Genomic DNA, 60,948 nt, shown 5'->3' on the forward strand with positions numbered 1-60,948 from the left:
TGCGCCGCCCGCCGTCTGCTGCGCTGGCACAGGAGGCTCCGGACTCTGCTCCAACAGTGGCTGCTGCTCTTCTGCCCGCCTGATCATTATTTGTTTGGGGCTCTCTTCTAAGGACCAAGGGGTGAAAAATGGTTCAAAAAATTATCCCTGTGAACTACAGTCGCTTTTCCACATTAGCTGCTTACTAATGGCTGATATTATCAAACAGAGCTTTATAAAACCTACATAGGAACACATCAGTTCTTCCAAAATATTATTTTTTTTCCTTTTGGTTTCTTTAATATTGAGGAGATTCCTTTTTACTTCCCCCCCCCCCCCCCCCCCGGCAGCAATTTTAAGGAATAATAATAAAGTTTTTAAAGGAAAATCTGGGCTTTTCAGAATCTCATGATTCCAGTGACTAAGCAGTGAGGGAAACACTAAATGACACAAGATGCCTAATTAAATCACAGGCATGCTTCATTTTCTTGAGATTTTGTCCAGAGAATATTTTCCTGATCTTCAAAGCAGCTAACATTTTAATCTTGGCCAGGGAAAGGCAACCACTCATAATCTAATCTAATCTAATCTAATCTAATCTAATCTAATCTAATCTAATCCAATCTAATCCAATCTAATTGTATTTAGGATTTACAATTTAGTTAACTCATGACCAAACTGCTTTTTTAATTCCATGGCAGTATAATACATTGCTACATCCTGGACAAATTACTGATCCCAACTCATGTACAAAGGCTATTTATATAAAGTTTAGACTATAGTATCAAACAGCTACTCAAAGAATGTCTGTTTTGTTCAAATTAAGAATAGAAGAATAAGATCATTGAAGAAATCCTATGAAAACTATTATTTCAAGCTAACAGGGCTCATCAGTAAATATTTTTTGACAAAAGGCAGCAGCTGAATAATCATAAAACCAGCTTCTTGTGTAGCCAAGCTCACTATGTTTCTGAGGAAGCACCATCTACATTAATTACTACTTCCCCTTCCCCATAACAGTCACTTCTTAAGGAGAAATTTACAAAATTAAAATACTTTTTTATTGAATAGGTGGATGTTTTGCATGATGGAAATTCTTTTAACACTTCCACTTCTGTAACTCAGTACAATGACTCAAAAGCAACAGACAAAATTTCTTAAAACATGTTCACAGGAGATGTTTAAGAGGAGATTTCTTGCCCTGTTTTAATTTGACTGTCATTTTTCAGGAACTGCAGTGAATCTTTTTTTTTTTTTTTTTTACAGATTAAGAGATTTTTAAAATACTCTTGCCAACCCTTTATTTTTTTTCAGGAGTTCAGCTCCTCTTTGTTCACTAAGATATTCCAGCTGTACTGTAACCCAGGAAGGCCTCCTGCATGGCTGGGCTGTGTCTGTACTCACCATGTTTTGTGGCTTTCAGGGTTCTTTGTGCCCAGGCACATTCACCTGGCACATCTGTGGCTCGGTACATTAAAACCTGTGGCAGCTCCTTTTCTTGAAGAGGCGTGCTCAGTCTGAGAGAATATGAGTTGAAGAGACATGTAGGTGTGCCACTGAGGGACATGGGTTCCTGATGGGCTTGGCACTGCTGGGTTAAGAGCTGGACTCTATGATCTTAGAGGTCTTCCAGCTTAAATGATCCTACAGTTCACTGATTTGAACCTAGACTTTCATTAATTATTCTTTTTCTCATGAATGCAAATAAAAAAAATCAACCCAATATTCTTTCCAAGTCTCATAACTTTGAGGAGAATGGACTTTTGATAATTGAAGTACCAAAGCAAGCACACACCTTGTGACTTTCTTAATTGGAACAGCATGAGCCACAACCCTGGTAGTGCTCTGCACACCAGTGCCATCCAGTCAGGGTACCAGAGCACTTCACAGATGATGGATGAGTTATTTTTATGGATGCAGGATTTCTCTGCATAGTTCCTACCAACTAATTCTGCTCTCTGGAGAATTTAACAGCAAAACCGCCTTTGATTTTTTGTGGTAAGTGCTTGAAAAATCCCACCTGCTATAAGGTGAGTGTGGAAGACATCTTCTACATGAAAAGGATAAAGACTAATTTTGGCTGTAAATTCAGGAGAAATTGAAGTAGATAGTGTGAATATAGCAGGGTGTCCATGTATTGGATAATTCATGTCAATAACATGCACTGTACCAAATCTAAAGTATTTTTCCCACATAATTAAATATGCAAGTGTAATTAAACCCTATATCTATCAAGTTTAGTCCATGTAAAAATGTGACTTGATTCAGCATTGTGTCTCCAGTAGAAGTTGTGTGCCAGGCTATGTAAGTAACACTCATTTAAAAGCTCGCTGTCACCTCATAAAATAATATGTCTGAATACATGAAAAAAAATCAGTGTTTTCAGATGAGGACAGGAACACTTTTAATTCCCCTAAATATTTCTCAGGAGAAGAGGGCTTTACCTCACCTGGAGCTGAAACAGTCTCTGGGTTTTTTATACACATTATAATAAATATCAGGTTAAATATGTTTACTTTTGGATGAGATAAATTTCTCTCCAGAAGTGATTATCATTCATTTATCATCCATTCTAAATGGAACCAGGGTGAATGGTTCAGATGTGAATGTATATATTTCATATGACTGTATCTGATAATATGAAACCCAGCCATGATGTGCCATCTGTGTCCTATAAAAGTAAACTTTTGTGTCTTTGTTTTTTAAAGATCTTCTACATAAATATATCTAATGAGGTTGATACTTGCAATGAAAGATATATAATTTCAGGTTCCTTTTAAAACCAGAAGCTCTTACAAGGTTTTGTATCTATAACTGGCAAAACCAGCTTGTTTGTACATAATTTATTCATTTTGCAACCTGTCTAGGTAAACACACTATCTATAGGCTATTTAAAAACCTTCCCTGTGAAAGGGGAAGTAAGTTTATATTTCATAACTTACTTAATTTCCTGAAAATGCTCTCCTTACTGAAATAAAAGTAACTACCTATATACTCAGGAATCTAACCCGAACTTCCAAATTTTATACTATTTTACCCTTATGATTACAGAATAGGTCAGTACAGTCAAATGCCAAAGGGGGAGCTCTGTCACTTTTTCTATTATGTTAACTGAACACAGAAGCACACATGCTATAGTCTACAGAACATAATGCCTGTTTGCTATAACCAGGAAAAGACACAGGTGAGATCTGATCTTCATGTGCCCACCTCAGAGCTCCCTCAGTGTTTCTTCACCCAGACCCTGGGGAAAACACAGCTCCTGTCCATGCTGTCCCCTCCAACAGCTGCTGCAGCTTGTGATTAGGATGATGCTTTGTGTGGGGTAAATAAGTGTGCAGCTCAAAGCACCACCACTCATGTCACATGCAGCTTAGGACCTCAGCCAACTTCTACCCAGGGCATGGGCTCCTACTGGAGCTCTACCAGTGCTATTCTCTGTGCTCCACTCACATCTCCCTGGCCCACACCTCTTTCCCTAGTTTCCTACAGAACATCTGGCAACACCTTCTCATCGTGCATTGGAAGTGCACTCACGTAGGAATGTGTTCTTGCTTTTGTTTAGCATGAAATATTTTTGTGTCTGCTAAAAATGGCCTCTATTTATGAGTCTAGATAAAATACATGCTCAATAAATGTAAAATGTCAGTAAATGGTAAAACAGTATTTATAATGTTTGGACTGGTCCAATGACCTGTCTAAGACCAAACACTGAGTTATAGTGCTGTGTTGCAGCTTTACAAATTATATGGTGTCTGAACAGAGAAATCAAGATGTCACATTTCTGAAGTTGCTTGGCACCTTTTAATTTTCAGAGATAATCTTACTTCAGATCTTGACATGCATCACTGATCTAGATAGGAAACGAGCCCTGGACACTGCTTCCTGTCTTACAGGGCTCAGTAGGCTACATGCAAACATCCTGTGCAGCAAATCTTTCAGATACCAGCCACTACATGCCATCCTCAGCTAGATGCTAACGTGCCTCAGAAACGCAAACATGCAATTCAGTGCTGACATTTTGGTTCACTGTGGTTGAGGAAGGGTGCTGCAGTCCACAACTGCAGGGTCATGTCCAGAGAAGCTACAGTTACCAGGAACCAGCATGGGACACCAACGAGATGGGCTTCTGTTCATGAAACCATTTATTCAGCATGGGAACAAACCCACATTCAGAGACAGAAAGGCCCAAACAAAGGCAGGGAGATGGGTTTTGAGGGACAGAACCAGGGTGGAGTTCAGGGTCAAGGACCAGTAGGAACACAGCAAGGGAGAAACCCCAGGGTCTCAAACCCAATCAGAACTTCTGGGCTGCCCCCCAGGAGGGGTCTGGGGTGGGACAACTTCATCCAGGCCTCACAGGGCCCATCCCCCAAAGCAGGAGGTCAAAATTCACACACATTGCTTACAGCCATGCCTCTCACTTTAACAATGCTTCTCTAAAACTAAATCTTTGCCTCCCTGAGGCACCTCACAACAGAAGGGAGCATGTTCCATCTTCTCCAATGTGGACTGAATTTGTGGTCTCAGTCTCATCCCTGGTTGTTGGGGTCTTTTTCCCCAAAGGGGAAATTATTCCACCATACACATTACTGAAAACTGAGTCACACAAGACATAAAAAGGTGGTGCAAAGGCTGAAGCACTGTCTCTCTTGAAGTAGAGCCAAGTAATGGGGTTTGGGGCAGCTCTGGGAAGTGCTGCTGCATTTGCTTGCAGCTCTCTGTGGTACTCTCTGGTCAGCTGTCATCAGAGGGCTCATTCAGTTTTCTATGACCATACCCAACAGCTAACAAAAAAATTTCACATATTGCTTACTTGTTAAATTCTCAGTTTGCTCTTAAGGACAGCCAAGCTGAGCCTGAGCGCATCTGGGGAGCCTGAATAAATTTTCTCCAGCTGCAGGTTCCAAGTGATGATTCCTTGCTTTAGAATTGACTTTTACACACACTCAGCTATTCGGTCAAATGCATACTCATGCAATATGCAAACACGACATTAAAGGCGAAGGATTTTAAATGCTGGTATTTAAAATGCACATCTCCCCAGCACATGATAATGGTACTTTAAGCATCAGCATTCCTCTCAGCTGAAAATGCCCTCATCCTCCCTCCCCTCTGCCCTTAGTGCTCAGGCTCCACACACTTCACACGCCATCCTGTCCTCCACACCGAGCCCCTGTGCTCCCCAAGCACCTCTTCACTGTCCTCGAACCTCCATCCTCCTCTCCTTGCTCCTGCTCTCCCTTTTGGGTGCTCTTCCCAAACGTTGATACATTTTTAGATTTCTTCGGATCTACTGGTGATGCCAAGGCCATTCAGTGTAGAAAACTCAGAAATGGTGTATGCAAGCCATATATTTATAAACTTAGTCTATTTAGATGGACTTGTTAACTGTAGGGGATATCCAAATAAGTAGTCTGGGTGATAAAGCTCTCAAGATTAAAAAATGAGGTTGGTCAATCTGTAAGAAGAAAATGACCATGTCCTGCAGAAAGTCTCATCTGGGAGCTAGGTACTGAATGCCTGTTCTGAAAATAATGCTAAACATGCAAGTTGTTATTGATCCCTTTTGTTCAGATGAACTCACTCTTCCTAAGATATGTTTGGTTTTCCCCTCTGGTAGACCTTAATTCTTTTCTGCCAGGCCATCAAAGGTACTGGATATAATAAACTAAAATGTGCTTTCTCTGGAAGTACAGTAATTGAGAGGGAGACAAATAGATAAGTGACTATCTGAGGATTGTAAGAGAGATTCTGGCTCACCCAGCACACAGATTTTGCAGGAATGGCAGTATATTTGCAGAGCCTAATGAAAGTGAGCCAGGGCTGCAATACAATCAGCAAAGCCTGCCACTGAGGTATGGGATATCAGCATATTTACTGAAGTCCCATACCTAGCACTACATGTTTAGAGGAGAGAGACAGAGAGAGGAGAGAGCTGAGCCAAATTGATGATGATCTACCATGAGAAGGAAAATGCCCTAACTCCCTCCCCTGGCTACCTTCCACGACCCCAGCCATGGCACGGGCCTTCCAAGGTTTCTCACTTTCTCCCTATGCCAGAGAGGGGTTGTGCTGCTTTGCAACTGCTTGGGAAGCCCCAACCCAGCTGCCCCACTGCCAGTCCTTTCCCCAGCAGGACAGCAATGGTCATGCACTGGCTGAGATGGCTCTCTCATATGTTGGCATGAATCCTGACATGTTTTGGCTCCTTTTGGACTCTGGTCTACAACTGGCATATTTCAGACAGAAAATTACTTCAGAATGGAGAAAAAAAGACATCTTAGCCAACTCTGGTATACAGCAAGCATTCCCAAATGTCTTTATATCTTGCTAGATCTTAAAGTACCCTGGATTTATTTCTGTTTGGAGATAAAGGCTTTCAGTTCCAGTTTATAAATGGCTCAAGATGTTACTAGACAAATAGAAATAAAGAATTGTGTAGAGTTTTTTCCTCCCTTTGCTTTCACTGATGATTCTGAAACAGAAAGCCACCCTAATGCTAAGAGGTAGATTTTTTTTGTATGGCTTATTTTCCTCCCAGGATGTGCTGAAGGTTCAGTAACTGTCTTGCTTTTCCTCATGGATATGCCCCCTGGCCTGTGTAAACACTAATGTTTCACTTCAGAGACACACTGAGCTTGCAGAGGACTCTGGCAGGTGCCTCACCAGAAGCTCAAGACTGGCCCCAGGTTAACATGTGCTTAAAGCTGCATCTGAGCGAAGGGAACTTGTCAAACCCTGACTTCCAAGCACCCTCACAATTACTTTACTACACAGCTTTTACACAGATTTATGGGATATGGTTTCTTCTCCAAGTGATCTCCTTTTCACAGCAAGGTATCCCAGTCACAAGCCCCATCTGTCTGATCCCACTGTTGACATCCACATTGACACCCACATCCTTCACCTGCACGCCTTTGGCACTCCCTGTTGTATCATAGCCTTATCAGCATTAACTTCACCACTGCAAATAGCCTAAGGTATCTTCATCTACCTGATGATAGAAGAAGGAAAATCTAGGATTTGGAGCTGCTATGTTTCTATGGAGCATTGAAAAATTTTTACTGCAGAAGAGACTGTGAGAATCACTATTATGTAAGAGTATGTCTGGGCTGCAATCTGGGCAGTTATATTTTTAACTCTGTTTAATGAGGTTAATGGCTTTTTCCCAGTTTAAAGACAGAGGTCCTGTCTTTCTGCCTCAAATCCATGAGTTCATGGTGCTCTGTACCACTTTTGTGGTGTTCTTCCATAGCAATGAAGTAGTCTATCCCCATACTTTGGCACAGGATTTTTACTTAATTTTACTCCATCAATTTCAACAAAGGAAGCATAGGAATGGTTAAAAAATAAAAAAAAAAAAAAATTAAAAAAAAAAAAAAAAAAAAAAAAGAGGCTCTAGCCTTTTCAATGCACTGTGATCCCAAAAGGACATTTGAATCTGATCACTCAGGCCACCCTCTTCATGAAACTCAGTGGATAATCTTCTTATTCCAAGATTATGCCTTCATATATTTGTCCCTTTTTTTCTTTCTTCCAAGTGATCCCTGCTATTTGCTCATACCGTGCATTTATTTTCCTGAATTGTTGCTCTGATTTTTCATAAACATAAATTATGCTGTCTGGTCATCACACCCCAACACATGTATCATAAAAGATGATTCTGGACTCTACTATGACCTCTCATTTCTATCACTGTATATTTTATATGCACACTTCAACAAACATGCTATCCCAAATAGGATTTTTCTTCAGATGGGCAGCTGGGCACACTGTGTCACACTCAGTGATAGAAAGAAATGTTTCATTTGACTTAATTACCTCAACCATTGACCACAGAGCCCAATGAGAACCCTTCCATTACGTGACGTCTCTGGAGGCATATTCCCCCTTCAGCCATGCTAGCATTTTAAAAGCCTCTGGGAGCTGTACAGTCAGTCTGCATGCTGATCTATGATGAGTAAATGTTGCTCCAACAGTTTTTGTCAGTGCTAATTTACTTGCTTTGTTTGTTTGCTTGGGATTTTAATAATTGTATTAAAAGTCTTTGCTCCTGATGTATTTGACATTGTGCCATTGGTCCATTAGGATTTGGTAGAGTGTTGTGCATTATTTTTAATTTGCATTCACAGTATGCTCTGTAATAACTCCCACTGAATTCTAGCAATGGATGCTGTGAATTTGTATTAACAGCAGCGCTGTTTTGTGCAACTGTAGTAAAATTCTTTGCAAAAGAATACTTAGTGCATCACCTCCTTTAGCGAAGGAGATCAGAGCTCCAAATAACAACAGAGACTTGAAAATTGTTCCTGGGCTAATTGTAATGGAAGGATTCATCTTGGATGGAAATCATTGCCACAAGCTGCTGTTGATGCCAGAAGTTTACATGGTTTCAAAAACCAATTAGACACAATTATGGAAGGAAAGCCCATGAAAGGCAACTAAACACACAGCTAGCTCTAGTTCAGAAATTCCCTGAGCCATTGATTGCTGGAAGCTAAGAAAGGGTCCTAGGGATGGATCACTGCACAGTTCTTCTCTGGGATTGTGCTACTGGGCACTGCCTGAAGAACACGCTGTTCTAGTCTGACCCAGTACGGCCTTTTGCATAGTGTCATGTTAAGATGTCGTGCTGAGAGCCTTTAGGAAGAAAAGAGAATGGGGAAAAAAATTATCTCCCTTCAGGTTAACAACTTTCAAGTTTTTCAGTTTCTGAATTAAATTCCTCCTTTGTACCTAATTGTAATTCAGATCCCCTTGGCCCAACAGCTTCCTTTGGAAAAGCATGCACGCCAGACTGAAAGACAGTCATGGGCACATAACCTGCAGTGCCCTTAATTGGATGAAGGCTCACACAGTGGCTGGCAGTAGAGCACACATTTTCAGTAGTTACTGGCCTCAAGTTTGCTTATGCTACAAGACTTTTTTTGGCAATGAGTATTTATCTGCCACTGGGCTGCATCATCGTTGCTAAAGAGGAGAAGCTGGTTTCTCAGTTAAACTAAATAAAGGAATCTGGTGAAGTGCACACAATATCTTACTCTGATGGATATAAAAACATAGCTTACAACAGCAAAAAGCATTAATTTTGTGCACAAGAAGCAAGTCCTGCTCTTGGTTACAACAGGGAGCTAATAACACCAGGTCGTGGGTTCAGTCCCCATACAGGTCATTCACTTAAGAGTTGGACTTGATGACCCTTGTCTGTCCCTTCCAACTCAGAATATTCTGTGATTCTGTAAGTATGACATCTTAGGAGACACTCAGAGTCCTGAAGACTTCTCTGTGTGCCCTGATTTTTTTTTCACCTTGACCTTCTCCAAGGCGTTAATGGTGCTTGACTGGATGAGTCATCACTGGCACACTTGATGAACACCTCAAAGTGATGGTACATGTGACTGCTTTTAAACACCCGATAATTTAGCTAGGTTTATGTAGATCTTAACAGACTGTTTGCTGGCTGAATTTAGTTATTAAATTATTATTTTAATAAAGCCTGATTTTTAAGTTGCAGGACAAAATTCTGTCCTGAAAAAATAGAGAGAAAACATTAAGACAAGATAAAAAGCATAGCAGCAACAGCCACACAAGGTGATTATTTGGTTTAAACTTTTTTTAATTTTAATGGGGTACAGGAATGCATTACTTTTAGTGATTTTCCTTTAGTGGAATGATTGGGGCCATTTGATGTCCTGGAATCTGGCAGACAGCACCTTAGTTCTTGCAGTATATCATTATGTAAAACCACATTGCCCAAAACCGTGGGTGGAAATAAATGAAGTTGTGAAATGCAATGAACCAATGATTTTCTCCCAGTTTGAAACACATATGTTTCAGTTTTGTGAATTTGTTGGAAGATTTTTTGCTACAAGCACTCATATTGTGAGTGCACTAAAAATACCAAAATAGTTGTCTTGCACCAACACCTCAGTCTGGGGCCTCTCATGCTTCCCCAGAACATGGGACTCCATTTTCACTGAACATCTTTAGTACCTTTCTCTTCTTCTTAATTGTGACAGTCATTTCTCCTCCTATTTGCTATAACTAATATCCCTATGACAGCCATTGCATAGATGAGAAGGCAGCACTAGGAAAGCATTTAATGAACATTAATTGCTTCTTAATATGATTTAGCTGCTGGAAATAAGAAGGCTAAGCTGGCTCCATGTGACCAGCAGCCCTACAGGCACCTCCACCAGACTCCTTTCGAGATGCAATCCTGCTGACCTGGGGGACAGCAGCTTTTCATGGATGAAAACCAAGGCTGCATTTTGCTTTTCCAAATTAGCAGCTAAGTAGGGCTGTAGGAGCTCAGTAACAAAGTCATGATGATACCACCTGGCTGATTAGTGATCTCTTCCTTCTGTGCAAGCCAGCAATTATCAATTCCTGCTGACTTCAGAAGCTAATGGGAATCAGAGGATGGGGGATGCTGCCAAGATGCAGAAGCTTCCAGCTGTGAGGAAGATGACGAGACGGAACAGAGACTCTACGTATGCTGTTAAGTCTCTGTCTTTTCGTGTGTGGCATTTTTGGCACCTGTGCCTTTATCATTTTGACCATCTTCATTACATTACAATACTTCTGACATGGCAACACCATGTAAGAGAATGGTCTTTTGAATTCAGCATTCCTAAATTTGAATTCTGATTCACCATTGATTCTCATCTCATGCTTCAGTAGGGTCACTTAACCTTTCTACTAAGCTGCTGTGGCAGGAAATTAAGGTTGGTAACAGTTAATGATACTGTGACAATCAATCAATATGTTTGTAAACTTGTTAGTAAACAACAAGCACCAACTGCCAAGTCTAGTTTAAACACATATTGTTTATAATCTTCCCATTTTCTTTACAAGAACTTTAATATGACACAAAAATGAACCTTCTGATCTTGGGAAAAAAAAAAAATAAATCTTTACTTGTATTATAGACTACCATTGGCAGCAGACCTCTAACTTGAAATATGATGTCCTAACTGGCATCACTAAATTTCCCATGGATTAGCTGACAGTGATACCTCAGGACTCACGGGAAAACTGTATTGCAGAGGGAAATGACAGTGAGGGCAAAACCAAAATCTTTTTCTGGACTGTAATTCTTAGTCTTCTTTCATTCAGAGCTGGAATCGAATACCAGTAGGCTTTTAAGATGAAAGATGTATTGTTTTACATAGGGTATTTAATGGGTATTATGAAATAGCTGATGATATTCACTAACATAAGCAGGAGCCTTCATGTTTTACAGAGGTGATGGGGGATTGATATTTTTTAGTATCTGCTGATCAGTGAACATACACATACCTTGAAAAGCTTGACTGTTAGCCCCCTACTTGTTCTTATACAGTGTCAACTGGCTTTATAGGATAGGCCCAAAGCAAGCTTTTGGGAAATGGTGATGAACATGAATCACCTTCATGTTCGAGATGTTTATAATTCATTACAATCTCAAAACAGCAAACTTCTTCAGGACTTCAGAAGTCTTCACACTGGCTTTGTTTCACTATTACATCTAAGTATCTCAAAGCCAAGAAGACAACTGAACTGCATTCCCAGGAGGACTGTGCAGCAATCCAGTGAAATACCTGCAACCCCTTGGGGAACCAGCTAACTGCTTCGGGCTCCCTCCCACCAGCACCCACAGTCCTGCTCACCAGCAAGCTAATGAATGCCCCAAAAACATCATTAGATGTTTCCCTGCATAGCCCATCACGATCACAGATGGTGTTGTGCTGTTCCTCTGGGGTCCTATAGGCATGCTGCCTCTTATTGTCATATCTAACCCTCACAATATCAAGTCAGTGTTACTTCATTAATATAGCTGCAGCAGAGCAACGTTGAGACTTTCTAGCAACATCAAGGCTTAAGGAAATGCTCACAGATACAGAAAACATGAAGGATGGTGAAGAATCTGCAAAAACAAGGTGTCAGACAGCTCATGATTGAAAGGCTGCTGCAAGTCACAGCATCTCTTCTACCCACTCTTTTAATAAAAGGGGCCTAGTTGTTGCCACCTTGTCACCTTTACTAGTTTTCTGATACCAATGGCTGGCTTGTAAAAGCAACACCGTATTGGCAATTGAGAGACAGGGGCATCCAATTCAAGATCAGAAGCCAATTTTATTTGGTATACAAAGCATTTATACAGGGTTTTACTTGTATGGCACTTACATAGAGTTCTATTTTTGGTAACAATTTCCCATTGTTTACACGTTCTTCATGATATCGCTTCATCTGGTAACATTATCTTATCACAAAGTTTTGCATCGTGTTTTCTTGGCCACTTATTGCCCAGGGAGCACTTATCTGTGTCTGTCTCTCCCACGGTTTCTGCTCGATCAGGCCTAAGATATTAGGCTCCTTTATCAGTTCTATTGTACTCAGTTTTATTCCCCATAACACTGAATTCACCATTAGGTAAAAAGATCCAAGCTTACTACAGAAACACTTCTTTAACAAAACCACTGCAAATCACAGAGTCATAGAATGTTTTGGGTTCAAAGTGACCTTATAAATCATCTGGTTCCAACTGCCCCTTGCCATAAGCAGGGACACCTTCTTCTAGGTCAGACTGATCCAAGCTTGCTTGAACACTTCCAAGGATGGGGCATCCACAGCTTCTCTGGGCAATTTGTTCCAGTGCCTCAGCATGCTCACTATAAAGATAACATCCTAATATTCCATCCATACCTGTCTTCTTTCAGTTTAAAGCCATCCTGCTTGTTCTATCACTCCATGCCCTTCTTAAAAAGTCCCTCTCCAGCTTTCTTGTAGGCCTCCTTCAGGTACCAGAAGGCTGTAATGAGGTCCCCCCAGAGCCTTCTCCAGGCTGAACCACCCCTTCTCAGCCTGTCTCCACAGCAGAGGTGTTCCATCCCTCAGATCGTGTTCATCACCCTCCTCTGAGCGGGTCCACATCCTTCTTATGTTGGGGGGGCCCAGAGCCGCACACAAGTATTCCACGTGGGGTCACTTCTATCTATAATATACATATTTTTATAACATACCTTTTATAAGAGAAAACACAGGGCAAATTGACTATTATTTTTTTATTCAGATAAAGAGCCACGGAAGTAGCAGCGACTACACTACACCAGCCACGGGGTAGGGCTGCCTGCCCTCGCCGGGCAAGCCCCGCACGCCGCTCCCGCCGCCGTCCCGCACGGCGCCCCTCTCCCCTATTAAAGTTTGGGCAGTTTCGACTCCCTCGCTCGGTGGCCCTCGACACCGGGCAGTGCCCCGGGCAGCGCCCCGGGCGGCCGCCAGCACAGGCCGCCAGCACAGGCCGCCCGGGTGCCGCCCTCACGCCGGCCGAGCCCCCCGCCCCCAGCAGCGGCGGGCCGGGCCCGCGCGGCGGCCGCGGCGGTTGTGGGGCGGGGGGGCCGATGGCGGCGGCGCAGGGCTGCGGGCGAGGGGCGGAGCGCAGAGCCCCTGTGGCTGCTATGGCCGCCTCCCCCTCCCCGCTGCCTCCCTTAAATACTATGGGGCGGCCGTAGCTGCGACGGGCGCCGCCGCTGAGCGCACCATGCGGGCTGTCATCGCCTTGGCCGCGGCGCTGGGCAGCCTGCTGCTCGGAGGCTGCCTCCTGCGCCTGGGCGGCCAGCAGCCCCTCCGCGCCAGGTAGGGCGGCCTCGCCCGCGGTCCGGAGCCGGCTGGGGAGGGCGGGAGGAGCGGGACGAGCCCCGCGGGGAGCGGCGCAGCCCGGCGCGGCGCCCCCGGCTCGCTCTGGGCTCGGCGCGGGTGCTGGCGGCTCCGAGCGGGTCGCGGGCAGGAGAGCGGCGCCGCTCTCGCCGGGTGATGTTCTATCACTGGTCCTGACAACTTTGTTTTACCGTCTCGCTTGCCAGGGGCTGGGAGGAGGAGGCAGGAGTAGCGGCTGTCACGCCGAAAGTGGTGCGAGCCCTCAGGTCTCCCCTGACGCCCCTTCCTCACACCGAGAACAGGTACGGGCTGGCCGCCCGCAGGTGGGTCCGTGAGGTCGGGTCTACAAAAGCAGAAATTTGCCTTCGCATCGGTTCATTCTTCTTTTTGTTTCGGCAGCTTGATCAGAGAGAGCGTTAGAGATCATTAGAGCAAAAGACACTTTGCTTTAACTGTAATGAATTATTTGCTCATGGGCCCTCTTATTGATGTCTGTCACTCTGCCCTTGGTTTTGAGCTCAATAAAATATTGCGTAGACCAGTTTTGTTAGCGTATGATGCAAAAAGTGCCTGCTGAATGGTGTGTTCCAGGCATCTTTTATTCTTCTTTCCAGGAAGGTGGAGCTGGGTTATACTGCTACTGTTTTTGTAATCTGTATTTGGTTAAAAATACAGATTCATAATTTAAAATTCACAGGACGAAGGCAAGACATATGAAACCTATTTCATTTTGGGTTGGCATTGTACTTTGTGGGAGCCCATTCACTTGATCCTGTCTTGACCTTTTAGATCAGTGTAGATCTTTTCTTTACAGTCTGTTATTTTATACTGTGAAGTTTAATATGAAGATATTTCATAAAATCAGCTGTGAAACATATTGTGCCATACATGCAGACTTCAGTACTAATGACTATTGTATTCATGCTCCCCATACACTGTAGGAAAACTAAGAGTGCAGAAGGCTGTGGTGTAATCCACTCATGTGGTGTAATCCACAATCCACTATGTAAGAAGTAGTTTTGAAATATTTTTGCATTCCTCTTTTACTTTATATGGTCTTATTAACTTTGCAGTTACCATGACTATTATATGGTAATATATATTATGGTCAAAAACATTAGAAAGAACTTAAGAATTGGGTCTTGCACAGAAACTGTGATGTCCTTGTGTTGGAGACAATGGTGACAGTGCAGTTAACCTTACTGAGGCCGCCATCTCACCCAATGTAGTTGAATTTGACAGCCCATGCTTTCCCTAAGTGAATGCAAGTGATGTTAGTTATAGTAACGATTGCAAGTGTACCCTAACAGTGCATTTCTTATGTGTTTCTGATGAGACACCCTTGTGCTCCCTCCCTCAAAATTTAGCACTTTCACAAGCTGTAAGTTTATAGCATCTTTCAAAATTAGAGTCAAAGAAATTCTGCACGTTTCTACGTGATGTTATGAGCTTCTGGCCTGCTCTTTCCTATTCTCATATTTTCCCTTTCTACCTTTTTTCCCTTCTCTCCCCCTCTTAGTAATGATTTTGCAGTATGTACTGTTCTGCATTGGGTTTTTTTTGTAGCCATTACTTCGTTCTTCTTGCCACTCTGTTTTGGGTTATGTCTGTGGTTTCCCCCTGGCCCGGCTCCTCACGCTCTTCCCTGCTACTTTCTGAGCTGCATCTCCTTTCACTCAGCCCTTTGTGCTATACCATGGAGTTGAATTGACTAGAAATGCTGGCAGAGACCACTTCAGAGAACAGTCTAGCTATTTCCCATCTGCTGTTAGTACACTCACAACTGGAACAAAGAAAGTAGAAACAGCACATACCAAAGATGTATGAAAATCCATGTCATGTTTTCAACCTTTGTAATAGGGCAAGTGAGATTGAGATTTTAAATATGTATTTTTCCTTGTTCTACTTGGAGCATGTTTGCACCAATTTGAAGCTAGTTTTGGTCAGCCTGAAATTGTATTTCTTCATGACTAAGTGAATGCAAAAGTGTGTCAAGTAAATTATTCATCAAAGAAAGTTTCAGTTTACTCAAGCTCCTGTAACCATAGTGTCTTTGGAGAGATGTCTTGCCAGCTGAATCCAAGAGTGGATGTGCTTTCTCACCTGAGTGACTATGCTCAGTAAGCTGGCCTGACAGGAGTTTGTGGTGCACATTTGGCCTGTGAGAAAGGAGAGAGAGCTGCCGGACTGGACTGACTGACTGAAGCTGTTACTTCATGCAGAGAGCAGCAAGACTGGGCAGGGAGCCATACTGGAGAGGTTTGATCCAGGCAGCAGCTGGACTGGGCCTGGCTAAGGGCCATGCTGGAGAGGTTTGATCCAGAGAGCATCTGGACTCCTTCAGGAGGTTCAAACCAATCCCTCAGCGATGGAGATGGATGGTCTCGTCAACAGGAATTAAGATTCCAGTGTGCAGTGGGGAAGCATGATTCTCCTAAAAAACCCTGATCATTTGAATGGCATTGCTGTCTTATTGACAGCAATGCCATTTCCTGCATAAGAGTAAGAGGATGTGCATGGATGTTTCCAGGAGAAGAAAAAGAAAAAAACCTAGGCACTATCCTTGAACTCTAAGTGTAAGTAATCTAGACAATCTTCACAGTCACAAGCTAATCATTTTTCTTATCATTACTTCCTTTGCTGTTGGAGGCATATTTGTAACCAGACATCTCCCAAAGAATCTCTAAGGCCCTATTATTCTGTTGCCTTGCAATATTTAAAGCTAATCTGTTCTTTTACTTTGAGTAATTCTTTTAAAAGGATGGAACTGAAGGATGAAAGGATGAAAAGCAGGGGATTGGATCAGTCTCTTGGATATTTAGGCAGCTATTATGTGCAGCAATGTTTAAATACACAGTGACCAGGCATCTAAAGTTCTCTGAAGATCTGTGTCTTAGTAAATAAACTTGATGATGTGGTTTGACTCTTACAGGACATTTCTTACCCCTTTTTCTTGTTAAGCATTAGCTAATTGGAGCAATGTGACTGTCTCTATAGTGCAACTTACATGTTAAGTCTTGGGCTTATTTCACAGCCTACTGTGACTCTTAGTAGGGTTTCTTACTGAAAAAAGTGACCACTATTAGTAAGATATGTCTAGTAGTCCCCAGATTTATTCATGGAACCAGTAAAATTTATACTGCAAATTCTCCTATCTATGCCTCATACCGTCCTCTCAATTTTTAAGCTGTAACTGTAAGAACAATTTCTATTTTCTTAAGCCAGCAGTACAACCAAAAAAAGAAGACTTGCATTTTTCCCACCTTTAGACCCTTGGTCTTCTCTCTTTCCTTTCTTCTCTCCCCAGCTGTGTTTGTGCAGGCTTAGTTGTTTGTGTAGTGGTTGCATTAATAGTGGAACAGAAGGCTCGGTATTGCTAGTGCTTATCAGGGGAAAATGAAAATAGTAAGAGAAGCTAGGTAGTATTTTCTTTGTTATGAGGCCCAGGGTGTGCTAGGTTAAATTTAGGCAGAAATTCTAGCTCTTATTATACTACCCTGGAATATGTAGCAGATAAATAATGTCAGCTCCTGCAAGGGAAGTGAAAATAGCACTATTTATGTATACTTATATAAAAGTAACAGGGCAGCAGTACCCTAAAGAACTGACCACTGTTACTGTGTTGCCAGTTTTAAGGCATTCATTTACTGTTTCCCTCTCTTGCTGTCTGTCTTTGTGGGTCCAAGGCAAGCACAGTGTAAAGACCACTGAAGTAATTGAACAGTGAGGAGGATGTGATTGAGGAGCTATGAGTAAACAAGTTAGTATTAATAGAGTGTTCCATAGTGTTGATTTCTCCAATTCCTCTCTCAGCGGCAGATCTGTATGCAGGCCTAGGAAATAAACAGCTATACTTAATTAACAATGCTACAGAGACCTGTACGTTCTGTGTCCTGTCAAAATACTGCATTCAGGCACTCAGAAGTGGAAGAAGAGACAGGCTAACACCACAATTATGGAGTTGTATATAGTATATTGCACTGATATACTAGTATATTGTACAGATACTTTGCTATGGTTTATATTAGTCAGCAGTGGGGACCCACTTCACTAATTTTACTGCTCTCTTATTATTTTGCCCCTTCATTTCCAAGTGATGTGTGCAGACATATTTTAGGAGCACACTTTGAACATATGCCTCATGTATTAGCTCTGTCTAAATGAATAGGTGATCAGTTGAAAGCTGCTGCCAGGAGTCATTTGTGTTGTGACAGTGGTGAAAGGTTTACCAGACTCTTTCTGTTTACTTGGTCCAAATGAAACTGCTCTGTCATTCTATCGTGTGCCCTTGTAACTCAATTTTAGTGTAAGTACCTTATTCTTTTCACTTCCCCTGCCATGAGGCTCTGAATGTTACTTGTCATGTTAGCTGTCATGCAGTTTATGGATTTTATAAATAAAAAGTATCTGACGTTATACATAACCCTGGTGAATGCACAAGAGGGTCTTTCAAATCATTTAAAGATGCAGTTTGTGTTAAAGGCTGGATTTAGCATTCCTTAGTTAAGCAATACCTGTATAGGAATTTGAACAAAGATAGTAGGATCAGTCCATTTAACAGTTACTGTGATTAATGTTTCAAGATAAATTCTTACTCCTGTGGTTTGATGAAGCCATTTTTATAGTCCATTTCACCAAGAATTTAAATTGTGTATTGCCCTATTAATCAAGGTGTTGTGAACTTTAAAAATATCACCATATTCTTATAATTTAATTAATTAAAAATATTGTCAAAGACAGCACTTAAGAGCGTCCTTCCTAGGGAAGTATGGATTGTGGTTTTTTTAATAGTATTCAACTAACAGATGATGAGATTCAAATACAAATTAGTCCCTTCAAGGGAGAGATTAAGATGGAAGATATTCACAATCTGGATAATTCTATTCAGTGTCATTTGGCAGAATGATTAAAAATGGGCAATTTTGCATACAGAAGTTATCCTTTTTAGCTGGAGATGCTCAGCTGGAACATATTTAGATCTCTTCTGCTGCTTCAGACAGACAAGGGCAAGAAGCTTTAGAAAAGAGCAACAACTGGTTCTCCTGGGTGTGGAGTGAATAGCCAATGAGTGGTATTTTCCCTTACTTTCAGTGTGGACTTACTAGGGAGGTGAAATTTTTATTGCTTTCACTGATGCCAAACAGTTCAGTTCTGAGAAATTTTGAATACCTCATCCCACATTCTTTGTTTCCACCTGATTTTGAGGGATTTCTAGAGGAGTGGCCTTTCAATCTTCATGTTACAGTATAACACACAGCACCACTTTTCCTTTTTTCGTCTGCTCTTTTTTTTTCTTCCCTACCATTCCACCATCTCATGCCCATTTCATTTTCCAACTCTGATAACTGGGGTTGAATTTTTTAGAGGGTGTCCCTTTGCTTTCCCTGCCCGTACCTTGTACCTTTCTGCTCATACAGAATGCTGTGTTATTTGACGTGTCTCTCTGTCTGGTGATTCCCAGCACTGCGGTTCCCTATTGTCTCAGGACTGAATGCTACAGGAGCAGCAAAAGGACTTTCCATATAGTTCCTGCATTTCTTATTCTAAAGGTGGATTCAATCCTTGTCTTAAACAGTTTTACAGTTTGAGGATCTGCTGTCTTCCTGAGACCAAGATATAGAATAAAAACGTGCTGATAAATATGGCACATGGTCTTAATCTACTGTGGATTTATTAAAGTACAGATGGCGTACTTCCTGAGTTCCTAGAATTACCATAGGAAGTATGTGGTCCTCAAGCTGTTCGTATATGATTAAAAAAAACCCTGTTTTTCAGATTTGGTCCAATGAGATTGGCTTTGAGAACATCTAAGCCCTAAGGAAAATACAAATGAAATTTCCTTGTATCATCAGTTTTATGAGTTCAAACCAGCAGAATGTTTCTACTTCAAGTTCTCATTTAGCTTAATAATTCCCAAAATTAGTTGAATGTAGCCTGATATCTGTATTGTTAGGCATGTCATTTGATTTCATTGTGGAAGTTGTAATGCAGCTCTAAGTAGTGAGCAAAGACTGTCCTCGACTAGGTCAGGTAAATTAATTTAGTGGTAAGTGTTGCCTTGCACAATTGTCTGATATGAGCAGAAATTTAATCTGAGTCTGATGCTTGCACGACTTTGCCATGAATAATGCAGTAGAAGTCTGGACTGCTTCTTGCACACCCATATTTATCTAAATGCAAAAAGATTTCATTCATGTGAAGCAGAGGCCACTCTGACAGTGAAACAGAAATTCAGAAACTTAACTTTTAATGGAATGAATCATTGTTTCACATCTCTTGCAAATAAATTGTTTTAATTTTGTATCTTTTGCACCACATAAAGAATGTTAAGTAAATTTTGTGTAAAAAGCCACAGAAGAAGCATTTTGGTGATCTATCATGGGGGTGTAAAAGTGGTCACGAGGCTTTAACGACAAAACAGAATAGGGACTTGTTTTGTTCTTTCTTTTTTCTCTGACTTCCTCTTTTTTTGAACTTTTAAAGTCTTGAAATTGAGTGCATAAAAAACAATTATGTGTTAAAAAATGAGGCAACTTGCTTACGTTGATCTTACGAATTTAAAAGGACTAGAAGTCTGTGGAGTAAAGCTTGTATTTGAGAGAATATTTATTCATTGCCCCGCAGGTCTCAGGACACAAATTAATAAGAAGCTGTAAGGACTTGTAACGGCTGTCTGCACAGAGTTGCGAAAGAATGTTGGTGCTCTGCTGCTGCCTGCTAATGCACCTCGCAGGGATCTGCTGACTTGGCCATCCTGGCAGCCTTCACATGTTAGACAAAGTCTCTTCTGGCCAGCTGTGGCTTAGAAGGGCTGGAGCCACTTCTCAAATCAGCATCCACTTCTTAGGTTTTAGTTATAATGGAAGTACATGCACTTGGCTTATATCAATAGTTTGGGGTTTTTTTTTTCTTTTCTTTAAGATGCTGTTTAGCCAGCTAAACTCTTGCCTGTAGCCATTTCTTTTACTTCAAGCTGCAGCTGTAGAATAATAATTTGTGGTTATTGAGTTAGAGAAGCAACAGAGAGGAAGAATGATGTAGTGCTAACTAAATTTGTTTGAGAACTGGAAAGGGCCTACCTGGTTGTTCTGCATAGACAGAGGCATTCAAACCAAGCTTCAATAAACCTGTATACATAAATTTTGTAGGCAGAATATTTGCTAGCACTTGCTATGTGAGATCTGCTGTTCTTAGCTCTGAACTGTGTTCTCTGAGAGCCTTCTGCTATTTCTATTTCACTCCTTGAGAAAAAAATGAGATAAAGAGCTGTATTTAAAGCAAAGACAGCCAAGGCGCTCTCAGTAGGCAGTGCTGGCTGTTACTATCTATTGAAGTCACTGCAGAACTGAAAGGGTAGAGGTTTATGTTGTGTTGTCTTACTGCTGTGCTCAACAAGAGGCATACAGACTGGATACTTCCTCAGGGGCAATGAGATTGTATTGGGAAGAATTTCTTGGTGGTGGGAATAAAGGAAGAGGGCTGTTCTCTCTCCTCTGCAGCCTACATCCTGTGGAATGGGGTGACTCAATCTCTAGAAGATTTAAAGGCAATGAAAGAAAAACAAAGGTGGTTCCTTCCTTCCCTGCCAGCTATGAACAGGAGTCAGTTCAGTAGTAAAATAAACAAGCGTTTATTCTTCTTTCTATTTTAGCCAGTATTCTCATTTGAAGTCTTTAACAGAAGGCTCAGGAGGGACTTGAAGGGAGGGTGGGTGCAAAGAGGATGGAGCCAAGTTCTTCTTACTGGTTCTCAGTGATAGAACAGAGGCAATGGGCACCAACTTAAACACAGGATATTCCCTCTGACCATCAGGCATCTCTTTTTCACTGTAAGGGTGACTGAGCACTGGCACAGGCTGCTCAGGTAGATTGTGGAGTCTCTATGTTTGGAGATATTCAGAAGCATCTGGACACAGTCCTTGCTCACTCTCTCTAGGTGGCTCTGCCTAAGCAGGGAGTTTGGACTAGTTGATCTCTAGAGGTGCTTTTCAACCTCAGCCATTCTGTAGTTCTGTGGCTTGAAATGGCATCTTTGCCAAGCAAGGTCTTTGAAATCAGCTTGTCAGGAATGTTGTTTCTAAGGGGTCTCCATGTTATAGCAGGTGAAGGCAATCGAGTTTTGGTCCTTGTCAGTAAAAGCAGTAATGGCTCAGAAGCACGGTGCATTGTGTGCAAAGGAGGAAGGCCCCTTTGCTTTTTGAGTGCCTCTTCACAGAAATGTTTCAGTTGTTCTCTGAGAGCAGCACACAGCATCTCTGTCTTCCATGTTTCTACTTCTGGTCTGGGCAAATAGGGTGCAATGTCCAAGGGCTCTGTAAGTAGTGAATCAGTGGAAAGAAGCAAAAAGGAAGGGGAGTTAGCAGGAAGGAACGTGGTGCAGGGCAGGGAAAATAATGCAAGAGGGAAAGTATTTATGATAAACGGCAGTCCACAGAGTGGAAGGCTGATGTTAGGAGAGGGTGATTGTATGAGATTGGACCTAGATACAGGATGAACTGAGGTGAATGGAATAAGATCTTGGTATCTCACTCATTTACTAATTTACATCTCAGTCTTCTACAAGGGCTGCCCAGAGCAAGAGGACCACATGGGAGTCTGGTGAAAATAAGACAGCAATTAAAGATCACTATCTGACACTTGCCTTGGTTCCTTTTAAATATATTTGTTCTTTCTGTGTAAATAAAGAATAAACAAGGCAGGAAGTATTATGCCTGAGTCAATAAGGTGAAGTCAAAGATCCACTTCACCTGTGGTGTTTCCTGTATATATTATATTCACTCTGAATATTGCATTTCATGAACAGTTTTAGGAAATCACATCTGCTAAATATTTTACTAATGAATATTTTAAATATCTTCAAAACTTAATGCTCAAGAGGCTTTCAATTTAATTTATTTTTTTAAAATTACATTTGCTGATTATAGTATACAGTGGAAAATATAATTCAGACAATGAAATAGGGTTATTTTAAAGAAAAAAATATTTTATTGTCCCTAGCAGCAAACTCTTTTACTAACAGGAGCTTCACAATGGAAGTCCATAAGATTTGTTAGGTAATGTTTTCAGCTAAATCAACGGTTATTAATCCTATTGTCATAGCAAAGTAAATGTGACAACATTAGTAGAATATGTTCTCTCTTTTAAAGTTTATTGCTTTTTCTCCTCCTGCTCCCTTTTAACAGAACAACTCTTAATAAAAATGGAATTTACCAGTTTGAACAGGCTTCAAAATGTAAGGCAATTCAGGACAACATTTTGTCATCATCTATCAAGAAGAAAAGGTAGGTGTTTGTTGTCCTTTCTGCTTTGTTTGTTTTAAATAGAAGGGTAAAAGATTGTCCTTTTTTACATAATTCTTGGTTTATTAATGTGGAGCTATGCAACAGAAAACTCTATTTGTTCAACCAATGTTTGCTGCATTTTTCTTTCACATGGATAAGATTTATTCAAGGTGGGATTTTAACATTTTTATTTTCACAATACAAGATTTCTTCTTATCAGCAACATTACATTCAAAATTATTCACAAAATTATTGAGTAGAAGCGTGGGGTATAATTTCATTACTGAGAGTCTTTTCCCTGCCTGGTGGACACTCCTCCCTGTTTTGAGCAACTTCAGTTAATGATTCTGTTTAGCATTGTTGACTAGTGCAAGTTTGGAAATGTACTCATATGAAGACTTGCTGGTTAGTTGCATGATTGCATTATGATAATGAGTCCACAGGAAACTAATAGTCCAATTCTAGACACATTGAAAAAAACACCCCAAATTAATTTTGGGTTTCAACTCGCTGTTGTGTATTTTTCTGGCATGGAGAAACATCCAACTTTGATATCAGTCCTGCTCAAATTCCTTGTGATTTTCCAAGGTGAAAAGGGGAGAAGCAGCCATTATTTTTGACCTGTAACATCTTTTCCTATATGAATGCACCAATAAATAAAAGGATGCACCAGTAAATAAAACATTGTAAGTAAGAAAGGCTTCCCATTAGGACTGAGTTGCAGCTTAAAATGGATGGTGCCATGCTGTCTTTAAAATTGGGAGCTTCCCTCCCCACACCCCTCCATTTGGGAAGAGAAATGGAATGCAAAACAAAAGATGAGCTACAAATAATTATGTGCCTTTCCCTATTCAAAGTACCAGAGAAGTCAAAGTTTTCCTTAATGCCAAAACAGCATTAAATGATCGTTTGAAAACTTACTCTGTCTTTGCCCCTTCCTCACCTTTTTATTGCATTTGAAGTTCTTTCACGTCTTTTTAAGTCATCATATTTCCAGCATTTCATCTTTGCTCTTATTATTACTTCTTTATTTCTTCTTCTTTCCCTCTTCTTTACAACCTCTTATGCCATCAGTATTCCACCTCTTTCAGCAACACTATCATTGAAGTTTTTATGCTTTTTTGAAAGGTGCTAGACCACTATGTTACTGATGCACTCATAGTGAGAGCTGAAACCTAGACTGGCAGAGGTCAAAGAATGCAGTTGACTGAAAACTTGAGAGATTGACATCAAGGGAAGGAAAACCAGTCACTGTATTACTTGGAAAATCCACTTACAGCAATATTAATGCTGTTATTTACCCTGCACATTGCAAAGTCTTACAGTCTTTGGAGATGAGTCCTACATTTTGGAGCTGAGATTATGGGAGAAACTTTACAAAGTACAAGACCTTCATTCTGTGGTTAAAGGGGCTGTACCATTTAATGAGGCAGAAGATGAATTGGGCAGGTAGGAAGAGAAACAGATGCTTGGAAAAAAGGAACAAGGGATTGCTTTTTGCCATGAATATTGCAGCTATTGACCTTCACTGATAGGAGCTGCAGGGATTTTGTTGCTTTTACAAGGTGTGACCCATATGCGTAGTATATGATGCTTTATTTTTGTAGTTCTAGACTTGCAGGGACATTCTGGACACTTCTGCCTCTTAAGTTGGAAGAAAGAGAAAAAAAACCCAACTTATTTAAAGGTTATCAGATGATTTGATAGTAAGAAATGCTATGTAAGTGGGAAGTTATTATTATAGCAAGTATGTGCTGGTGGTGACAGAGAGCCTGAAATACTGAGTTTTGCTAGCAGTTTTCCATTTTTATTCTAGAGCAAGCTCTGTGTACAATCTCCTGAGGGCTTATAAAGCTGTTATTTTTTTTTTGGGTTGCATTAAAGTGTCCAGAGGCAAAACAGAACCTTCCCTTATTTTGCATTTCATGCCATAGTTTCTATTTTTATTTCTTTTTTGAACATAAACTGCCAAGTAGAAATGTGGGGTTTTTTCACTCCTGTTGCTCAATCTTCCTTCTAATTCAGATACCATTTTTTTACAAGTTGGTATTTAGTTTTAGCAAATAACCAGTGAGACTTCATCTGTCTGTTCTGACATTTTACCTGTTGTCTCCATACTATCTCAACACTTTGGTCCTTGCTGTTGTCCTTTACATATCTGCCAATAATTAGAAGATACTAATATTTTGTCAGTGCTTTGAATGTGCATAGTAATTCCACCTTAGCCACTCCAGTTAGTATAGAAGATCACTGCTTACCTGACAAAAACTGGGGGGAAAAAAAAGAAAAAGCCTTCCAGGTATTGTCAGTCAGGCTCATATAGTATAAGTGAGTTTCTTAGGACAGCAAATTATTATGGCTGGGAGGCACATAAAAACAGGACAAAACAAAACCTGTTTCATTCATTCACTCTTCTCAGCACTGTAATTATTATGTTGTCCAAGTATTTTTATAGCTCAATTTACCTGAGCTTTTTTCATCTTAATAAAACCTTTTTAGTATCAGTGAATATGTGCTGTAGGCTCCTGGGTGCCAGTGGAAATATATGTTATGTGCCAGCTCTTTAAAATGGAACAGTGGAGAAGATGACTGTCTAGGTTACAGCAGAGCCATGAAATGATTCCCTGATAACGTGAACTGTTTCCTCTGGAGGAATGAGTCCCCAAACCTCCTTTAAACTAGGAAGTGCTAATATTGGCTTTCTGAGAGGAAAACAAAGTTTTCTGACCTGTAAACCCAGCTGTAACAAATCTCAGAGCTTCATGTTGAGTCTTTAAAAAAATATTTCTAGGAATACTCTCTTTTTATTGGTGTGAGCAGATGCCTTGCAGAGCTGCCGCAGTTGGGAGCTCCTGTCCTCCAGGACAGCGTGCTGGGTTGTCTGTGCTGCCTGTGGCACTGTGCCAGTTGGTAAAGACAGTCCACAGTGTCTTGGTAAGTCACAAGAGGAGCTAAACTGGATGCATGGGGTGAGCAGAGGTGGTGTTCTGACTCGTAAAGGCCTGGAAATGGTGCTCTTCTGTGTGAGCTGGTGAGCAAGAGCAATTCCATCCAGTAGAGACAGCTGTGGAAAGGCTTCAGTGTTCTTGCTTCATAATTGCTGTTTTTACCCTAAGTGCAGTTTCTCTTACAAGTATGAGAAGGCCTTACAGCTTCTGACAGTGAGTGCCTGTGTTTCCTATAAGGTCTCTGAACTCACATTATGGATGATGCTTTCATTCTTTTCCCTACCAAAAGTTTCCCTGTAACTTACTAATAACTTGTCAGTCCATGACTGTTGAATAAATACCATGAATTTTTTGTTTAATTTCTGACTCTGATCTTCATCTTATCAATGTCTTTAGGCTAGAATTTTCTTTTTCTATATTTTTTTTTCTCCTGGATAATGATAGCCTAACTCTTCATGGTCTGTTGTCCTATTAATTTCTGAATTTTTTTTTTTTTTTTGTAAGTCCAAGCATCTAAGTGATTTCTTGTTTTGATTAAGGAATGAAACCAGATGAGTTTTATTCAACATCAGAATAGACTATTTTAGTCTTGTGCTTTTATCTCATCTCCACCCCACAAACACTCCCTGCTTTGCACTGCTACTGACATTTGTCTGACCCCATGGTGACTCAAGTTAGGTATCAGCTTCAGCAGGAAGATAGTTCCATTTTCTCTGGCTGCAGTTCCAAGGCTGATAACATGCCAGCAGGCAGCTGCCAGAATAGGAGGGCCTTGATCCCTGTTCATCCATTTCCATCACTCTTTGCTTACACTGGCTGTGGTGTTAGATTATATCTTTCTTATCTGGTTTAACACAATAAGGAAGAAGGAAATGTGTATGCATATCCTTTTCCTTTTTTTTGTTTTTTGTTTGTTTTTTTTTTCTCCTTTATTTTTTTGCCCTGGTAGTAAAAGTGGCCTATGAAGGCATTTGACAAGTGCAAAACCAGGCAAAATAAAACAGGTGTGGTCAGGTAGGTACCCATAGTGACACAAGGGAGTTGGACTGGAAGGAGGAAGAATGTACTGTACCAGGTCAGATCATCTACAACTGCAATAGAACTGGGTTTTTTCTTTTCCTACTTCAGCCAATCAAGTTCTCTTGAGTTGTGAAGGGCTCAGTAGAATCAGTTTAGTCATAATCTTCTAGTTCCATTAAGAGTTTGCTAAGCATGGAGGATGAAAATGTTGTCACAGGTGCAAACTTGAGCCAGAGACCAGTGTAATGCAGCATCCTTCTTAAAATTATAATTTATTTTTCCACGTGGAAATTGGACATGCTTTTACTCAAGTTAGGATAAATGAGTTACCTTTAGCAATTGCAGTACTTTCATAAAGCAAAAAAATCTGTTTATTCAAATGTGGAGCAGATAGAAGGAGGCTTCCAGGTAATTGACCTCTGCTGCTACCACCACCAGAGTGTTTTTATATATTGCTTTTATTGATTCTCATGCTCCACTTAAAAACAAGTGATGTTTCTTTCCATCCCAACCCTTGTAAAACTGTTCAAATTAGACACTTTTAAGTGACAGCTTGAATAAACTCCATGATTGTATTTTTGTTAACTCTCGTATTTTTGTTAACTCTCGTATTTTTGTTAAATAATAGAAGTTAGATCTTGTATGGAGACTTGAATTCCATAGAATTTTAGTCATGGCATCCATACCATCTTTTCTTCCTATTCCCCCAGTTGTTATAAGTCAGTTATTGTTTCTTAAAAGCCTGTCTTATGATCCAGGCAGAAATGGGAGCAGTAGTAACATTGAACATGAAAGCAAAAAGTGTCTTCATTCTTTTGACTTGCATATTGCAAAATATTTCTGTTATGAACAAATTTAAATCTCTTAAATGAGTTTTCAAGAGCAGAGGTCTTTGGTTATATGTAGCAACGTAACCAAAGTTCTGGATCATGTCAAATAGCAGATTGTTTTATTTTAGAGACAGTTTAAAGGAAAATTTACATCTATAAATATTGGTCTATTGTCTTTAGATAGTTGAGCTTTGGGGACTCTAAAAAGTAAATGAAAGAAAAGGCTGAAGAAGTGTTATGTTTTATCTTAGCCTGAAAGAGCCACTTTTCAAAACACTTCTAAGGTTTAAACCCACCAAGTACAAGAGAGTTATTTATATTAATTTGGAATTTTGCACTTGAGATGATTTCTAATAACTTCAAAGTATTTATGGTCAGTTATGCAAGTTGGAAACAAGTGTACTTTTGAAAGTTTCTGAAATTCATTAGGGCACCAATACTAAGAAGAGATGTTTAATAGGTCATGGTAGTTAAATGAGGATAGTGCTGTTAGAAATTACAAAAATAAAATAGGTCATGGAGTTCTAAAAGCACTCTATTATATATGCACCACACACATTATTATTAATAAATGCATCATTTGAATGTTTTTAGATACTGTTTCTAAATATACATACATATATATTCTAGTGTTTGATGTTGTTTCCTTTTTTAGATACTCAGAAGATTATTATCTTCACATAGTCACAAAACTGCAGAACTGCACCTGGATAAGGAAACCAGAAGAATCTACAAAATTCAGGTAATTTTCATCATCTCATTTAGAAAAACTGTTTACCCTAGATTTTTCTAGCAAGCCATAAATTTAAATATTCCCTTTTAAATAGATATTTTTGTATTCTTTGTAGTCATTTCAATGAATTTTTTTATGCTGGGGTACTTCTTGTTTGTTGGAATTTAACTGGGCAAACTGAGTAGAATGAAAGATCTACGTAAGTAATTTCTAGCTTAGATCACATCTATATTCACTATGAGGAATAGTAAGCTAACAAGTAGAATGAATTAAACTATTTCTGGCATAAAACCTACAGTGTTAAAAAAGTATTGGCAATGTTACTTTGTCCATCTGAACTGGCACTCTGATAAAAGTCTGTAATGAAGCAGTGTGTTCCTTACCCCAAGACTATTGCCTCTATTACAGAAGTGCCCAAGGCACTTCATGCCCCTGAGCATGACAGCATTTGACTCCATCTGTCCTTGATCAGGATGGCACAGAAGGACGTGCTCAGTAGGGATGGTGAGCTCTGAAAAGCCTACACTCTCATTTGGAAATCATGCTGGTTTTAAGGAACAGCTTCACTGTTTTCTCCAGGGGAACAAAGCCCACTTGAATTACATTTTTACATGGATCAGAATTAAAGATTCTGTCATGATAGTTAAAAATAAATAAACTGACCTATCTTCCAACTCTTTGGAGTTAACTAGCATTGAGAGCTTAATATCCAGATGCTCGGTATGATCCCTTTGGAAGAAGTAGTTTTGGGGTGGTGGGGACAGGGTAAAGATTTTGTGCAACATAAATTGCTGTGTTTGCTGTGTATCACAGCTGACTAATGCTGTTTCCCAAACCTGAGGTAGGAGTATACATAGTTAAAGAAACTGCATTGACTCAGGCAGGCCTTAGCTGTGCACAGAGCTATTAAGCATGATAAGGAGCTCTAAAGTAGCCCATTCCAGTTCAGAACAGGCAAGTGTCTTGCACAGAGCTGACAGGAGACGAAACTGCTTTCACCTGCTTCTCACCCTGCTGCATTTGGGCTTTTTGTTTTCCAATCTGTTTTTCTTTTTTAACTTCTCTTCCTTCCAAAGGGATCAGCCACCATGTACCATCTATTTTCTACTGTTTCTGCTGTACTGGGTGTTTGAATCAGTGCCACAGTAGCCACTCCTTGGTCCAGCCTGACATCTTTATTTATTGCTTTTACAATCTCCCTTCAACCAGGCCAGCTTCTACCTCTTCTAGGCCTATGGGAATCAAACATCCAAAACTGGATCCATCCATATAAGACTGGACTTTAAGTACAGTATGCTTACCATTTCTCATGCTGTCTTTGGTTTCCAGCAAGGAGTGTGGGTCATAAGTAGTCAAGGTGGGTTATGCAACCAATGATAAAACTAGAAAAATTCAAAAGACAAGACTGTGGGACACACTAAGCCACCAAAAAAGTGTGGATAGTATGTACACTGAAGTGATATTACTAGCTTTAATTTAGTTTTCTGCTTGGTAGTTGAGCTATCTTTTAAAATCCATGGGTCAGTACAGTCTTGACGAACTTGTTGCTGAATCAATATTCAAGGGCTGTGCTGTTCTGGTTTCCTTGGTTTTTAGCATCTGGAGTATTAGCTAGTTCATATGTACATAACCCATGCTGCAATTCTGATGACAGTACTATGTATTCTGTTCCTGAAACTTGATCTGATTTGATGTCATCAAAGATTTTCATTGATATGACTAAATGACTGGTGCTTGGTGTAGGGCATTGTGAATGATTATTTTACAAAAGATGGGTGCTTTTGCATAAATCTTGTCTTTCTTTTTTCATTCTCAGTCCTCTCTATTGTTTTTTGGAAATAGGATATTAAAAATTTACAGTTGTCCTTAATCTATGACCATACTGGAGATTTTCAAAGCTCTTAGCAGTTGGTCAATCGAGTCTCTAAAAAAAACTATTTAAAAAAGAAAACCAAATTTTATATAAAATTTTCTGACTAAATCTCCATGCTTAAAGCACTCCCAGACTTCTTTATCAGACTTAAGCCTGCAACTGGCTTTGGAAGGGCACTTTAGCTGAGAAACGATGCATTAATGGAGCTATGGGGGAGAAAAAGTTTCTAGAGTTGTAGTGAGATAAATGAATTAATAATCCTTGGGCAGTATAGCTCTCCTTTTTTCTGACTTAGCCTGGTGTCAGTAATAGCTGTGTAATACAAATATTATACAGTCTGAAAATCTCATTAAGTAGGTAGATAAACACACCCATTTGCAGAAGAGGAAATTAATCTTTGAGGGGTTGTGCAGCAGAAATTGGGTACTACAGCCAGCCGCCTTCAGCAGGAGAAACTTGAAGCTGCCTGTGTCACATTATTCACCTGCCAGTGCCACCAGAAGTCTGCCTGCTGACAAGACTGCAGAGAAGCTGCTTGACTTCTTTTCCTGTTTGTGCATCTGTTAAATGGAGTGAACGCTTAGATGCTTCTCAGGCGCAGTGTCAATTTTATGACATCTCTCTATTATCCTGAAGTTCTGAAGAACAGGCATGCATATTTATAAGAGTTAATGTCTTATGCTTCAGGGCGTAAACTAACCTCTAATTAATAAGGTTCAAGAGCAGCTTCTCCTGGGTAGTTAATTTTTCAGAGAAGCTTTCCTGCATTTTCCTTTGCAGCTTTTGCTGTTGGCTTCCTTCATGCTGCTAGTGGAGTGAAGGAATCTAAGCCAGTAACTCCTATGTTCCTAGAAAACAGCACTGTGTGCCAAGGAGTACACATCCATTCTCATTGTAAGCTGCTCTCCCAGCAGATGCAGGCCAAATAAAGGAATATAAATTAAAAGTGCAGTTTGGGAAAGAAATACTGGTCTTTTTATTTGGCAAAAGGGTTGCAGCTGACAGCCATGTCTGGAACAAACTACAGTGCTTTTGCCAACTCACTGTTGGAGAGCAGAGTGCAGGACTCCAGGCTGACCCTCTACTACCTGGCTCAGCTTTGTCATGCAGCTGTGCAAAATGTGTCCATTTGTTGTCAGTGGGCTGCCCTTTTCCAAATGTGTCCCTCTAAAGCTGCTCTGCTGTGCAGGCTTACATGCTCTTGGCTAGGTTGCTATCTGGCAGTGCTCACTGGTTCTTGACAGTACGTGATGTTTACACATTCATTTCTCAAAATCAAGAAGAACCAGGAAGCAAGTACAAGCCATGATCTCTTTAATACCTCCCATATCCACAGTCACTCTTCTGTGGTTGCTTTTTGTCCAGACTCTGTCAGGGAACAAATTCCTGGCATTTCATTTCTTTTAGTGTCTATAATGGTGATATTAGCACTGCCAGATATAGGCTGCCCTCAGAGGAGCAAGTGCCAGCACTTGGTTCATTGCTCTTGAAACCTAGTTAAAATTTACTGTGTCTCACAGTAGTATTTGTCAGTCATTGTTAAGAGTGGTGTAAGTAGCATCCTGGTAACAGTGATTTTGGGAGTCTTCTCCAACATTTACTGCTAGGGACATATACTCAGACGTTTTCCTTTATAAAATTCTCTTGAAAATCTCTTGACCTTTGTAAAATTTCTTTTGTTCTTTGTGACTCTTCAATCATCTAGCATCTCCACATTATGCTTTTGTTTCTAAGCCCACCTGAATTCTTCCTCCCTTTTCAGATTTACATCAGTTCTAACTTGTTTTAGAGAGAACAAGTCCTTGGATTTCTTTTCTGTGAGAGAGAAACTTGGTACCAACTTGGAAAAGTGGGAGAAGTAATCTCACATCTGCCTGGAAGGGTTAGCCTTAAAGCTCTAGGAAAAAAACCTGTGCTGGGTAGATTCCTCTGCAAAGGATCTCTAGCTACAGTCAGCAGAGTCTCAAGTTCCCTAGGTAACCTGAATATTAATTATTATATTAGTATTCTTCAAAGGTTTTCCACTTTAAAGAAATATTTCATTACTGCAACAAATTACAGAGCCCAATTAAGTGCAAGCTGTAATTGTTTTTTACACCTCCACATCTCTCTGCTTTACAGACTTTTAAGCTTAATTTACTCTCATTTGGGCTATACACTGATGGTATCAAATAATCTGCAGGTTTTCAAAATAGTTGCAACTCCAGTTTTTGCATAAAGCTACAAAATAATTAAAACAGGCCTCAAAATAAGGGGACGAAGGCTGAGCAGATGCTGTGTTTCAGAGAAGCCTCTGAAAATTGTATTTCTGGGCTATCTGACTGATCTTGAACCCAGTCAAAGCAATACAACAGCACTTTGGGAGTAGTAGCACACTGGAATACTGAGCTGTGGGTACTGGGCCCTCTCCCCATGGAAAGACCATTCCAGACAAACCTTCTTTGCATCTCATAATGTAGGGAGAAGAATGTTCCTTGGTGGAAAACATGGTTTTAAAATTTCTGATGTTACACTGCATTCTAGCTGGCAGAATGTTGCCCCCATCCAAAATATTTTAATTTTTTTTCTATTTTTAAAAGAACATTACTACTTTAAGAAAAGAGCATAGTCTCTTGGAAAGAAGGGTTAAAGGGTCAACCATTTTCCTAGTCCTATTATTTGCCCTCTTCCTTTTTATTCCACTTGACCTCTATTACCCTTTTCCTGCTTTAATATCTCTTCTCAAAACTGTGTGCTAAACATTCCTGCAGATTATAGAACACCACTTCTTGAAGAGATTAGTTTTGTTGTGAGCTACACTCTAACCCATATGAGAGTACTGCTTATCACATCTGTGTACTGCAATGAACCCCAGCTGAAACATAAATCAAACACACTGCAAGGTCAGTTTATGCTTATATAAGCTCGCACCACCACATAATCAATAGATTTTCAAACACTAAACAGATCAATATTTCTGCTGTAATCTCTGAAATCTTCCAGTTTACAAGAAAAGACACAGAACTCAGACTGCAGAATGATTAAGAATACATTTGCTACACAGTTTTAATAGATGATATATAAGATAATGAATATATATTCAAAGGCATATTTTATTTCAGGAAAGAAAAAGATGGGTGGAGAGATGGTAATCAGTGACAGTTTGAAGAAATGCTTGAATCCTTAACTTGGGCCACAGACTATTATATATTTTTCTAAAGGATGGAGGATTCCTATAAGGAGAATCTAATTTTGGATCAGTCTGAGCTAATTACATCTCTTTGGTTTGAAAATTTTATTACACTTTTTACATATTCAGCCTTGATTTCAGATTCAACCCTTTTGGCTTTCTTTGTCTTAGATATTTATGATGTTACTTCATTTATAGGCAATTCGGGGGCTGTCAGTGTAGCATTCCCCTTCAATATGTTCTGTTTCAGATATCAGATTTAACCATTCTTTTCTTAAAGTTTGGAATATGGCATAATATGCCTCATTGCACTTTGATTGACACATTGACTTGGATTAATAAGAGCCTGGAGAAGCCCGTATCATTGTCTAGAGCCTCCAGTGCAGTACAATAAGATAATTACTTGCTTATTATAAAATGTTATAGCAATGGACATAGATATAAACTAGTCTTCCTGCTTGTATCTGTGCCCTTTTTTTTGCTGTTACATAGTGGAATTTTTTGTGTGTTCTTCTACTGTCACAACAGTCTCTGCAGTATGAACCTCAGTTTTTGATATCTTCACATGTACAGCACAATAACTCACATAAACTATGATCATAAATATCCAAGCTAGGTAAACTGTCAAAACAAACTTAACCAACTTTTGTGTTTGCTTATTAAGCAACCACAAAACTTTTTCTGGTTTTTAGTAATCCATGGATTTTTGTTGCTTGAATGCTTTGCTCTTTGTTCAAGTTACCTTAAAAGATGTGCTGTGAAGTCCACTTAGCTCACAGGAGTTACAGCTTTCAATACTTGCAAGTTTTAATTTGTGTTTGGTTCTCTTTTATGTGATGTTTTGATTTCTAGGGTAACTGAAAATCCACAAGGAGATATGTCTATGTGAGCATTGCTGGTGTCAATAATGTGCAGGTGCTTTTTAACAGGACTGATATGATACTGTTTTTGCAAACAAACATTCACTCTATAGATGTTTGTAAATGACGACTTAAAATCAAATAGATTTATGCCATTATTGAAAAAAGTGCATCCTGATCGCTGTTAAAATACTCCAGTTGTTGAAATGTTGCACCTTGCTTAGGAACCCTCTTTCAGTGTGTTTCCCAATACTGAACTTAAGCTTCCCTAGAGCAAATTAAAATTATTTTCCTCACCCTTCCCACCATGGCCTTCAAGGACAGTTGAGCATCTATTATTTTTAACAGTGTTTTGAATATTGAATATTTTGATACTTTTGAAGTGTCTATCTCCATCCATTTTTCTCTTCCTCCCACCCCAGTTTAGTCCAATGCATAACAACAATGAAATATTTCACTGTTCTCAGCAATGGCAAATGCCCTCAGGCCACAGATCCACAGGCACTGGTATCATACTGAAGCATTTTCAATGGAAAAAGCTTGGAGGAATGGGAAGTTTTTTAATTCCGCAGGAGCTTTTTTACATAAAGACAAATTTCACACTCATCAATTCTTCCCATGTTACTCAGAGTAAGGGCAGTGCTGGCTTTTGAGCCAGCTGAGAGAGTCTGCTAGCCCTTGACTCTGAAATCTCTGACCACTGTGTCAATCATTGATTGTTTTACCTTTTGTCGTCCACACTGAGTTGTTGAAGTTGTGTGCACACTGACTTGTCAGCAGGCTTGTGCAGCCTGTACAGAAGGCCCAAATCAGCTAAAATGGATACATTCATACTAGCACACCAAGGTAGCTAATTTTGCTGCTCTCTTGGCTACAGAGCAACTGCTGAAGCTGCAAAGAAACTATATCAGCATAATTAGAGCATGTGTATTCAACTAAATACAGTGCACTATCCATATGAAGGGTTTGTTATGCAGAAATGTTTGGAAACGTGTAATCAAGGCAACTCTGTTACTGCCAACAGTTCAGCATGGAAAAAACTCCATAACAGCTGGAAAATAACATTATTTGGCTTGTCTCACAAGCCCAGACAATTTTGGTAACTTGCTTCAAGAAACCAGGATTTTTGTAAGGTCTCAGTGGCCATGAAATTGAAGAAATTATTTGGATGCCATAGGCTTAAAATTCTGTACCAGCTGAACAAAAATACAAACATCCACAAAGGAAAATATTCAGTGAAAGTATATGCTGCAACAAAAAATTCTTCAGTCCAACTATCTATGACTCTGTGTTGTCTAATATGATCAAAACATATTCCCAAACATTCCCAAACAAATGCAGCACACCTCTCCGCTCAGGTTCGTCCTATGAGATATATATTACCAGTCAAAATGGTGTAGTCATTTTCCAGGTTCTGATTTTGTTCCTCACTTATTACAAGTGACTGTTCTAGATAATGCAATCAACTCACTTTCTGCTTATCTTGGCATAAGAAATATCTGTGTTTGGAGTTATGCCTCAGGATTTAAAAATAATTCTTAGATATCACTCTGCTTCCAAATCCCTGCAGGAGAAATGTTGGAGGAAAAGGCTTTTCCAAATAAGAAACTGTCAGTAGTAACCTCTGCTACAGAGGAGATATTTTCCAAAACTAGTGCCCTACAAGACTTGGGTACTTTGACTCAAGCTTCACCTTCAGTCTGGACTTGTCATGACTGGATTATAAACATCTTTTGTTCTAGGGCAATGCCTCAGTCTCTGATAAAACTGGAACTTAAACCTTCTTACTGTAAGCTACATTCATGTTTTGAAAAGTTATGAGATGGATGCTCAGCATGTATAGCAGCATCCTATTTTCCAAAAGCTGCTTCCATATCGCAGGGTTTTCTCCCAGTCAGAACAGACAATATGAATCTCTTTCTAGAAAAAAAAAAAAAAGAAAAAAAGAAAGTTATTACTGTTTGGTGCTGTTATGATCACCATCTTAAGTTTCCCTCTCCCCAGGTGGCAGGATGCATGAGTTAAAATGTTGAGTTGGCTTTTCCACACATCACATAGAGCCCTTGTAGGATACATGTGTTAATCTTATGAAGTAAATGCTCTTCAGTGTCATCATCTCCCACCAGACCACATCTGAATGACATTAACACTCTGGTGAAATTGCAGTAATAGATTGCTTGAACTTCCCAGTCTCTACCCTTTCCTCATTGTTTGCTGTCAGTTGTAGATTACCACGTGTCACAGCTTGTACAAAATCCTGTGTGAACCGATTGCTGAATACACTACTGTGGGTATTGCTGTCTGCAGGTTACATGCATTCCCACTGGAGCTCTGTACAGGCATGCTTGAGCACAGTGGCATTCTGTGTCATGATTTGATTTAAGTAAAACATTTCTATTGTTACCACCAAATTTTTAGCAGAGATGCTCTAAGAATATTTGTCATTACTCATTATGTATTCTTTTGTTCTTACTGTGTTTCTGGACTAGCTTGGCTCTGTTTTACTTCCTCAGTGAATCCATAATATTAATTTAAACTATTACTTTCTTATTAATTCTGGTATCTGTTTTTCTTCTGCACTGTTTCCGCTTTTATTGAAGCACTTATTCTTGGAATGAGTAATAAAAAGCAAAACCATGTCATCTCTGTTAAGGAATGGAATCTGTTATCAGTTTGCCTTCTCAGGATCTGGCAGCCATCACACACAAAAGAGCTGTTTTACTTGAGTTGGCAGGAATATTCTGGCATTATTCCTTTTCCTCTGAATGTCCAGTGGTTGACACAGATAATGTTTAGGACTGTTTTATTTAGCTTCAAGAAAATAAACAGGGAAATCAGCATTAAGGGTTATGTGATTCTTCATTTCCATGTGAGTGCCAGTGAAGGACAGCTGCTTCCTGAGGGGCAGGGTGTGGGATCCCAATGCAGTAACCTGGCCAGCAGAGCAGAAACTGGCAGCTGGGCTCATTGCACCCCTAGCCAGGAGTGGGGCAGCCCTAACCCAGGCACGGGCACCTCCCTGGGAACACAATGGACACAACTGGAGACTGGCCCTGCTGTGGTGTCACTGGGACAGCAACTGATGGCTCTGGAGGATTGAAATAGGGTCCTGGACCCTAGACAAGATAGGGGCAGCCCCAGGGTGCTGGACAGTAGTGACGCTTGGTGATGCCCTTAGGACTTGACAGTGAGATCTGAATCCTCTTATTGCTACAGTATTAAGAATGGAAAGAGCTAGTTATAGCAAGAAGGTGACTAGAAAGAAAAACAAGTCTGCTTCAGTCAAAAAACACTGGTTCAATAACATCCAATGTTCTCAGACATTTGACTCTACTGCCTTATTGCACCCTTTTTACTTTGCCATATATTTAAAATAGGATACTATATACGTGCAGAGCAATTGTTTTCACCATGTGGGTATCTCCTGACCACAGAGCATAGCCACAGTTCCATCCACAGCCTTGGATCTAGTGGTTTTCATTGGCCACAAATCTTCCCTGCCCCCTAAGGTTTTGAGCAGGGCAGTGGGAATCACCATGCTTGAGGAGTGGAGTGGAATGCAGCTTATGGAAATTTGAGCCCTACTGGTTCCTCTCTCAAAAGTGACATTTCCTGGTTACTCTCCTAGTGTGGTTATTTCAGATCTGTGCCATCCCAGTGCTCAGTCTTTCCAAGTGGTCCTCATACATCTGGAAACTTTGCCTTGGAGGAGTTTCAGAACTTCATTAGGTTCTAATGGTCTTTTTTTTTTTTTCCCTCTCAATTTACCTTCAGTATGGTATTTTCAAAATTCTGGGAATTCTGTTATAAATGTATTTCCTTCTCTAAATTGTTAGTAGTTCTCTTAGCATTTTACCTAATGAGAAAGCTGTGTCCTAACAATTGATACATAATATCTGACCATGAATATTTCAGCCTTACAGCCTGAAAATCAGATCCCATGGCAGCAGAGAGGACGTTGTTGCCTAAAGCAAAATGAATTATAGTGTTTTGGGTCTGATTTCAAAGGTCTGATGGGGAATTTCATTTCATTTCATTTCATTTCATTTCATTTCATTTCATTTCATTTCATTATTTCATTTCATTTCATTTCACTGTTAATAATGTAGACTGTTTGCACACATAATATTTTTATAAGTTTGGAGGCAACGGGGATTGTAAGATTAGTGATAGTCTTCACTCCCACAGAAGGTTTGAGTGAATCCCTGGCATTTTTATTTATTTAAGGAATTCTGCAAGGTGTTTTGGGGAGCAGCTAGGCTATCTGTCTAGCACACAGGTATCTGTCTTCTTTATGGGCAAGTTGTGATGTAATTTAACACCAGAGGTACTGTACACAGGAAAATTGTGATGAACAGTTGAATAAATTAATTATTAATTAATTGGCTTGCAACCATCTAGAAGTTCATGAAGTATCACTGCCAATACATTCCATCTCTATCTCTTTTATTTCCTTTTTCATTTTTCCTTCTTCAGCCTCTTAGTTTCTTGTAATCACTTGTTCTATGTTGGTGAAAATCATTTTTTTAATCATTTGGGAACTGAAGTCTCACAGTGCTTCTATATGAATCTTAGCAATTAATAATATTGAGGAGATTGATTACAATTTTTTCTCAGTGGGAAAAGGAGACCAAGAGATAAAAACAGTTATCAGTTCTTGGTCTGATTAGTTTCTGAACATTTGCTATGAAAATGGACTTGCTTAGCAAAGCAAGTCAAAGGAAATTACATCATAGGATGTTAGCATAGCCTTTTACTGCTAGTTAATTCAAACTGGTGTTCTTTGATCTGGTTCTCTAGCACTGCTTTTCTACTTACTTGCCTGTCTTTGAGCAGGTTTTGTTTCTCTGTGTTTTCTGCAGGTCAGAATTAGCTTCCTGCTGTGATGCAGTTCACAATTTTATTGCTTCTCAAAACAACAGCCCACTGGGAAGTAACATGAGTTACGAAGTGGACAGTAAAAAGACTATCCTCATTACAGAGGACATTTTTAAGATGCTGCCTGTGGTAAGAACGGTATCTTTTTATTATAGTAACTGTAGCTTGTTATTATAATCACAGTGTATATATTTTGAGTAAGTAATAGAGATGCAGTGATTCTCCTGGAAGAGACCCATCAGCACTTTATGCACTTCTTTATTCACCTTGCAAGGTAGTTTGTTTTGTCATTTTTTTAGCCTTCCTCTGCAGTGGTAGAGGCATTTACAGATATCATAGGTCATAGATTGGAGGTAGAGTTGCTACAGAACACAAGTGGTGCCTGGCTTGGCCGCCATTTGAATTCAGGAGCAAATACTCTGAGAATGTTTGTCTTGCTTTTATCGTTCCAGTTTTTAAAGGCATTTCAATCTGGAAGAACATTTCATGTTCCTCATGTGCCTATGCCATTTCCAGGTTTGGTCATGAAACCTGGAAATTATGGAAGATATTTTGGTGGTAAACCTGATACAGAATAGCATAGAACACAATAGAGTAGAACAGAAGAATTTCAGTTGGAAGGGTCCCACAATGATCACATAGTCCTACTGCCTGATCAGTTCAGGGCTGACCAAGTTAAAGCAAGTCATTAAGGACATGGTCTAAATGTCTCAAACATGACAGCTGGGCACATCAACCACCTCTCTTGAAGCCTATTCCAGCAACTGACCATCCTCTTGGTAAATGTCCAGTTGCAACCTCCTCTGGTGAGGCTTGGAACCGTTCTGATGTGTCCTATCACTGGATACAACAGAGAAGAGATCATCACCTTCCTCTCCCCTTCCCTTCCTCAGAGAGCAACGAGATTACCTGTTGTTTTCTCCAAACTATACAAGTACAAAGTCCTCAGCCACTTTTCATAGGACATTGTAGTGGTTTTAAATCATCAGCCAATCTATCACAGACATTCCTTCCAGCCCTTTCACTAGCTTTGTTACCTACTGGGGCAGGGTGTTTGCAGCCAGAAACAAAGAAAAGGAATCAGATTTTGTACCTCAGGATTACAATAGGCATACAAGATCCTGAGACTAGACAAAGAATTTTCATTTGGTTTCTTGAACCTAAGAGCACATGGTATCCCTCTTACCCATCTCTGGCATCCTTGATTTGTGAGATCCCAGCTACCATGAGTCTAGTTCTTCCTAACACTTCTGTGAATCAGTCTTTACTGATTTAATTGCAATTTCCATTGAAATTTTGGATTTGATTCCAAATTTATCTGGAGAAATGAAAAAGTAATATGTTTTATGTACATATATACACACTAAGGTGGCCAGAATTACCTGGCCTTTGTGTTCTCCTACCATCCTTTCAGAATTGAACAAAATATTTGAACATGTTTTGTAATATATAGTCAGGCAATATATTTGCCTCTTCCCCTCTCACTTTTTTGCCTTGTTCATAACAGTGTCCCTTCTTGCTTCTCTTTGGGCAAGCTGATGAGAGAAGAAGGACAATGCTTTCCATAAGCAAGTTTCGACTCACTTTTACAACTGGGTTTAATTTCAGTAAAAATTTTTTACTCTCTGTTAAAAATATCCCAGCTGTTGGTCTCTGGTGAATGTCAGTGCTCCCACAGCAGAAGAGGTTGAGCAAGACGTATGAAAAGTTTCTGAGACTGGGATAACAGCCAGCTATATTAACATCAATCTAAATAGCCAACAATGTACATTAATTTTCTAGGTTGTGAACTGTGCTGGTTCTCAAGTGGATGCACTTAGCTCCCACTCAGCTTCCCCACTGCAAGACAGCAAGCTGTAACAAGAAGAGGAGCAGAGAGGGTGAACAGCCAGAAACAGTAACCTCTTCAGTGAGGCCTCGCATGCACAAAGAGTTAAGCCAGGGCACATCATTATCCATTACAGCATCTTCAGGTTCCCCTGAATTTGTTATTCTGCTTCAAATGTGTGTGATTCATATGTGTGATGACATAAGTAAGGAGAATTTATGAAGTTAGCTTCTATTAGCTGAGAAAGTAAATTACTGTACTACAACCCCCAGTCTGTTACAGTGCAAAGGAAATTGGGTAAAATTAAACCACTTCAGTACAAATTAGTTCCTTAGCTTGTCAAGGTTTCAATCCACTACTAGATAATTTTAGTGTTAAGTATATTTAGAAGGTACTCAGTTTTAACAATCCAGTGTTATTCTCTTAAAGTTCTGATAGCAGAGGTAACAGTTCTCTGTCTGTTGGTGCGTATTTTTGGCTTTTGGCTGTCCAGGTTTGGAAATCCTGTCTGCTAAATGGTGAATGCTTTTACTGTGATTTACCAGATTAAACCTGCAAGAGAAAATAGACACAAAGAAACAATCAAAACACTTTATAAAGAATTGGCTGCATCTTTTCATTTGTTTGCAGTCCTCTCCTCTTTCAGTCTATCCCTTCAAGAACTGTGCTGTGGTTGGAAATGGAGGCATTCTGAAAAATTCCAGCTGTGGAGCTGAAATCGATAGCTCTGACTTTGTTTTCAGGTAAGAGCTGCTTCATATTCCTGAAGTGTGTCCAACATTCTAAAAACGTGGCAGGATTGGAAGTGTGCCAATGCCAGTTTGTAGCAATGAGGAAGGATCTTGACAATTCTTTAGTTCTGCCTCTTTAAGGATACTTCTGCTTTGTTGCTTTCTAATTAAACAGCAGGCTGGATGATATGTGTATGATCTGTGATTGCTAAATCACCTTGCAGTGATGTGAAATGTGATTATCTGGGAACCTGACATTTCTGGTCATTTAACATCCTTTAGGAGACTGGTGTTAAATGTCACATGGGTATCTCTGGTTTAACAAAGCATTTACTTAGCCATAGTTTGGCTCACACATGTAGCTACTTAATTTCCCCGATATTTGTTTCATCTGTTACTCATTTAAAATATTAAGCATCTATTTAAGTGGTGTTTTTAATCTCCCTGGATAAAAAACCAGGCGCACTCTGAGCGTAATTTTGCCTACTCTCTAAGTATGTGACTCACAGTTTGCAGTTCATGCAGAAAAACAGAGCAACAGAGGGAAGGTTCTTTTCTCAGTGATGTACAATCACACATTCTGGATTTTGTTTCCTTTTCTTGCTTTTTCCTAATATTTGGGCTTTTGAAAATCTGAAAAAAAAAAAAAAAGTATTTCCAGTTAGATAGCTGTTTTAATAAAAATGGGAAGTCTTTCTACTAAGATGCTAAACTTACTAAGTAACTGAATTTAAAAAAATACTTTCTTTATGCTTTACAGAAATCACTGTTTCTGCAGTAGGGCAACTTATGCTGTCGTCAGAAGACACAGTAGAAGACTTTCAGCAGAAATGCATTGTTTAGGCAAGAGGGCTAATAATTCCTAGCAGCCAGCATAGGGCATTCATAGACTGGCTTCTCCTGGGATTTTGACTGTGCTCCTGGTTTGTGATACAATTTATGAAAATGAGCTCTCTGTGCCCTATTTTAACCATCTGTACAGTAGATTAAATATCTTTATTAGAAGTGCTGTAAGCCTTATTTAATATTTGTAAAGTGCTTAGACATCCCTGGGAGCTGACATGAAAGTGTCATTGCACAAGAGAAGAATCTGCAAATAATAACTGTAAAGCATTTCTGGCACACATCTGTTTAAGCAAATGTTTCTCAATTTCAGGTGTAACCTCCCTCCAACCACAGGAAACATTAGCAAAGATGTTGGCAATAAAACAAACCTTGTGACTGTTAATCCGAGTATTATAGCTCAGAAGTGAGTACTACCGCAAATCTGTTTCTGTGCAATGGTGTATAATTGTTTAACGTGATTTAGATTTTCATGGAAATCCATTGGGATACCAGCATAGAGAGCAGTACATGTAGATTACCTCATTAAGCCTTAGTTTCCATGTAGAATATGTACTAGTCTAAATGGAAATCTTCTAAACCTGGCCTTTTTTGTAGCATAAAGGAGTCAGCAATATCCAGATTAGCAAGAGCTTTGGCTGATACTAGTCAACAATTTATGGCAGACTAAAATTGATGATTGTAAGTTGAAGCCTCTCCTTTCCCCCCCATGACCTTCACAATCCAAGCATTTAGAAAGGAATTGTAATCATAAATCGGGAAAGCCTGGAAATGTGTGTCCAGCTCTATCAGCAGTACTGTGAGCGCATGTTCCTGGGTAATGTGCTTAGAGGCTGTTCTGATGAAGGCTGTTTCCTGAATGGAGGCCCAGCTTCTGTAATCCATTTTTTCAATCCATATGAAGGCTTCTTGCTCACACACTTTTTTCTCAGCAGAGGTGGATTTTTTTCACCTTCTTGATGAAAAGAAAATCTAATAAGGCCAGCCCGACTAATCTGACATCTTCAGCAGGCTGGAACTGCAGCTTATCTATGAAAAGGAATGCTTTGCCATGTTATTTACTGCTTGCTAATCTTACTGTATCTTATTGTCTGTCATAACTGTATTGTCAAAAAGACAACATAAGGCAAAGCTTTTTTTTTTTCTCCTTGAAAGGAAGAAGGAAAAAGTGAGTACTCAGAAATTACTATACAGACATTTTTCATTGATTCAGGGATAGAACTTCATTTTTTGCAATGAGTACTAACTATGTTAATGCTTACCCAACCCTTTTTGACTTTAATGAAGACAAATTATTTCTTCTCCAAACATAGATTTAGCTCATTGATGTTAGTGGGCCTGCACAAGGATATAAGGAAAGAAAATTGTCCAATGACTCAGCATCTTTGGTGACTTCTGACCTGATCCACAATTTTTCTAGGGTTAATCAAAATATTCTATCACAGCTGCACTCATTTTTTAGCCAAATCAAGTCATACTAGGGTTAATAGGAGTTACACTGAAGGAAATGGGAGATAAACCTGTGGGAGAATTGAGAGTTTAAGATGACTATGATTTTAAAAAAAGTATTTATTTAAATATTCACAGAAAACTGTAAATGCTTTTGAAGAAGAAGCAGGAAACAACTTGGTACCATTTAGCAGAAATGGTACCAACTAGCAGAACCAAATTTGTTTCTTCTCTCAGAAGACCTATTCAGACATTAGCAATTTCTAATTCTTTGTTTGCATTCTGGCTTAGTCTGACGTTATTATTAAGGTTAATCAGCTTTTGAACTGTTTGTTCAAACGTAGGTGAACACTCTTGGAGAAAATCACAGTTCTTATGTATCCTGATGGAACTGAGCTATACTTCTCCTCAGAGTAGCAGAGCTGGAAAAGAGATTGAGATGCTGTTGAGTTGTCCAGGTTTCTAGCTAAAGAAGAATAGAGATTTGAATTCTGTTCTAGGGGCTCAGTACTTTGCATTGAGTAAAAACAGAAAAATTTCTTGTAGTGGAGGCCAGAAATTCACCTTTCAGCCACTTTTCCTACACATAGGCTTGGGCATTTCTTGCTTTTTTTGGCTGCGTGACTCTTACATGCACAGAGGTTCAGGGTCAATAGGAGGGCCTGAGTCTCTCATTCCTCTTGTTTCAGAGTCTGGTGGTAACAACACTTTTCTGGGAAGCAGAAGCTATACCCTTTCAGGTTGAGAAGGGGTTTATCACTCCTTGCACTAATTTAGTCGTGCATGAGGTAACTCTTCCAATGAATGTTATGGATGGAAATGGCAGTGGTTGCTGTCCTCTGTCTTGAAGTGCTGCATGAAAAGAGCATTTGAACCTACTCAAGTTGTGAAGAGAAATGAAACCAATTTTTCCAGCTTCTGCTGGAGTCATTTGTAAAAAGTGGATTCTGATAGACTTTAAGAGGTGAAAATACACTGCTCGAATAGATGACTACCTACAAAAGAGGACTCAGTGCTTTGAGTCCCAAAGAGGGTAGAAGCTCCATATGTTTAGGTGATTCAGAAAAGTCAGATCTATAGAGAACATAAGTTGAGTGACCCCCTCGCTTGCATCACTTCTCAGATAACTTGGGAATTTCACTAGTCAGCATTTGAGAGCACAGAATTATGCAGTGTTGAGAACTAAGTCTCTTTGCTCTTTGTTGGGGACCAAAAACACCTGAGAATAAATCCTGGTCATTTGTGAAGCTAGAGCTCTAAGTCTTTATAGATCTTTATAGATCTCCATGTGTTTCCTTCTAGTTGAAGGACATAAACAGGGATGCCTTTATTTTTAGCTATTTTAAAAGTATGTCCTGCCCTTGAGCACACACTAACGCTCCAAGACCACTCACATGCATCCTTGGATTTCCACACAGGGCAGACAGAGATTTTTGTATACCTGTCAATATAAGAAACACATTTCACAAACACATACAATATATATTTTAGTACATGTATTTTTAAACAGAGAAAGTATGAGAACAATGTTTTTTGGCATTCTTCTTAATGTCATGGATTGATCAATTCTGTATACATGTCCTAGTCTCATTAGCAGTGAATTTGGTCTGCTTCAGTATCTCCTGTATTGCCAGTTCAGACCTATGCAGTGTGTTCTTATTATCCAATAGTCATAATTTCATAGCTGCACATAGGACAACTTATAATAGGATGAGATTTCCAGTGTAGACAGGCTGAACTGCTGCAGCAGAGTTCATAGCACATCTTTGAAAGTGCAGTTGTGCTGTTCCAGTCTGTAATGTTTGTGTCAATACTACATTCCATTCCTAAAATTTTGTACTTTGCAGATACAACAAGCTAAATGAAAAGAAGACAGAATTTCTGGAAAACATTGCGGCCTATGGAGATGCTTTTCTTTTACTGCCAGCATTTTCCTTCAGAAGCAACACAGCCACTTCTTTTAAAGTATACCACACTCTGAAGGAGTTCAAAGCAACCCAAAGGGCAATATTTTTTCACCCCTCTTATCTGAAAAGTCTTGCCCAGTTCTGGAGAACTAAGGGTGTGAAAGCCTACCGGTTGTCATCTGGTTTTATGATCACTAGTGCTGCTCTTGAGCTGTGTGAGAATGTGAAGCTCTATGGTTTCTGGCCTTTCTCAAAATCCATAGAGAAGATGCCAATCAGCCACCACTATTATGACAACCAGCTGCCTAAACCGGGTTTCCATGCAATGCCCAAAGAATACAACCAGATCCTTCAGCTTCATGGCAAAGGCATTTTGAAGTTGCAGTTTGGTAAATGTGAATCAGACTAAAAAGGTAGGTCCTGTTCTTACCACATGAGATGTCTTTATTTCACTAATGTGCCAAGGGAAAACTTGTTTTACAAAGTGTAAGTTCTTCCTTAGAGAGGCATTTCTGCCTTACACTCAATGAAAGTCGTATTCCTAAGTAAGTGAAAGATTGGATCTTTCTGAATAAATATGTATCACAGAGTTGAGAAATGTTTTTTAGTTGTGAATACCAGATGGGGAGCATAGCTAAGTACAAATCATCCCCATAATTCATAGTCAATCAGAAGTTTTTTCTTATCTCAGATACATGTCTCTGCCAACTTATGTTTGATTTGGTGTCAGTTCCCAGGTACCAGTCTCCTTTAAGAATTGCTTTATTAAAGGCATTCACACATCGTGATCTCCAAAATGAGACACCTAATCATGGCACAGCCTTTCCAGAGAGCAGAGTAAGGATGAGGATTGTTCCATGAAGGGGAAGCATGCATCTATGGCCTTGTTGCCTCTTGTTAGGTAAACATTTGAGCAGTGTGTGCTCATGGCCTGGGGCTGCAGAGAAGCTTGTACATGGCAGTGAGGGAGCTGCCATACACTACAGCAGATTTTGCTGAGCATTTTACCTTGAGGCAACTCAGAATCTGGGAGTTACAAACATAGGATGAAGTGTCATTCCTTTTCCTCTGTTCTCTCTGTCCCAACCCCTTGGACCTCTACCTTCTGTGTATTGCCTCAGAGAAATGCAGCACAGTCGGGCTTCTGACCTTGAGCCAATTTACTGTGTACACACAGATGACTCTGAAAAGATTTGTCTGCATGTTTTCAATCTTGATTTGCCCTGTTGACAAAATAAGACCAATTTGTATAAATACTTCTTCATCTTTTAAGCTAACTCAGAAATTCCTGAGCACACTATACTGTTGTCAGAGTCTTCTTTTATAGAGCTCTATTCTACCAGGGGGTTCAAGTACATATAATAGTAAGTGAAGTGTACAGTAGAACTGCCATTGTATTCTATATACTTTAATTGGACTGATGTAATCTCACGACTATATTACTCAAATAAATAGCATCATCTTGTTCGAGCCAGAAATTTCAAGCTGAAAAGCTAAGGGCGCTTTTCTTCTTGCTAGGTTCTGAAATGTACTTGAATATATCCTTTGTGATATTTAGAAAACATGTTGTCAAAGATACATTCACAGTTTATCATCAGAGAATGCTAAGTTTTAAAATAGCAGATTGTTAATACCAGGAAGGGACAATTTTATTCAGTTTCAAGATTTTTTTTAAGAAATAGAAAAATAAATGGCTTTCAGATTATTAGAATAATATAAAACCTATTCATAGGTGAGAATCCATATAGTGAATCCATTCTCCTAGTCCATGACAGGAGATTACCTAGGAGGAGTTGAATTGTATATATATGCAGTTTCATGTAGCAAAGGTATGGTTTTTTTGCTTGTAAAAGGTTGCAGTATATTGGAAAGGTTAAGAAATACATAATGTATCTTTTCTTAGTGGCTAAGCTGTTTATTTCCAGCAGTTTCCATTGTGTTTGTTATTCCTATAATATAAATCACTGGAGACAAACTATGTGATTTTAATTGTAGGAACTACATGAGCTAAGAAAATGCAAGCCAACTCCTTAGAAAAATTTACTCTAGAGAGAAGCAGATAGAAGCCACAAAAATGTTTAACTATCTGTATGTGTTAATTAAATGCTGTCCATGCTTGACAGACTGAACATCACTTGTGGCCAAATTTGCCAAATAAGCTGCAAAGAAAAAAAAAAAAGCAAAGCCACAAAAAGAATAAGTTGTGATGCCCTAATTTACACTTATATTTACAAAGAGAAAGCCAAAGAAATGCTTTCAGTATGAGCTACCATTCTGCTAGTATTATCAGCTATTAGAGATAATTGAAATTCTATAATGAGTATATTTTACTCAAGATGACCTTTTCTAAAAGTTGAACAATCTCCTTTCTCTTTTCAATTTCCATTTTAATTTCTCCATGCTCTGTGTTCTTCCCTCTTAGTGGGTAGCTGGAGGTTCCTTATACCTGTGGGTGCCCACAGAAGGCTCAGGCAGAACCTCCCACACACATTACTGGACACAAAAGTTTGCTGCTGTAAATGAGGAGTGAAGGAAGCTTCTCTGCTGGGAGCACCTATAGGGAGAATATAATTGCATCCCAATGAGTCATTTTTGGCAATTTTGCTCCTAAACACTATCCTTGCCATTGGAAAGGTGATTTTTTTTCTTATTGGATAGAGAGAATTGTCAGATGTGAGAGCCCTGTAGAGTCCCTCAAGGTGGGAAATTCTGCCTTAATATCCTCTCGTGTACCTTTATGATTATGTTTAACAGACATGTACAGGTCGTCACTAAAGTTGATGCCCACCTATCACAGAGGGTCAAACAGAAAATGCAGCAACAGCAAAATCTTGAAACATAATTAATGATCTTTATTATTTTGTATTAGATTACCAAATCATTTTTACTATGGTCTTGCAGCTGAAGGAAGTTTTATTTGTTTTTTGGTTTAACCTGATAAACCTGAAGGGCATGTCATTAGCTCCAAGTAAACGTAGGTTCAAGGAGGGGAAATGACCTGATTAATATTTAAAAATAGAAAAAAAAATCTGATTAGAAAAATTGTCAGATGATAAATTAATCAGGCTGGCATAAATTTGATTACCCAGAAGCCTGGTTAAAATGCAAATTTTGTCTGACCGAGAATCCATCAGGTTTTCTGTTTCCTAGGAAAAGACAGCAGGGCAGATGAGTATGTGTTGCTTTGACATACAAAACAGTAACATTAAGCATCTGCTCAGAGGAGTCAGTCAACACAAACAAAAAAAACCCAGAAAGGAAGAATGAAACTGAGACTCTGAGCCTGGGGAAGAAAACAGTCCTCAATTGTCTGAGCAGAAGGACTGAGGGAGGAGGGCTTGAGCAGAGCTGTGCAGGTGGTTAGGAAGTACCAACTGCTGAACTCTCCACTGTGTATTTTACCTGGAAAGTACAAAGTAGGTATGAGTTTTTTGACTCCAACCAAATGAGTAAATGTGATTTGTTTCTGAAAGGGAGGAGCAGTGACTCCCTCCACTCAAGGTGGAGCTGCCAGAGCAGCATCCTGTAAAGCAGGGGGAGGCCTGCTTACTTTCTTAGGAACTAACATCAAAATGAATCATTTTTTTTCCAAACTCTGTCAGCATTTTTTTAATCTTGAAATTTGCTACAATCCAAGTAAGTGATAAATACTATTATATGTAACCTATTTATAACTGTAGAATACCAACATGAGCTTAAATTCTGTTGAAATTCTTTTATGCTTGTTGTGTCCCCACGTAGCTACAGAAATAAGAACTAAGCCACAGTTCACTTTTAATTACCTTGAACAAAATTATACCACATTTTAAAATAAGGACACCTCTGGATTCTTGTCAGGCAGCCAGATTGCAGACTATTTTTGACTTGGGCGAATATTATCCAATGTGAAATTATTAGTTATTGAAGAAAGGTTTTCTGCCTTAGAACCCCTGCAGTACAGCTTTTAAGCACCCACTTTGCTCATGCATTCAGTGAATTAAATTCATGTGTTAAGAATAATGTCAGTAATTGAACAAGTGGAGATAAATTGTTTCTGGTTTAGTTAAAACCTACCAGAATAGAAAAGTATAGATTAAATCAAATTAGAATTTATGTTAAATTTCAGTTCAAATGAGGAAATATTTACATATCTAGAAGGGTATTATTTTGGTTTTCCAGAGCAGAACTATCCTGTTGAAGAAACAGAATAATTGCAAACTCTGACAATTTCAAAATATGAATAAGACAATATAGTTTAGAACATATCCATATTCAAATTAGCAATGAATGTGTCCCCATGAAGATATTGGCTAGACCTAGCCTTGGTTAGCTTGGGAAGCCTCGAGAGTGTGGAGCAAGTGGAGTAAGTGTGAGCGGTTCTGGGGGTATTCAAATGAGAGTCCTCCTTTAGAAAGATCAGCTGCTTGAGTTAGACCAAGCATGAGAATTCCAGCTTAGCCTGGAGAATTCTGAGAGCCTGTGATTCTGTATAATAGATTACACAGACTCACAGCCTGAAATACAGATGAAAAGCTGATGCAGAAGATGCAATGTGTACACAGAAGATTAAACTATCGGCTTATTTCAAGTATAACAAGCAGTTTTTCTGCTATTCAAGAAATACCAATAACATATTTTATTGTTTTAATTTCAGGGTGATGATCCTAAGGAGGCAATTTGTGTGTATCTCAGCAGTTCGGTGTTGGATTTGATCTGATGTGATTTTGTGATCATTAAACTGCATTATTACAATAGAGAAATATTTTACACTTGGGGGGAAAAGGGAGTGTTTTTTTCACACAGTGACTGCTACATTTACAAATTTTGAGTAATCATTTTTTAAAATACAAAGTAACAATAATTTGGAAAGTTCTGAAACTCCTTACTGCTGGTTTAATGGTAGAAAAGCACAATCTCAGGATGGTGGCAATATGTGACATTCATCATGTTTTGCTTCTTAGACGATCATTAAAATATTTTGACATAAGTTCTCTGGTTTTGTTGGTATCACATAGTATAGGCAATAGGCTCTGTATGGTGGCTGCATGAGTTGGCAGTGAATGTTTTCAATTAAGAACTTCATCCTGTAAATACTGGCGTTTGTCTACATGAGAGAAGTGATGAGAAGAGCTGCAAAGGAGTAATAAATTCAGAGCCATGTCATTCTTAGTTTGACCCATGGTGCACAGATGAGAAAATCCCTCAGGTCAGAGGTAGTTAAGTGGTTTATGGGCTTTCATTTTGTGGGCAGTAAGTAGTGATGTGGATTTAACAAGCTTTCATTTTGTGAGCAATAGATGATGCTGTGGATTTGATGGGATCACTCATATGAGTGATGTTAATTCTAAGAACAAGTGTATGAAGGACCAGTGCTCTATAATTATTTATAAACCACTCTGCTTGCTTGTGTTCCTGTCGAAGGTCCAGTTCAGCTCCAAATGAGAACTGTGAACCTGGTTTCACACTACAATCCCCAGAGCATGACTTTGCACACATTCTTGCTATTGCAGCTCTGTGTCTTGTTTGATACATGAGATGGAATTTCCATTAGAAAGATGATGGGTACCAAGCCTATAATTCAATTTCTTTTCATGTAGTATAATTTGTATTCATATGTTACTACAGATAATGAAACTGCACTAAGCATTATTAGAAGGATGATCCTTTTACCATCAACCCCAAGCTCTTCTACAGCAGGATGTATGAGAAAACCAACTACATTCCCCTAATTTATAACCTGTGTAGTTCTTTAAGTTTTCCATATAGTCCAAGAATACATATGGAGCAACACCCAGCAGCAAGAGAAAGTGAAATATCAGCCCAGAGGAAAGAATCACTTTAACTTTTGACAACTTTGACAAGCAGTTGTACCCTAGCTTTTACTGTTCTACTGCAGAAAAAAAAACCAACAAAGTAAGCAATCAAGATTTAAAAATGGTAATAACCAGTTTCTGTTAAGAGTTTCACTGATTCTTTTGAGAATCCTTTGAATGGTCGGTTCAAAGACAGAGCGTCCTTCTTCTACAGTCAGATACTATCAGGTATTTTGTTTAGTACAATTCCTTTTTCTACTGCAGCATTAAATCCCAAATCAACTGATTTAAAGAGTGTTCAGTATTCCACTCTGAGGATTATATCTGAAAAAAAAATTCCCACTTAAATGAATTGGACCTTATGAAATAAGGTTCAGAAAAGCCTTTTAAATGTATATTTCATAAGAGCATTACTGTATTGTAATATTTGAAAGCTTACCTTGAAGCAGTTTTATAATCACATAAACACTCCTGGAAGTATTAGAATCAATCATTATGGTTACAGGTCTGTTGATTGAGACACATTCAGCATCTGGATCCATTTCCAAGATAATGATCTCAGAATCCAATATTACTCCTACCCAAGCAGAAGTGTCCATAAATTCTGATTACAGCTATCAGCAATAAAGTACATTTTTGAAAATAAGGGGTTTTAAAAAATACGTAGTGCTTTGGGGAAATAACTGACGCCACTAGTACACATGAGGACCTCTGAGTGTCAGTAGAGCCTTTAACAGAAACAAAGACAGCAGAATTGAGCTGATGAGTCCATCTGCATTACCAGCTGGTTACTGGAAGAGGGGAGCACAGGGGGTTTTTTTATTCTGATCTGTTCTAGTTCCAGCACCACAATCCACATTTTTTCTTTCCCAGCAATGAAATTTTTGCCATTTTTGGGCCACAGGCATCTATTGCTCATGTGCGGAGAGCTGGCTGCTGCAAGAGATACAGATGATTGCCTACTGCAATATCCTAGCTATAGATCAAAGATAAATTTGCTCCCTAAAGACCATCTCCTCTGCTATAAATCACTCACATGGAGTGTTTTTAGTAGAAGCTGTGCAAAGTGATGTAGTTGTCCTTTGGGTGAGGCAAACAGCTGAGGTTGAGAACCTTGCTGCATTTCATCCAGACAGACAAAGACCACCTGTGTTCATGTAAGGACTGTAACTTATTCCAGTCTAGTGTAGAGCAGTGAGGTGTTCTTGGCCATGTAGCAGCTACATGGTTTGTCTTGGGGAAAATTCATGCATCTTTTACAGGTTCTTACATTGTATCCAGAACAATTGCAAGTGCTCTATGTGCACATAGAGATAATGTAAGATCATTCATTGCTCAGACTAAATTCAATTAACTACTCAGCCTGAGTAAAAGGGAAAAACCTGATTGTGTGAAGTAGAAGATGGGGAGAGGAGAAAATGTAATTTATTTGCAGGGAAGAAGTCACTTTTTTTCAAAAGCATTTGTTAATTAGTACCATGTTGTACTGTCTTAGTGAATAAGTATAAATAGTGTACCATGACACACCACAAAGAGCTGAAGTTACTCTGTGTTGGAACTATTTCTGTGCAGCTACGTGATTTGAAACACATGTATATTAGTAACTGGAAAGACCACCAGAATACATTTTAAGAGATGTTTATCCAAAAAGAGAAAGTCTATTCTGGCTTCCTTGATGAAAAGAGGTCTTAACTGAAGGAACGTGATGTAGCACTCACAATTGAGAGCGAGTGGAAATTTCTGTAGTATGGGCAGCCACTGACTTTTGAGCACTGTTTCCACAAAGTTTAAACTTGCTAATGACTTGAAGACCTGATCTTCCATGCTCTCAAGGCTCTCGGTGATTTATGTGGAACACAGGGCTGATAAGAAATTCTTGAAGGAAGTGTTGACCTTTCCTACCCTTTCCTACAACTGCTCTTAACTCTCTATAGAATAAAAATATACTCTGTTAGATGTTAGATTGAGATCCTCAGGCCTTGCTCCAGATATGAAGTTAGTATGAGATGTTAGTTGCATCCACTTCACTTTACAGGAGGGCAGACATTGTACTCAGCTTTATTATAGCTACTGGTGCTGTGTGCGGGGTGGCTGGGTTGTGTTAATTTGGGTACAGCCTGGGCAAGTTAGTAGTGGCATTTCTGCACCACAGGGTACCATCAGATTGCTCAAGACTTGCTGAAGTACACTCACTGTGGGAAATGATGTTTTCTTGGTTAGCTGAGTACATTATTTCTCGTTTATTTAACACCTTTGCCAGGTTAATAATAGTAAATGGATTTTATACCTGGGTGGAAATGTTTATGACACTTTTGCAAGAGTGAGTCAACATCAGTTTGGATTAAGGATTCTTGACCTAAGGTTAGTGAGGACCTTTCAATTCCCTCTATTTCACATCAGAAATATTCATTTTTAGGGTTTGTGGGCCTCCGATGCTGTCACATGCTGTGGAATGAATATTGAAATTAAATAGTTTTCTAAAGATAGAAACACTGACAGTGTGCTAATATTTCCACTGTACCTTTTCAGAAGCTGACAGTGTCCTTGCATGGCTGCATCACAGCATCATTAAGTTAAAGCCTGCCTGGCTGCTTTTATTCCTTTTTCTCCTCGGAATCTCTAATGTTGCATCCTCCTTCAGGATCCAGTGCTGTCTTGAGTTGGTTGTCTTTACCCTGTGGAGTGTTATGCAGCCCTGTTTAGTGTCTGTTAGGGAGTTTGTGTGACTGTGAATCAAACACTGCTATGCTTGCAGCATAATAAAACATTCTGTAAATGACTGGGTTTACACCTCAAGGAAGGCAGCTTGGTGTGATATTCACATTGCCTAACTGGAGCTGCTAAAGCTGGTCTGTAGCTGCATGGTGACTTAAGCTGGAATGGCTGCAAGGTCCAGTCCCCATTCTCGTGCTGCACCCCTTCCTTCATGCTGTGTTTGTCCTCAGCCTGTCCCACACCAAGCTGTTTTAGCACCCTGAGATAGCAAAACCCTACAATGGCAACAGAACAAGAAAATTGCTTCTTGCCAAGAGATAGGGGAATTTCAGAGTCAAAGCAAAGGAGGGGTTAAGACCACTCGGGTGAAACTGTAGGGACATGGTAGGTGCCTTTTGTTATCCAACAGCTGTTGGACAGACCCAGTGGTCCCCTGAAAGCTTGACCACATCCAGAAGGTAACTTCTCTGAGGCTCTGCCTTGTCAGAACAGAGAGATGGGCCCCTGCAAGGGGGATTGGCAGCACAGCAGCTGTTCCGGTGGGCTGGAGCCCATCTCTCCCTGTGGTGCCAGAAGGTGTTTAAGGCATCTACACTAAGGACTCTGGGTGCCAACACTGCTGATTATTGCTCACCCTTCTCTCTTTCCCATTACAGTCATTTTAACAAGCTGTCGACCCCAGCAGATTCAGAAATGATAAGTAGAAAAATTCTCAATTCACTGATAGTAAACTTGCATAAACTTGCTTGTTATTCAGCATGCCTTTGCTTTCAGCCTCTTTTAATCCCAGCATCTAAAACAGCATCTGCAGAGAAAAGAGGTGAACAAGGCCTGAGGGGGTTGAGAGTTTGATTTTCTTTCCTTCGTGCATTAGTGAGATGACTGACATACCACCATGCTTGACAAAAGATTAAATTCTCTGTCTTGAGTGACTCAGGAAAAGAAACTAAATTATCTAGGTGACGTCTGGCCTTCTGTGGCTCTCTAAAGCACTAGCAAAATATTCCTATTGTTAGCTATTAGTTGATTTTATTCTGTCCAAATATCTGTATCAGTTAATTCATCTGGGTTAAACTGATCATGTACGCCTTGAGCCTGCACAGACTCCGTGGTAGAGCTGCAGCCTAACACAGCAATCTAGGTTTAGATCCATTTGACCTAGAGATTTTTTTTGTCCTGTCACTTCCTCTCCTGTGACAAATTCGTGGAGGGAGGTTCTGAATATCCATGCAGTAGCTCCTCTAAGGACACTCAGGTCCACAGAGCACACATCCACCTGTATACAGGAGTCTGTGAGATCAAACCCAAGGAATACTCTGTGGAGGGCTTTATTTTGTAACAAGTCTGTCTCAAACAACTAATAACCTCTTGCAGCATGCTTTGAAGCAGTAGGCTTCTTACACACAAGTCTTTTAGTTAAATGTTTCTTAGTTTAAAATGTTCAAAGCCAGTTAATCCTTCATCTTGTGGTACTTGAGCAGCAGGTCTGTTTAATCTCTAGGTCTGTTAGCCAACAACAGTGACAAGGGGGCAAGCAGTTATTTTAGGAGGCTCAACTCTCTCTTTATTTTGAATTCTGTCATTCTAGGATCTAGGATCGTCCTTCTCTGAGTTTCTGGATAGAAAAATTTCAAATGCCGCTAATCTCTCAGGGTACTCTGGGGAAATCTATAAGGCTTTTCACCCACAGCATACAACAAGTGGGCAGATTTATATTTATTAACCTTTGTTCCAGATTTTCATAAAGTATATAATTGGCTAAAAATTATCATTATGATCAAGTAGAGCAGAAATGCTCTGCAGCATGCCACTAAACAAAGGGAAAATTGCTGCTATTTCATGGTCTCCTTTCATAAGGGCACATTTCAGAATACCATCCTATTCTGGGAACACGGCTCACCAGGAGACTGACCCGGGGTTACTGGGTTACAGCTACAGGGGTAGCAGCCTGTCAGTGTGCTCTCGGTGTCGAGCAGATTCCAGCAGTGCAGCAAGAGCTTAACACGAGGGTAGTACATCAACTTGAGTTTGCCACTGACCAAGGCATCAATGTAGTACTGTGATGTGTGGTGATTGAGCTCACATCACTCTGAGCACGAGCAATAACTGCCCTTGGGTGGCAGGTGTTGGCAGATGCTGGTTTAAGGATGAAAACAGTCTGGTAGTGAAAGACCAGGAATGGCATCCTCATGTTGGTATCAAAGGAACATTCAAGTCTGTCTTTTGCTAGATCTTGATGCACCTTCAGCAGTACATCAGTGTGTGTTGCCACACCTGGTACTTCTGTGTCTTGTCCTTGTTTCATCCCTCTTTTCTCCAGTGAAGGATAAAACATGCAATGCAAGATGGAAGTATTTAATGATCCCATCATGGTTTCAAGGCAAGAGCCCATCAGGATGAATCATGCAAATGGTTATGACAGGATAGCCTATTGTCAGTATTTCTGGGTTTAAATTCCTCACTATTTACTTTAGTCCCTGACAAGAGGAGATTCTTCAAAGCAAGTCTGTAGGCCAACAACATGCTAGGCTTCTCCGCTCTTCGCTTGGTTGTGAGATGTTTCCCTAAAAACACTTCCTCCTTGGTGGATTTATTGTCAGTGTTTACAATACAAACCCATTCTTGAATTCTTGTGACACTGAAGTATAACAGCAGACATTTCTGCATTTTTATATGTACCGTTTGTGTAGTGGCTTCTTATGTATTCTTTATCTTAATATTCTTGATATTCTTTAGAGTACCTAATTAAAATTATTTTAAATATTCTCATTTTTTTATGTCACCAGAGTAAAGTGCATGGGAAGTTACATAATGTCATCTAAAAAAACAGTCATACAAGCCAAAATAATTTTAAGGGTATTTGACTGATGCCTGGAGGAGTATTATCGTTAGTCATTTGGACACTTGCATCTTAGTTTTACCTTTCTAAGGTAGGCCTAAGAGGCAACCTCTGCTTCTGATTTAGTTCACGATCTGCAAGAGACAAAACAGGTGAATGGAGAGGTCCTACAAAGGGCTTCTCCTCAGAGATAGCAAATGTGTGGCTTTTCTTTTCAGAGATTGGTCCATGTGTCAAAATGTAATTTCATAAAGTTACCGTGATAGCTTTTGCCCAGAGGTTTCATTGTCTCTTAAAATGTGTATTGTTTGCATTCATTTCAGCTCCAGTCTTTCCAATGCAATTGTCAAAGCAGAGCTTATTCCCCCTTGGAGCTGGTAAAGTTGTGCTCCTCCACATGCACCAAACTCTCTGAAGCTGCTAGTGTAGGCTCTGCTGCTGCTGTTCCAAAAAGGTTCCTCAAATTCTCTCAGTGCTGAACTTATTTATGTTTTCAGATGTGAACTTGATATTGTCTGAGTAGAATGTGTGCAGTGTAGTATAGAAATGTCTCTGTGCAGGGTTTAGGAGGAGGCAGGAGCCCCTCAGCCGTGTGTGTGCTTTTATTACAGAGAACCAAGATGAAGTTTTACTGTTTAGTCACCTGTTACAGCTGGTTTAATTTGTACTTTGTTTTCATATTTTAAGTGCCTGATGGTTTTTTTTGTCAAGGAGGCAATGGTTTCACTGTTACAAGGCATACTTAGAATTCTGTACTTGTTACCTGTTCTGTAATAGAATATTTTTGCAATTTATGTTTGGAAATAAAGACTTATTAGGCATAATTGTGGTGGATTGTTTCTTTTGTGAATTCTTGAGACTAAACAAGCAAAAATGTGTCTCCTGAGGCTGCAGCATAGAAAAATGCATTAGTCTGAAACCTCTGGAACGGTATTAGCAACTTACAGTAAAAATGTGGACAGTTCCTTAAAATTGTGCAAGGAAAAAAACAAGTTGTGCTTAAAAGCAAGTATAGGGGATTGGGGCACTGGTACATGTGTAAGTATCTGTTGCTTAAATGGTACCTTCAAGTGATTTCAGTCTTTTCTTGAATGGCAGCACAATTAACTACTTTTTTTACTTCTAATGACTTTAAATACTTTCAAAAATTATTTATTGAAGAAACATCAAACATGGAAAAGAACCAAATAAGAAAATAATTGTTGCCATCTTCCTCTGAAAATAGCTCTTAAATTTGAAAATTATCTCTAAAAATAACCAAATGCTTCAAAAACAATGCTTAATGGAAAATGTTTAAACAACAGATGCAAAAGGGTTTTTTATGCAAAATACTGACCATGAGTACATGTCTGATAGATGTGTCTCTAGTAGCTTACTATGCATATTTTAGTCCCTTACGTTGGGATTTTTTATTAATATAGCTTTTGGTCACATACAAAATACTTGTGATGAATGAATTTCAAACAGATAAAGTTCAGAGAAAGAATTTTCCCTCCATGTGTTTACTTTTTACTTTTGGGCAGAAGGCAGTCAGAACTTCTGTGCTGCTTACTGTGACTTCTCCAAATAGAAGCTGACTGCCTCGTTAAATCAGGTCAAATATGTACATGCAGCTGTTTTGTGAGGAGGACTATTATCCTTTAGGGCCCTCTAGGGACTGAACTGCAATTGCCAAATTTTATTGCAGACAGAACAGAGGTTTAGAACTGAAAGCTTTTATTTGGTCTCATTGACCATCAAGTGGCTTCTGCCTGAAAATTAAGATCTGGATCTTTGTGTCCTACTTCCTTCCCATAGTGCATGAGTTTTTCACTGATGATCAGAACCAAAGGGTTTCTCTTTTTTTGCTGTGCTGGCAGCTGGAATGGCATATATGAGTGATGCAGATGCAAATGTGTCCCCATAATCAGGGCAGGCTCTAAATCAGAAGTGTGATTTCTGCTGAGGAAAGTGTCTTAGATTGAGTTTAGCGATCTCAAATATTTATGAACAGCCAAATGCTGAAAGAGCAGCACAGCCAGGTGATTAGGACTGCTTGGTCCAAGTACAGAATGAGTGCAGCCCTAGTTAATGAATTGCCTTGTTATTATCCCCTGTTAAGAAGTGGAGCAGTCTGGGGGAAGTCAGCTGGACAAGAGGAGAAGGGGAGGGAAGTGGTTGTGCACTGAGGTTATGCCTGTCCTGCAGTCATTGTGCCTCTGGATCACACCAAGATCAAACCATGCTCCTAGGGGCAGAGCACCTACCACCAAGGTGGCACTCCTGCTGTGGGAAACACTTGGTCACTGGCATTAGAAGGGCTTTAGAAGGAATGTTCCTAGGAGCAGTTATATGGTTCAGGACCAGGTTAGGTTTTCCTCTTGCCTCTGTTAGGCAAAAAGTGTCATGTGAAGATTTTACATGAGGGCTCTGGCTTACTCCAGAAGAAAATGGTCAAAGTCCACAAGTTAAAAGCCATGGTAGTGGACTAGGGAATCTGGAATCAAAGCCACAGCCCAGCCAGCAGCTGGAAAAATACACAAATGGGCTGAGGAAGTCATCAGCATTTTAAAAGGTGAAGATAGATTGCCTCCTTCTCAAGGATCCCAGTATGCCCATGTTCTGGTAACTGAATGTGCCTGATTTTTGAGATAGATGACTAAGTTTTAGCTTGCCTCTTCTATCCTGTATCAAGTGTCTGTGTCATACTCACTCTGCACTAGAGCAAATTAATACTAAATAGGAATTTTAAGGTCTCATGACCACTGCAGACTGATAGATGGAATCATCTGGTTAACGGAGATACCATAATGAAAGCATTAATTCTTAAGTAAAGCACTGCAGATCTTTTATCATGTAAGTGAAAAAAAAGTGAAGACTGATTTTAAGCTGCTGTCTGTTTTCCACAGCACAGGGAAGCAAAGCTGAATTAGTCCAGGAGCTCACATACTGCTGCTGTCATCAAAGGAAGAAATGCTGGATGTGCTGGTAAAATGATATAAGCATTAGAAATTAAACAGCTTTCATATTTGAAATTAATTTTATTAGCTAATTTGAGAGACTGTTAAGGCAAAAATACTCTGACTGAATTTTAAGCACAATGCTGATTGTGTAAATCCAACCCTGCGGGGACATTGGTTCTTTTTGTTTAGCTTTTAATCTTTGTAATGACAAAAATTGCTCTTTTATTATGTGCCAAGTTTTAATAAAGTAAAATCACTCAGTAAAGGTCCCTCTGTTTGAACTGCCCCTTTAATGCTGATAGTTTCTCTTGAACAATATGCATTGTGCAAAACCCTTTGTAAGTCCAAGCAGGACCCCAGGGGGGCTGCAGCCTCCCACTGGGTGTGCCCTCTTACAGAGCACGACCACAGCTCCACCCTCGGGTTCCTGCCTGGAAGGAAGAAATGATGGGTCTGAGTCACCCACAGGAGAGGAAGGAGTTGAGGTGGCTGGTGGCATGCTGCCTCAGTAAATGTCCTGATGTTGGATTATGATATAAAAGAGAAGAAAAATAACTCTTCCCTAGCTGGATTTTAAATTAGTTGGTGCTCTTTAAAGGAAAAAAAATGTTTTTTACACTCTCGGGTAAGGTTTCAAGGCTGGATCAAAAAAAGACAATGATGTTCTCAGAGTCATTGGAGTAGAAGAGTA

At 39.6% G+C, this 60,948-nt stretch overlaps 1 protein-coding gene across 5 annotated transcripts; it reads left to right on the forward strand.

The window, feature by feature from the left end:
• Nucleotides 1-13,306: 13,306 nt before the first annotated feature.
• ST8SIA6 (ST8 alpha-N-acetyl-neuraminide alpha-2,8-sialyltransferase 6) lies at nucleotides 13,307-60,551 on the forward strand. Of its 5 annotated transcripts, none has more exons than XM_058832413.1 (9): nucleotides 13,309-13,599; nucleotides 13,827-13,943; nucleotides 22,802-22,900; nucleotides 28,354-28,440; nucleotides 39,196-39,340; nucleotides 41,670-41,782; nucleotides 42,927-43,019; nucleotides 45,910-46,382; nucleotides 50,603-58,139. In XM_058832413.1, exons 1-8 carry the CDS (start codon nucleotides 13,505-13,507, stop codon nucleotides 46,376-46,378), a joined length of 1,218 nt encoding a protein of 405 aa, XP_058688396.1. In that variant the 5' UTR covers nucleotides 13,309-13,504; the 3' UTR covers nucleotides 46,379-46,382; nucleotides 50,603-58,139. The 5 variants fall into 5 exon arrangements, with proteins under 5 accessions (XP_058688398.1, XP_058688396.1, XP_058688395.1 ...); XM_058832412.1 differs by lacking the exon at nucleotides 50,603-58,139 and adding an exon at nucleotides 60,204-60,549 and having other exon boundaries at nucleotides 13,310-13,599; XM_058832414.1 differs by lacking the exon at nucleotides 50,603-58,139 and adding an exon at nucleotides 60,204-60,547 and having other exon boundaries at nucleotides 13,311-13,599; nucleotides 13,827-13,922.
• Nucleotides 60,552-60,948: the final 397 nt, after the last annotated feature.

The sequence above is a fragment of the Poecile atricapillus genome, chromosome 2, assembly GCF_030490865.1.
Source record: "Poecile atricapillus isolate bPoeAtr1 chromosome 2, bPoeAtr1.hap1, whole genome shotgun sequence".
NCBI lineage: Eukaryota > Metazoa > Chordata > Aves > Passeriformes > Paridae > Poecile > Poecile atricapillus.

Bases quoted from the DNA above. Each gene is read 5' to 3' on its own strand.
- ST8SIA6 (XM_058832413.1), top strand. From the start codon at position 13,505: ATGCGGGCTGTCATCGCCTTGGCCGCGGCGCTGGGCAGCCTGCTGCTC. The intron at 13,944-22,801 runs GTGGGTCCGTGA...CCCTTTTAACAG, and splicing joins TACGGGCTGGCCGCCCGCAG to AACAACTCTTAATAAAAATG. The intron at 41,783-42,926 runs GTAAGAGCTGCT...TCTCAATTTCAG, and splicing joins AGCTCTGACTTTGTTTTCAG to GTGTAACCTCCCTCCAACCA.